The 72,089-nt window shown below is 41.5% G+C and overlaps 2 protein-coding genes across 12 annotated transcripts in view; one reads left to right on the top strand and one right to left on the bottom strand.

The window, feature by feature from the left end:
- The window catches only part of DENND1A (DENN domain containing 1A), a 219,984-nt gene extending 195,844 nt beyond the window's left edge, over window positions 1-24,140 (top strand). For 2 of the 6 annotated variants that reach the window (XM_076355225.1, XM_076355229.1), the window contains 5 exons: window positions 2,554-2,613; window positions 7,193-7,281; window positions 17,091-17,219; window positions 19,769-20,024; window positions 20,927-24,140. In XM_076355225.1, coding sequence (XP_076211340.1) covers window positions 2,554-2,613; window positions 7,193-7,281; window positions 17,091-17,219; window positions 19,769-20,024; window positions 20,927-22,249 — 1,857 coding nt within the window. In that variant the 3' untranslated portion in view covers window positions 22,250-24,140. The remainder of the gene's footprint in view (window positions 1-2,553; window positions 2,614-7,192; window positions 7,282-17,090; window positions 17,220-19,768; window positions 20,025-20,926) is intronic. The other 4 variants (XM_076355230.1, XM_076355226.1, XM_076355227.1 and 1 more) reach the window with 4 other exon arrangements.
- Window positions 24,141-27,296: 3,156 nt separating this feature from the next.
- On the bottom strand, window positions 27,297-71,477 carry CRB2 (crumbs cell polarity complex component 2). 6 transcript variants are annotated; one of them, XM_076355222.1, is made up of 14 exons: window positions 70,835-71,017; window positions 58,835-59,077; window positions 58,376-58,726; window positions 55,864-56,059; window positions 54,982-55,121; window positions 54,304-54,486; window positions 53,275-53,388; window positions 41,310-42,254; window positions 39,909-40,465; window positions 38,857-39,022; window positions 37,136-38,003; window positions 35,363-35,479; window positions 34,763-34,889; window positions 30,478-31,713 (listed from the first exon to the last, which is right to left on the bottom strand). In XM_076355222.1, exons 1-14 carry the CDS (start codon window positions 70,905-70,907, stop codon window positions 31,486-31,488), a joined length of 4,308 nt encoding a protein of 1,435 aa, XP_076211337.1. In that variant the 5' UTR covers window positions 70,908-71,017; the 3' UTR covers window positions 30,478-31,485. The 6 variants fall into 6 exon arrangements, with proteins under 6 accessions (XP_076211334.1, XP_076211335.1, XP_076211337.1 ...); XM_076355219.1 differs by having other exon boundaries at window positions 27,297-30,532; window positions 58,376-59,077; XM_076355220.1 differs by having other exon boundaries at window positions 27,297-30,529; window positions 58,376-59,077.
- Window positions 71,478-72,089: the final 612 nt, after the last annotated feature.

Here is a 72,089-nt window from a genome sequence, read left to right as displayed (position 1 = left end):
TTTTCCTTCAGCAAGTACGTGGATGGGTAAGTAAAGTTCAGTTGTACGTGTCCTTGCAGTGACTATAATCAATGTATTGACTATATTGCTGGGAGGTAATCCTCAGCTACTGTGTTGTCTGTCTGTCTTGCTCTCTGAAGGGCCTGCCTTTGTCACACTTTTTTCAGAAGCTTTAATAATACTACCATTGGTTCATCAGCTAATACTGTTGATGCTACAGTCTTGCAGTGTTTCCTTAAAAATTATCCTGGCTTTTGCTATAGAAAGGAAAAACTGATTCCCAAATCAAAGAAGCTTCCTGGGCTGTAGTATGGTGTTTGAAACAAAAAACCCCCATGTTCAGTGATACGAACTAATACTGAAGAAATTATAACATCAACATATTAAGTAACACTTTGTAATTCTTATATCAATAAAAACATACTTGTCCAGAATTAAAATAGTACTGGAAAATAAATAGTGCTCAAGATACTACTAATCATGGCTTTAGGAAATAAATTTCCCACCTAAATAACCTACTTGAGAATTTTCTAATGTAGAAATATTAACAATTTCTAGGTAAGTAGAAGAGAAAAAATAGCAAAGGGAAGTATATATGCAGTAGGCATAAAAAAAATGAAAAAATAAATGAATAATAATTGCGTCTTGTTTTTCTGCATCATCAAATACTTTGCCTAAGTTGCTAGGTAGTAAGTGAATGTCTTTTAAGTAACTAGAAAAGTGCAAATTTCAGATTTTTCAGCTGTTCCATTATGCTTCTGAAACATAATGGAAAATAAGTATGCTATGTCACGTAACAGAAGTTAAATATATTTTAAGATTGTGCTCTCAGCCTGAGCAGATGAGACGGGAAGATACACAGCAGCATAACTCAACTTCTGTGACTGAATTGAGTAATATAAGGTACAGAAGAGAAACAGTTCACTAGGGCTAATGGCAGCCACCTCAGCTCGCCACCCTGTCATTTCTCTCTTTGTTCTCTTTGTTTTCATACTTGCTTTCTTGGGAAATACAGAGGGAAGCTATCGGATGGAATAATTCTGGCCTCAGCTCTCCATCCCAAGTGTCCTTTGGTTTTAGTTTTTTTTTTTTTCCCCCTCACCTACCCCAAAAAGCTGACCCAAGTACATGTGTGCAGTCTGGCACTCCTTCATGGACAACACAAGTAAGGAGAAATGAACCAATGGATGCAAAAGTATAATTTAACGGGAAATTTGAAAGAAAAGTCTGAAGAGATACAAGAAGAGAATGAAAATGGTGTGAAAAAGGGTAGGCTGGAGTTGTACTATTACACAGTGTGAGGGTAGTTGAGAGAGAATGTCTGTCAATCTAGAATAAAGACTATGCTAGTAAGAAGTCAAGAACTCCTGAGGTATGAATCTGGAATGTTTTTTGGAAAGAAATACAGTAATCTGCGTAAGCTTTCTTTTTCTGTCTGAAGAAGCTGACTCCCACTGCCAGTTCCTATTCCTTCTCTGTACGACTGATGGGGTTTTGTCTATGGAAGGCACTGTGGGCTAGGGGCAGTGATGCAGTCGTCATCATCTGGTCGAGCAGGCATTCAGAGACGTTCCTATGTACTCCTCACTGAGGGCTCTACTTCTCTCTTGAAGTGCTAATACGTGTACACAAGCTGCCACAGAAAGGACATTAACTTTAATCTTGTTCTCAATATCAAAGTTGTACTTTAGGATGGTCTTATTTAGAATCTTGTTAATCACCAGTGGATTCCTTGTCTAACAGACTATACCTTAAGATGCCATCTGTGTGAGGAGAGTCATGCTGCTGGCTCAGTCAAAAGCAACTGGATTGGAATAGCTCCAGTGCTGTTACAAAGCAATGAGTTGGCCAACTGCTAATTTAAAAAATGGGAGACAAAAATAGGTGTCTTAATGCACTGTTCTGTCTTCATTAGAACTGTTGGTGATGGGACTTTTAGTTTTCTTTACAATGGCAGTACACGCTTTGCTCTAGGCAATGCATTTAAACCTTAATCCAGTATAGTATCTAAACATGTGCTCATCTTTAAGTGTATGAAAAGTTTAATTGCCTTAGGTTTTTTTCCCATGCTCTTAAATGTCTTTGCTGGTTTGAGGCCTTTACCATAAGTTTTCATAAGCATTAAAATCACTCTTGAGATTTTAGTGAAAGCTTTTTTGAATATCCTGCTTTGCAGGATTCCTTCCATTTGCATAAATGTTGTCTAGAACACTTGGACCTAAAGGTCCAAGAATCTGCCTTAAGCGTCTTTGTTGTCTCAGTAAATTTTGGATGATCTGGTCTGGAGTGCTGGTGGTGCTACCTTTGGTTTAACATAAGTTATGTTAAGCCTACATCAACAGGCAGATATAGCTACCTTTCCTGTTGTGGCACTTTGTAGGTCATGAGATTTGTCACTGTTTTGGGGGAAAAAATAAGAAAAATTGCGTTTTGTGAGGTGAGTATGAAGTTAAGGTAAATGACGTGTTGTCATCCACTCATACTGCTTTTGCCAGAAAATCAGAGGTGTTTTCATGTAGGTGACTATTTAATTTAGTTTCCACTTTGATACAGCAGCAAAGACTCCGTCCGCCTCGGCCACCGCCTCCAAAGATACAGCGTTCATCTAGGCCCGTGAGTAGTTGGTAGTTTTGTTTCACTGCCACAGCTTAACACTGCCTGAATTACGCTCTTAGTAGCATTACTAAACCTTGGTAGTTTGGATTGTCAAACTTTGCAAAAAAGCAATGTGTGAATTATGCTCCTAAACTCCCTTCTTCTCTGCTGCGGCACAGCCCTGGGACCTGCATTTATTCTGCTTTTCTTTGATGAGTTCTGCAGCTTTCAGTCAGTTCTGCAGGTAACTGATGCTGCTGTTGCACCATTTGTTTTTACTTTTTGCAGTGATTTCTTAAACAAAAAGTCTTGCTACGCTGGCATAAGTTTTTAGCCAGTGAGCTTTTGAAGACTTGCACTAAACTCAAATATGAAAGGAAGCAGAATTCTGAAGAGAAAGTATTTATTCTCTGTAAGTTATGCTTTAAATTAATTTGGGACGCTTAATTTTTCTCCATGGAATAGATGAGTGAATACACATGAAGAAAGCAGAGTCTATATTTGGGCGGTAGAACATTAGTACCACATTGTGGATGATATACATATATACTTTATGTTCATTTAAAATGCAAGCTGGGACTCTATGTAATTACGTAGTATAAAAAATGTAGGCACAGCATGTTGGCCAGAGGAAATGACTGTTACATAGAAGAACTACACAGAAATTATTCTCAGTGCAATACCTGTACTGTATTAGGCAGGGATACCTTATCTCAGCAGTTTTTCATTCAAAACACTAACTGTAGGACAATTGTTACATATTGACTATGCCAGATGGCTTTAAAACTGGAGACTGTGCTGGATCTGCACCAGTGATTTTTTTTTTTTCAGTAGTACAGGAAAGTGGTATCAGTTTAGAAGGGGTGTTGTTTTTTTGCAACAGCCTTGGAAGATATTTATTTCTATTCAGGACTTTTGCTTTATGAATATAATTCCCCCAAAAGGCAAATACATCTTACTCCTTGCTTCCTTATACATACATGTACATGCATAAGAAAGAGAGAGATGCAAGTTTTCAAATCTAATCTTGCTAAAACTTGTTAAAAATATGTTTCTGATGAGCAGGCAACTGGTTAACAAGTGCACTTGGGTGTGTGTTAACTTTTGATCTTTGGTGCATGTTCCTATGTTACATTTCAATAGCATGTGTTTCTTTTCTTCCTTCTTTTTAACTCTGGGTGTTTAGCTTAACAGAGTCATTTTTATGGATTCCTGCTCTGAAGATTTCTGTTTTCTGTGTTTAAAAGGTAGCATTGACTATGCTTATATGTGTTCTCTTAAACATAATTGATATGGGAGACCCTCCCAGATACGTTACACTAGGAACAAACCTTCCATGGTACTATGGGGTTCCCATAGTGCTTCATAGCCCTCTTGTTTTGTGTTTGGCAGGTGTATGAGGGCACAGTGCGATTCCTCTGTACAAAAGTTGCTAAACAGTATTGTTCAGATTGAGTAATTTATTACATCAAAGTCTTGCTAAGACTGTTTAATCTCCCAGCTGTAGTGCATTAATAGTCCTCGCTATAATGTGTTTGTGTCAACTGTCTTTGCTGCCAATGTGATTGATAAAAGGTTGTAAATGTAATAATAAAAGCTCCTGTTGCATTCATCTAGCTGTGTCACTAAGTGGAACAGAAATGCTTCATTCATCAAGAGGAAATTCAAGATAAATGTAAATGATTATAATCACTTCCAAAAATATGCTTGTACCAAATATACATAAATTTGTTGTTGTTCAGAACTGTTATTTGGCTTTTAATAGTTGAAATGCATTTTTGTGTGTGTAAATAATACTTTGTGAAGGCTGCTTTTTCCCCTCTCTTAGTCTTGGCATATATTACAGAGGTGGGTATCGGCAAGTAATTTTTCCTAGCCTTTTACAGCAAGCACTGAATGAGGACACCAGGTCCCTCTGCTCTTCCAACCAAGTCCACATAGTACCAGAATTCCTGAGAAATACTTGCTGTTTTCAGGATATATGTTATGAGGAGGAATCTATGGGCACTAGACCTTGCAATATGGGTCATTACTAATAATAGAAACAAAAACACAGACCAAAGAAAGGTTAAGGAAGCAGAACAGATAGGTTCTTTGCATTCTGCTGTTTTGGAAATGAGTTGTGGTGGTATTATGAAAGAGAGAGAGTTGTTACTTATAATTAATAGAGACCTGTTTGGATTAATAGTGGCTGTTTGGAAACATCATTCAATTAGAAAAAGTTAAAATATAATAATTATGCATAAAGTTGATGGGGACAGTAATAAGCACATTTAACCCTTCTGTACTGGATGTTTACCTTTATTCTTTTGGCTGTGTGCTCATGTAATTGGATTTCTTTCATGCTTTTGCATTTGATAAGCATTTAACCTTGCCTATTTGGCTACATAAAGCTCAAAATCCAGCAAGGAATTGGCTTGATTCCTGCCTTTTCCCTGCAGTCCCCCATGAACAATGCTCTAAATCCTACTTAGCATGTCACCCTGCACTTTACTGGTCTGGTAGCCCCCTGGAGCCATCCAAAACTCTCATCTCTCCCCTTCATCACCATCACTCCCCCAGGGTACCACCCAAAAGGTGAAAGTGTTCACAGCATGATGACAAGCCAGCTTTACACATCATCCTCCAGCTCAGATTTAATTAAACAGGTTTCTTTCTTCCTCTTTTTTTCTCTTTCTCCTTCTCGCTCTCTTCTCCCCTCAATTCCTCTTGCTTCTCTCCCCCCTCTCTTGCATGCACTCGCGCTCTCTCTTGCTCGCTCTCTCTGTTTTATCAACCCTAATGAAGCAGTATTCTTCATCGATCCTGCTGATTGCCAGCCCATTCCTTTTGTTTGTTGGCACCGAGCCATTCAGCCGCACTCTGACAGCTCAGCTCTTCTAATTAGCTCTGTTGTTCTTTTCCCCATGTTTCACCACGTTGCAAGTTCAGTTGAAGTTGCCACAAACTTAATCCTTCCATTCCTGCCATAAATTCACATTCTTAAGCCGTCTATTGTAGAGAGGAGCAGCCTTGTGTGGGGACTGATCTTCAAGACCTTAACATCTGACCTTTTTATAAGCCCTTTTTCCTAAGAAATAGTGGCAATACATCTCTGAATTTCTTCATCATATCTGCTGTACACCATTTCCTTTGAAATGAAAATTCAATACAATAATCCTGCCACTGTCTTCTGCATATTGTTGTGTAGTGCAGAAACACTACACATAATTCAGTGGCTTTTTCCTGGCAAGAAAATTTGAGGTTTATGTGCCTGGGAAAAAAAAAAAAGAAAAAGCCCAGAAACACCCCACCCCCAACAAATAATAATAATAAAAAAAAAACCAAAACAAAAAAAAAAAAAACAAACAAAAAACCCACAAAAACTTGCAGAGGTGGGGGGAAATCTGCATCTATTCTATCATTGCAAACAAATTCATTAGTCATCCAAAGAGCGCTTAGGCTGTAGGCCTTTAACAGCTTCCTTTGCATTGTGGCTATTAAGGGAGCACAAGCTCAGGGAGGTCAGAAGTTGAGGTTTATTCCTAACTTTATTTGAGGGCTTTGGGGATTTCCGTTAAAGCTAGCATTCAGCTAAGCCAACAAATCAGACTCCATTTCAGGTAAGGTAGTACTTTCTTAATAAAAAAATGGAAAGCTTGTTTGTAAGGCTGACCCCAATGCTGCAAATGTTCATTCCCACATTGGACTCAAAGGGATAAGTTCATCAACAGGATTACTCACTAGTATAGGTAGGCACATGCACAAACTTTGCCTATATAGTGGTCATGTGTGCTTATTCCTTTCCGTGAAGTAAAGCTTGTTTGCAAGTAGATTAAGCTTGATTTCTGAACATTAGAAGGTGATGGATATGTTATTTAAGATTGGATTGGCAGCAACATCATCTTCCACAGAAAAGCTTTGGATTTTATTACAGACAACAAAAGATACACTAACATAACATTAGGGGTGATAATGATAATATGTCTGGCAAGCGTTTCTGTTCAGCTGCTGAAAGGAAGCAAATTTTTAATGAAGAATGAGCTATGTTTTTCATGTTATAACGTTTATTCTAAGTACAAATTTTTCAGTGCTCCCTTACACAGAAGTCTTCACTTGAGAAGTTGGGTTCCTATGAATAAGTGGACAAAAGGATCGTGATGTCAGAGCTGAACTCCACTTTCCAATATAATATACAGCAACACACAGGATTTTCCAATTTTACTCTATCAACTAACTGTACAAGGGGAAGCTCACATTTAGGGAAGCTTTTATCAGAAATTCAGCCTGTGCCAAACAGGACAGTGGAACAAATTTTTGTTGCTTTGCTAATAGCTAACAGTCAGTGACAAGCAGATATGTTTCATTTGCTATTCAAAAACATGGGGTTTTGTCCTTAAACAAGTTGTGGGTCCCTGTAGTTTATATTCATACTTTATATTCATTTGTATAGCTATATTCATTTGTAACATTGTTGTGGCACAGAAAATAAAGAAGTTTAAAAGCAATTCTCAATGAAAGATACCTTAAGGTGGTTATGCATGTTTTGTTATTTATGTCTGTTGTTTGATCAACTTGAAGTATTTGATGAAATGTCTTCTGTGTGTGTATGCAATAGGTTCGCCCGCCAAGACCTCATGTTGTTAAGAGACCCAAGAGCAATATTGCTGTGGAAGGAAGAAGGACTTCAGTTTCTAGTCCAGAACAGTAAGTACTTTGCTGCTCTGCTTCTCTCTAGTTGTGTCAACAAACAGTGCATTCAGAACTGGAACTAGCCAAAGGAGAAATTTAAAAAATACTACAGATCAAAGTAATTTTTTAACTAATAAAAAAATTGTGCGTTAATTTTTGGAACATTTTAGAGGAAGTGTGAAAAAGCAAGAAACCAAAGTTTACTTACTGGAAAATTCTGGTTTGCCAAGTTAGACATGATCTGATCAGCCTGTTTAGTGAAAGTTTTCAGGTTTTGGAGGTCTGTTCATTTCTTTGTTGTTTTGTTTTGAACTATGCTTTAAATGAAATTGTTAGCCACATCCCTGCAAATCCACTGTTCTTGCCAGGCTTACCTGGAAGATACAGAATTGTTTCGTTTATAGTGATGGCAGTAAGGGTTGTGTCTCATGCTTGTTAAGAGTCCCGCTAACAGAAGGTCTGCAATGAGCTCTATAGTGAAGGCTTGTAGAGCTTAACTGTCTTGCATAGTACTAGCAAATTTATCATCTCTTTAGATTTGACTATGAAGTAAACAGGGGTAATGTTCCAAATAAGTTGTACTGCCGTGCTTACTGCTAGTGCATAAAATGTGTTGGTTTCCAACATTTCTCTTGTTCCTATGAAGAGTATATTCTGTTACCTTGGCAAGACTTTTTTAGATAGTTTCATGAATGTCACATATTAAAGTACTTTTTACAAAGAAAACAATACTGTGTATTGTTGCAGATATTCTTAATGTGTTGCCATAGTTGAGTTAAACAATAGGCCATCAAGTGAAAACCTAAAAAGAGAATGGAGATATTGAACCTTACCAACATAACCCAAAAGACACTATTGTGTGTGACAAATATACGTGTAGGCTGCATCAGTATGCATTTTGGATTTAAATTTATTTGATTTCTTCAGATTGTAGCTACTTCAACTGTTCAGAAGTACAAAAGATTCAACAGCACTAAGTTCTGATTGGATACAGAGGCTGGTATTAGCTGCACTTCTTAAGGGTCGGAATAAGCAGGTTGCCTCCTCTCAGTTCAGAATTTAGGAATCTTAAGAACTGTACATTTTGCCTGGGGCGGTTGATCTGAGAAGAAGGTGTTGTGAAAAATGTGGCTAGAGTAGGGACGGACCTGCTTGGCACTCCAGAGGAAGCAACTGAGCAGTGAGGTAAGAACAGCAGGCAACAGAGCCAGTATCCATTTTCCAAGTCATGTGGCACGATTAAACTGGTGTTCCCCACACGTGATGCTGTCCTTGGAACAGTGAGTGGAGTAGCATTTTCCAGCTGTCCAGTGTTGTGGCAGTGCAGCCTTAGCATGGGAAGTCACACTGGAACTGCTCACAGACTACGAGCAAAAGACTAAGGGACCACAAGATGGTTGCACTGATCTAATCTGTCACAGAGATTTCCTTGTAATTCATCTCTACCTGCAGCACAAAGTAACTGCTTATATCCTAGCCACTTCACATTATTTATTTGTCCCAGCCTGTGGGGGCTTTATTGTCAGTAAAGTGAAATGCTTTAGCTGATGCCCAAAATTACAGGATATTTGCTGTATCTGAAGATACTAAAATCTCATAAAAAGAAAAATGGTTTGTTTCTTTAAACACACCTTTCTCCCACATGTGTACAAGTTCGCTGTCACCACTGTTTGAGGGGAAAAAGAGGTGGAGGTTGGGTCCCCCCCGCCCCACAAAGTTAAGTGCGTGTCTAGCTTTTTCCCAGCCACTCTAGGATGGGGAGATATTCTGGCTTTTAGCTAAAATGAATGGTCGCTTTTAAATTCTACAGGATTATTTATTCATTTTATAGTGGAATTTGGTTGCCCTCTTGTGGAGTAGATTGCAAATCCTGCAAAAGGTCTTGTGCTGTTACAGGGTGGTAGCCGTCCCTGCACAAAGATTTTAGGAATTTTTAAAATAAAAGTTTTTTCTTAATATGATGACTCACTGCATGTAGGTGAAGGATAATTGAGTCAATTTAACTATTATGTGTGTTTCATATGAACGATTATGCATATTTGGATTCAAAAGCTGCTTGACATTCCAGTGTGGCTTACTGCTAACATGTATTTTCAATTCCTGCCAGTATCAGAACAGAAATAAATGTAAATATTTACACTAATGCTAGTAATATATTGAATTACAATTATTATTTTACTCGGTTTTAATTTATCGCTGTTAATTTTAGTGAGTCTTTACAATTCAGCTGCTTTCACAGAGTAAACTACAAAAATTTTTTTGTGAAAACGATTGACAATAATCTACAAAAGATAATGAAGATGCTTTGTAGCTGTAAACTGACTTATTTTTCTTCATGAGCATTAGTGATAGATTTTTCCATCTTTTAGATGTGGAAGAAAAACAGGTAATGTTGCTAATACCACTGACACTTGCTGTATGGTACCAGTTGTGGTCTTTTCCTGATGTTTCACAGCTTCGATATTTTATCCAGTTCAAATGCAGTGTCACAGCAGGAACTGATGTATTTTCATTCTTTCCTGTTGTCAGCTTCAAGTGGCAAAACAAACTTCGACATAACTACTTCCAGACAGTTAATTGTAGAATATGGCACTCAGACTGATCTCCTGTAAGGTGTCTGGTTAGAGTGTTTTGATAAAAACAAGTTGGGGCAGGGGGGGAGACAGGGCACATGACATGCAGCGATGATGACACTGACACTACAGTTGTGATTTCGGAAGTACAAGTGGAGGAAATGTCTAACCTGTACTTAACTAAAGCTCAAATAAGTGGCTTACCTAAGAAATAACTTGAGGTGAGTGCCTTTGAAATAGGTAATGACTCAGTAATCCTGACCTTTTTTCCTTACTGTTTATCTCAAAATGACATTTTGAAAAAAGGAAAAATATTTTTTTAAATAGTAATTAAAGATAGGATTTTCATGACATTTTTCACAAACTTTCTTTTTTCTGTCACAGTAAGAAATAATCTTCCTGTATTGTTCTGAAATGAAAACATAAAGCCAGGTGTTGTCTCTTCTGAAAAACTGCATTTTTTTTCTCCCTCTTGGATAATACTAAAATGAATGAAAACACCACAATATATATATTTTCACTCGTGTTACTTGGTAGCGTTGGAGTACCCTCATTGCAGAGCTGAGGAGATTCCGTGAAAGCAGCAGCAGCGCTAAGGGGGTGCTTTTCTTAAACTAAACTTAACAAAAATATTTACCTTAATTGCACTGATTCCAAAACTAATTATTAGCAAGTTACTTCTTTCGGGTGCTCATGTGTGGGATATGTTTGTGAGGAGGAGCTTCTGTTCAATGAGAAGTTTCTTTCTATATTTAAAACTAACACTAACTTTTTGGTCTTGAATGATTACATAAAGGCTTCAGGGCCATTTCCCAGGATATCTGACTCATTTGCTCAGACCATGACTCTTGCATCCTCCTTCCCGCTGGTGGAGAGAGGGTCCTCAGGGCAGCATGCCACTGACCCACTACACAAGCCTGACACCCAGTGAACTCATTTCGCAGGGCAGCCTCTTTTCCATTTGTAATGTTGCATGTCATCTCTGAAAACGAAACCATTATGTAGGCATCCTGTCAGTTGTTACATTTATTAATGCATTTCTTATGATACTAGGAAATTTGTATGTTCAGTTACGTGAGTTAATTTTTTTAAGGTGTATAAAAGAAAACCATTGTTTTGGGGGTATTTGTGCTCATTTTTAATCAGTCTTCAATTAAAAAGGAGGGCGGGAGCAGTGACTTCAAAGAACACCCAAGATTATTGCTAATGTCTGTTGTTAAACCATCATATTTAGAAGAGCTGGTGGAAGAACTATTGTTTCCCCCATCAAAATTTTCAGTTAATTTTTTTCCTATTTTAATAGAAAGGTGGGGGCTTTTTACAATTTTATCAATAATTCAAGGTTTGTGATGTTTATGATTCTTAAAAATTTGTCATTAAATCTAAAATGTATAATTATTAAAAAACCCTTTTTTAGTTACAAGGTAACAGGAAGAATTTTTTATGAGAGCTCGGAAAATGCTGGATTACCACCTGGGGCAATCCTAGACATGTGGGACATGCCTCCTTAAACACAAATTAGTTGTTCACAGAAATAAGATGTTGCATTTTTAACAGATAGGCAGTTTTTTGAGAGCTCTCTTTTACACCACAGCAAGATTTCCTATTAAATGTAGAATAGGCTTCCAGAGTGCTCTAGGATCTGTCTTCTGTAAGTACCGACTAGCTGGCTTCCAGGGCATGCAGAGTGGGAGGAAATTAAAATAGGAAATCAGAGGGTCAGGCTCACAATTAACAGCATGTCAAAAGGCTCTTGGGCTGGCTAAACCCGTGGCAGTGCTGCAGCAGTTCATTATGGCTTTCCAGAAGTCGTGTAGGACTTAGTAGAGAAGCTAATGGCTTTCCCTTATATCATATGAATGAAAATAGGCTGCAGTGCAATAGTGGGTTATTACATTGAATTTAGTATGAAGTCAGCATGGTGGCTGTGTTAAATGATACAGGCTCATAAAGCACATTAAATTCCAGTTGTTGTAACCAGGCTCTCAGAGCTCTGCCACACAGAATTTGTCTATGGTAAAGGTTTTCCATGGCATCACTGCAAGCAAGGATCTCTACTTAGGAAGAAAGCTAAGCCAGCAAGTACCTATTTGAACAAGGAGGGCTGGAATCAGAAAGAAAATACTGCAGGCTATAGCAGACAAGACTCGCTGCGCGCGCTTTGGTCCCTCTACCTTGGGAAAATTGGTGTAGAGGAAGCTAGATACAATGAAGGTGGTGCCAAGAAAGCAGATGCCCAGCAAAGGGACAGCAAATGGGAAAGAAACATACTGAGAGCAGTCGGGTTTTGTTGCAGGCCTTGCCAAACAAGAACCGTAGAGCAAGGCAGGCAGGGCTGCCCTTTGGGAACCCCCGTCTTCCTGGCTCTCCCACCTTTCCGGTATGATGGTTTACAAGAAACTTTAATTTTGGGGCCTATTTCTGCTGTCTGCTTTGGAGTGAACTTACTGAATGTATGCAGCTTGCCTTTGTAAAGAGATACGGTATCTGCAGGGGAAATTGGTGAATAGATCCTTAGTACTGAGTAATAGGACAAAAATGTGAAACAACTTTGTAGAATCTTGCATCTAGATCTGTTAGAGCAGGCAGAGGTGTCATCCAGCTTGTTCCCACTTTACAAATTTTCTAGAGAGTTGGAAATATTAACAAAGAATTTAAAAAGTTCATAAAAACTATAAAGCAATTAGTTACCTGCCTTTACTGGGTATAGTGATGACAAGCTGTTGGTTTTTTTACCTGGTTGGATGACTTGTGACATGAATTTTTTTGTTGTTTTAATTTAAAATAGCCTTTATGCTAAAGTTTTTGTTTTTCTGGAAATATTCTGCTCCTATGAACATTCACAGTATACAAAGTGACACTTCAAAAATCAAATAGATGTTTTAAGATTTTTGTTAGCTCACACTCAGGTGTACTGAGTATTCAGAATATGCAGGAAGAAATTCCAGTTATAGGTCTGTGCTTTGTTCAGATTGAATAGTTACTAGGTAATCCCCTCAGTCCTGAGTCTCCTGTTTTATACTGGCAAGAAAAAGCCCATGCATCCAAATCCCTCATTCTCTTCATTTTACTGTCTAAGAGGGATAAATTCCTTAATTCCCTAGAGCTGCTGTATAGCTATTCTTTTAAAAAAAAAATTAATAAAAAAAAATCCTGCCTCAAATTTGGGAAGCCCTTTTTAGGAGAATAATGACAAGAAGTCCATACTACCCCTTTGTACCATATTCTCTATAATCAGGAAAAAGCAACACAGTTAATAAAATACACAAATTTAATTTTCTTGTAACTGAAATATCTTTTAAAATTATTGCAGAATTCTCCTTATTAATTCCCATGCCCTGTACTCACATTTTCTGTATACATTTTTTCTATCTCAAGTACATTTAGGTGTCAATTAAATTTGAAATATCTACATTTGTCAGCATTTCATTTTTGGCCAGTGTGATGTGCTGCTGATTTGTCCATGCATCCTGACACATGAAAAAAGCTCCTGAGATGCAGATCTTCCTCATTAAAAAAGAAACCCATACTATCATAATGGTACGCAGAGCCATGGAGCGCATCCCCAGCTTTATTGCACTGTGTTTCTGACATGATATTTAAAAAGGAACAGCCACGGCTGTCAGTACTGTCATATGCTAGTGCTAACCGAAGACATGTTAAACTAAACATTAGAAAGAGATCAGCAAGTCATCTGCATGGTAACTCAGCTAAGAGATTAGGTAGGCAGGAGCTGGTGCAGTCATGTGGAGATGATGAGGGTTGTAGCTGTGACGGACACATCCTTTTTTCCCTCTAAGACTGCAGCAGTGCCTGCCTTGTAGCCGGGCTTGCTGTGACCTGCCTTTTCAGAGACAGCTCTTTGTGTATGAAATTCTAGCAAGTGGTGGGTGGCAGACTGCAGGAGAGTTGCCGAATTGGGTTAATGAGGGAATAGGCACTTTTTTTGGATTCTGCTGCCTCAAGCTAATAAAAAATTTAAACTTGGACAATTTTAGATTGTTCATCCCTTATCTTGGACCAAAATCTCTTACAGAGCACACCAACAGTGAACCTTAAGCACTTTCTTTTTTCTAATTATGAGATCCCACTTTCATTTAAGGAGTCTTGCAACAGCAACAAAACCGGTGCATGTTAACTTGCTATATATTTAATGTTATTTCCACTGACCTCCACTGAAGTGCAATTGATGATCTAGCCAACAAGATCCTATCTTATTTCTTCGTAGTTTGTTCCCAGTTTATTTAATATGTGCACACAGACACAATGCATTTGAATTTAGCATAGTCTGAAGGCAAACAAAAGGTATCAGAGGCAGTGCTTTAAGGGCAACTGCACCAATACATTTGTTATAAGCAGTTACCAAACACTTAGTGTGTCGGCAAGATATGTGGAAATTCAATATCGCTTTTGATTTCTGTAGATAGTTTTAGATTTTCTGGAATCATGTTAAATAGTAATTTACTCTCCTAAGACAAAAAGACGTGTATATAAGTTCAAAAAGGAAATATTTTTAAAGTATTTTTGATTTCTGATTTATTTTAGGTGGAGCCTTTTGTTAATGTACATTGAAATTTTTGGATAATAGTCACTTTCTTAAAAAAAAAAAGTAAGTTAAAAAAATGTTATAGCAAATTTTTCTTAATGCAGTGGCACCACCTCACTTTCCCTGGATGCTTATTATAGCAGAAGAGAGGAAAAGAACAGCTATGCAACAGCTTTAATTGGAGTACCACAGACTATGATTTAACACTATCAGCTGCGTCCACTGCCACCACTATTTTAGACTTTTTATTAATTAGCTCTGACCTGATTGTGAATAAACATTTATTCACAGTGGCAGCTCGGGCCCTCTTGAGCTGTCGGTTGCCATGTCCAACTTCTCTTTTTCTGACCTAATCTTTTAGACTGATTTTCATAACTTTATTATATAGTTATTTAGTGATTGAGACAAAAGAACTGAAAGAATGAAGGCTGATTATTAATTCAATTGCCACTAGAGGTAGTTTGTTAGTATGTCTGTACTATAAAGGCAACAAATCAAATTCTTTCTCTTTCTATCCATCCCGTTCTGATTTCAGCATATCCTCGTCTTATCTATAACATACATAGTGGTGGGATACATTTACATTGCTCTACGATGTCTACGGGATCAGGACCTGTCCTTTGTTCCACATGATGAGCCCGATTCTGCTTATACTGAAGTAACAAATTTTATTCTGGACCTCAGTAGTAGCAAAATTAGGCTCCCATCTCAATTGTGTATTGCTTTGTGTCATTCACGATGTATGTTTTGATTCACCACAATAACTAGCATATTATCAGTGATATGTGGTTGATAAAATGAAGATGTCTGGGGAAGAGGCCTCGTTTGGATGGCTAGAAACAATGTTTGCTTTTATGATCCTAGTGATTTCTTTTCCATTGTTCTAAGGATGTGGGAAGAAAAAAGAGGCCTGTAAATTATGCTGTCTAGCAACATCTATCAGTGTTGATCAGCCTGTTGTTTGGTCCATAAGACATATAAAAGTGGTTTATAATGCCGTTGAAAAGAGGTTTTCTTGGTTTGTTTTTTGTTTCATTTCTACTCATGCAGGCTTAGATACACCAGAACGCAACTGAAATGGGGAGAATAAATAAGAAACAATACATAGCTGTTAAAAAATTGAGTATATGTTTTATTATAAGTGCATATAGTTTTGGTGGCTCTACACAATGTTGTCCTTGAGATTTAGTAGATTGAAAAGCACTGGGCTATGGTGTAGAGGCCTCTGATTAGTACTGGTAAATCTCAATGTGCTTTTACTGCTTTCAGTTACTTGTGAAGCATTTGTCTTAATATTTAATTTGTGAGAATATGTTTCCTATAAGCTCTTTTGCCATCCAGAGCTTCAGTGTTTCAGAGGGGAATGAACAGCAGCCCTTGCTTCATACTTTACTAAAGATTAGGATATTGTAGCATTACAAATGAGGCAAGATTTGCTATTAATTTATTCATGCTCTTCAACCTCTTTGTTCCAGTGTATTTCTGCTTAAGTACCCTGCTCCTGTACTCTTTCCTCTTCTGCTAAAGCTGATAGTGCATTTAATTGTTTAAAGCAGTGATAGCCACTTCTGAATTTGCTCCAGTGGAAACAGTGAATCTTAGAAGCTTCTACTTTATGCAGAAAAGTAGAAGTACTGGGTTTTTGGTTAAAATTAAGTGAAGCAACTGATAGCTACAATAAATAATAGAAAAAAATTCATAAATTCAGCAAGCTTTAAATATTATTCTTTTATCCCCCAACCAGTGTGTGTTTACCCAGACCTATTTAGGCATGCACAGTTAGTTTTACATTCACTAAAAATTTAGGCATTGTCTTCATTAGGTACAAGAGCAAATCCTGGAGATCTGACCTCTGTGTGTAAAATAAAGATGACTAATATGTTCTTGTCAAAAGTCTGGTGAAATGTTTTTGGTGGTGGTTGGGGTTTTTTGGGGTTTTGTTTGGTTTGGTTTTTTATTTGTTTGGTTTCTAATTACAGCTAAAGTGTGTTTGCAGAGGCACTTCTGATTTTCAATAGTTTTCATCTGAAAGGATTTTTGTTCCAGGCCGCTGCTAATGAATTCATAGATTGATAGTTACCGTCCTGCGATGCAGGAGAAATTAGCTCGAGTCCCTTTTCTGCCAGACTTTGAAAGCAGTTAACCATTGAGGAAAGAAACACATACACGTTACTTGACAAACTGCATTTCATATAAATCCTTGGGCAGTTTTGTTTTTATTCTAGAGTGAAGCAATTTCAGATCTCAAAAATAGATACAAGTAGGAATTGTTGCCCTCAAGTCAGCTCCTCTCATGTATCAGACTAATCTCAGTCTAAATATAAAGCAGAGAGGTAGATCTAGTATTTGCTTGTAGTCAGAGCTCAGAGAATCTGAGGAGCAAAGATGTATTTCTAAAGAACAAAAAGATGCCCAACTCTCTAAAAAATGTAGTGGGGAAAAGGTGGGTTTCTGTATTGGCTTCTTTTGCAATATGGGTGTGATGGCAGTACCCTTCCTGACTATATGGCACCCTAGACATTTTTAGAAGAGCTGTATTTTCTGCTTGAAAAGTAGAGCTCAACATTCACCGGCAGAGCTCTTGCGGTGGCAGTCAGTCACATTCAGAAATGATTCAGAGCTTACAAATCACTTGGTTTCTCTCTCCTCTGGAGCTTTGAATGTGACAACTTGGTAACTTCCTTTTCTCTTCCTGTTTCCCTCAGCCTTGTAAAGCCTTTGCGACACTATACAGTCTTCCTCTCTGAGGACTCTTCTGATGATGAATTTCAGCAGGAAGAGGATCCTGTCTCTGGCTTCTCTGAAAACTTTTTCTTCTCTGCTCCTTTTGAATGGTCTATCCTTTATTCTTTCATTGTATTAATTCAGACTTCGAACAATGGTTTTTGCATTGGTCAGGGTGCCTGGTGCTATACTTGGAATTTTGGAAATGCTCCTGCAGTCTCTGTACGGCGCTTGATGAATGTTCAGCATTTCTCCTGCTTGTTTGTCTTGATATTTAGCAGCATGCAAAAGCATACTCCTGCATGAAACACTCTGCAGCAATACACAGCTTATGGTTTTACATCGACTCGAGCTCTCTGGGATGTAACCCTTCCACTTGCCCTTTCTTCCAATGTGCTGCTCATGTTCCTGTCCAAACCTTCTGCCGTTCTTCCTTGTGCAGTGCTAGCTGTGCTTTTTGGATTGTCCTGTGAGCCTTATTTCAGTGCAGTTATTGGCTTTTTCTAGTTTCACTTGCTTGATCCCAGCTTCTCTGTTCTGTCGAGTACCACATCCTCAGTGACTATAGAGAATCGCCATGCAGATGTCCTCCAAGGGTTTATGAGTACAATCTGACCTAAAATTATACAAGAAACAGGAAGCAGTTTGTTGGGTTTACTCACTGTGTTATTTGTATCCAACTTTTTAATTTGTAAATTGTTGTAAATTCCCAAACCTCTGTAACTTAGTCTTGCCTAGTTTTGAAACATGGTGCTGAGCAGCTTGGTCATATTGCAACTACCACTCTGTGAGAACTCTACGTTTAAGCACTGGCTGCAGGATTCTGCCACCTGCCCAAGGTACCCGTGTTAGGGGAATGAGTGTTGCCTGTCAGCTCCCGTTTACCTGGCCAGTCTTCCCAGGGGCCTGAGTGTATCTTTCTGAGATGAGAGTAACACTGTCACGTGGAGGGTGCACACTGATTCAGCTGTACTAAAGTCCCTCTTACTGCATATTTGAACATACCAACCCCGGAGGGCAGTCTGGAGCTAAGGCCTCACTGAATGTCATCCAGAGGATTTGATCTTTCCTAACCTCACCTGCTTGAGGATTTCTAGGGGGAGAAAGGGAGACAAATTGCACAGAATTACACTCATTCTTTTAACAAATGCAGTTCCTGGCTTGACCAGAACCTGTAGGAAGAGGTGCCAGGGTACTGTGAGCTGCTGCTTCAGAAATCTGCGTGATGCCAGATCCAGGTGGTTCTGGGTACTGGGAGATGGATGCCTGGTCACACCTGAGCAACTGGAGCCTGCCGGATGCAGTTGTGTTAGACCAGGCTGGAGAAAGAGGCTGCCAGTTTGATAGTGGAGTCTCCAATTGCTAAAATTCATTGTGTGATGCAGAAGGCAGGTTCAGACACTGACAGGGAAGGGACATGACTGCTGGCAGTTGGGCATGGGGAGAGAGACATATAGGTTCAGTAGCAAAGGGCCAGAAAAATGTTCCCACACTCGTGTTTGGGGTGGAGGAGGCCAGGCCACTAAAATGGTTTGTTTGCAGAATATTCCTCAGGGGGTTTTGTGCAGTGTGATCTAATGCTTAGCAGATGAGCACATACTGTGTGAGAGACTAAAGGTACGACCGAGATTTGCAAGATCACCCTCTTCCTAAGGACATGTACCATCAGCTGTCTGTCTTGTACTTGCATTGTTACATTCTTGTGCTGGTAGCTGAATGCCTGCTATTTATGTGTTGATGAATGAAGTAAGATGGGCTGTTTATAAATTTGCATGATATAGATGTATTATAATAAAATACAGAAAGAGGAGGAGGGTTCTTCCATAGTATCTGTTTTTGCAGGTCTCACAAATATTTTCTTTTAATTGAAACCTTGTTTAAATGCCACAGTAAAACTGGCTGCCAGTCAAATGCCAATCACCACAGATATGTATGGCACTTCTTCTCATTAATTGGATGCGCATTATGCTGCTGTTCTCTGTACACAGAACCAATATGCAAATCTGCTGGTGTTCATTTTTTTGCTGAGGTATGTGCAAGAAAAGCATCCTGCTAACTCGGCCTTGGCTGTAAATGTAAAATAGGTGTCTCCATAATGGATTGTGTTGTTTCTTGATAAGATGACACCAGTGTAATCATTGGAACTCTGCACAGTGTTCCCAATTATTGCAGGAAAACACTGAATTATGTTCTGTGCTGAGTTAGCTTGAAGCAAGAGAATGTAAGTGCCTGCAAAACACAGGGCACTTTGCAGTGCACTTGCTCTGACTTCTTGTGTAAAAGGACTGAGCACAGTAGCAGTGGTCTGCATGAGGGGGAGGGCCAGACTGTCAAAATAGAGAGCTAGCGTCCAGTTATTCCTGCTCCGAGAGAGTTCCCTCATCAGCCTGTCTGTAACTGCATGATCACAGCTTTCCTCCGAGTACTTCCCACTTACATCTTCTTCCTTTCTGAAAACCCCTCGAGTGCCAAGTCATCTTTGTTTGTCCTTCTGCCCTTGGTCACTTTGCTCACACACCTGCTGTTCACAAGGCAATGTAAGCTGTATTTTGCTACCCAAAAGCTTTTTGTAAAGCCATCCAACTCCTTAGTAAATACTTGTTTAAAAAAAAATTTAGAAAGACAGTCATTTGCCACATGATTTTTGTTTCTCTCCTAGGCCTCAGCCATACCGGGCCCTGAAAGAATCTGATAGTGCTGATGGGGAAGAGGCGGTCAGTCCAGAAAAATCAAAAGAGCCTCTGCCTCCAAGCCCTCTGCTGTCAAGCAAGGCCACAGAAATCAACCTCCTTGAAGACATTTTCCCTAACCTAGAAGTAGAAACACAGCCTCAGCCTCTCAGCCAAGCTAAGAGCCTGGAAGACCTGCGGACACCCAAAGAAGAGGGAGATCAGCGGTGCACATTTGATTACCAGGTTTGGACAGGGTTTCATGTATTGGGGGGTTTTGCACAGAACTAGGGCGGGCTGGCTTCCATTATTCTCTGAGGAACATTTTCATATTATTGGGTAGATGCATCCATTTCCCAGCCATTTGTTCATGTGTTTCAAAGTTCATTTCTGAATTAAGAAATTATTGGAATGGGACTCAGTTATAAGAGAGTAACTTTTTCCACTAAACCTCCAGCCTTCTAAAGGAGGAAATATTTGCCCTATTTCTCAGAATCTGGTTGTCCATTGGCTATCACACAGAGTTATCTGAGAAGCTGACGCTCAGCACTGAGAATGAATATCTGGGAATTTTCAGGTCCCCTCCAAACTGCATGTTCTTTAAATGATCTTCTTTTAATCCGGCCAGTTTGGTCTAGGCATCATTTGAACAATCTAGATTGCAGAAGAGAGATTCTTTATGAAGAATTTCACTGACTATATGCAGCTTAGAAAGTGCCAAACTAAATCAGACTCTGAGATCTTCATGTGACATGAAGGAAAATAATGTCATTTCTACCTTATAGTAATATTTAATTTAGTGTTATCTCCAGATATTTCATTCGATAACTTTTTCCATACAGCAGTTAAGGCTTCTCAGTTTCTGTACCTTAGATAGAGGTACGTGCTCCTTACTTGGCTAACAACAGATGCCACAGTATGTCACAGCTGAAAACTCATTAGAGGCAAAGCTGGCATTAAAACTGCAGAGTCCTGCTTCTGATTTCCTGTATGTCCGTCTAGGCTGCATGCTGTTGTCCCTCTCCAGTGTTCACAGTCTGTGGACAGATCCTCTTCCACTCATAGCTCAGCAGCCTGTCTTCACTTTATGTTCTATGTTGTGAGGAGATCAGTAAAAGTTAACTTTTTTTTTTAATGCTTTCTTGCAGAGAATGGATCTTGGTGTATCTGAGAGGAACAGGATTGTGCCAACCATGAAGCTGTCTCACCCTTATAACAAGCTGTGGAGTATGGGTCATGATGATATGGCTATTCCTACCAAGTATTCCCAAAGCTCACCGGAAAGGCCCTTGACTGCACTTGGTAACATGCCACCAATCACAAGGAGACCCCGGAGCAGAGACAGCGTTCTGGCTCCTGCTGAAAAGGATGCATCAAATCCTGCCATTCAAGGGAACATCACCATTCCTAGGCCACAGGGAAGAAAGACTCCTGAACTGGGGATAGTGCCACCACCACCAGCACCCAGGGCTTCCAAGCATCAGACTCCAGCTGGGCCAACAGAAAGCCTCACCACCCATGCTACAGGACGTAGCCATTTGGTTTCAGATCTTATCCCAGAGCCCTTTGGAGTTGGTAGTGTGTCCTTAGACCCTGAAATCCAGCAGTCTATAAATTATTCCTCTCATCCGTCTCAGCTTTTGTCCAGTGCTACCAGCACTGCTGAGATGCTCCAACCTGTCAAGGTGAAGACAGACAATACAGGTAATGAAAGCGACTACCTTCTTAATCTCCTGGATCCATTAAAAACAGCCAGCTGGCAAAGCAGTGGCCCACAGCAAGGTCCCCGCAGGCTGCAAAGCTCAGCCACTCCACCTTCTGCAGCTAGCTTTGTCTCAGTGGCAAGTGACTTTGTGCCTCCTCCAGCCGCACCATTTGTCCAGCCACTTGGTTATCCTTCCCCAGCACCACCACCTTTTTTACAGCCGTCTCCTAATCCATTTACACAAACAGTGCCAGGAGCCCTTTCAGTGTCTCTAGTTAGACCCCCAAGGGGCTCTTTCACCCCCTCTTTAGGTCACGCTTATAGCTCTAGCTTCATAACACCCAATTCTAGCTTCTACCCACCACAAAGACCTCAACCAAACATTTCAACACTATCCATGCCAAACTTGTTTAGCCAGGCTCCAGGTGTGCCACCAGCTAGCTCCTTATTGCTGCAGAGCCACAGCCCTTCTCCAACAAGCTCTCTACAGCCAGCATGTTTAAGCGGTCCTTCTAAAACCAGAACATTACAAGTGGGCCAGTCCAGCTCAAAGGTAGATCCCAAACAAGCACTAGCTCTCCTGTCTAATGAACCCCCTTTGATCCCTTCCAGGCCAGCTAAGGGCTTAGAGTCAGTGTTACTATCCTCAAAATCTGAGGAGACAAAAGATCCATTTGAAGATTTGTTAAAAAAGACAAAGCAAGACGTGTCGTCCACACCAGGTAAGGTTGAACAGCTCAGAAAGCGATGGGAAACCTTTGAGTAATACTCCCAATGGCCTTTTGATGTCCCTTTGGAATTGACTGAGGGTTTTTTTTGTTTTTTTGAGCCAGCATAAAACCAAGCATTTCTTTTATGGAAAGCTGAGCCAGGATAGCTGCAGGACCATCACCGTGCTGCCATTCACATGAGTGCTTTTTGCCCAGAGTTCAGAATCCCCCCATTGTCCTGGTCCCTGCAACTGCTTCTTCACTCTCCACCACTGAAAACCCCTGTGACTCTTGCACTGACCAAAGCATGAGGGTAGTTGGGTTTGGGGTTTAGGTTTCGTTTCGTTTCGTTTTCCACACATAGCTTTTCAGACAATACTACTGATGCAGAAGTTAGTCCTTCCCTTGTATTTTCAGTCCTTAGCACAGCCGGGAGCATGACACGGCACGTTGTACTAGTGTTTTCTTCCTGCCTGTGTGAATGGTGTTCAGTTTTTCTTGCATTACACATATAGCTATAAAGTTTTGCTTTCACATGTAAAGTGCAGCAAACAAACCCAGACTTGTGGGCTGCGCTGAATTAACCCATTGGGCTCTGAGTTTGTCCTGTCTTGAAATACAGACATTCATGTAGGTTATACTATTGGATGAGCTTTTGTTGCGGATTTTTGATTTCTCCCCCAGTGTACTGGCACTGAGAGGTAATAGGGATCTCTCTGGTGCAGAATTGTCCTAACTCCTTGTTGCAACAAAACCATAGCACAGAGCAGTTGCTCAGGGTTCGGTCCTGCATCTCTGTTGGGAAACTGGAAACACCAGCAATTGATTTTCTTCTTTGGGTTTTTGTTTGTTTGTTTGTTTTTGTTAAATACATCAGAAAATAGAGGCCATAAAGAGTATCCTAGTTCTTACATATGTGTATGTTAATATTATATATAAATATTATAGATGGCAGTATATGAATGGGATGTAACAATATCTTGATTATTAAAAACAAAAAAAGAGAAAAAAATTGGGGTATAAAAGTTCACAGGTCATGAGTTCGTCAAATGCCAGTGTGCTGACAAGATGGCCTGAGTGCAGATAGATTAAAGCTGCAGTGCCTGTCTGTACAGGCAGAAACCAGACGCCAGGTTGAGCTGCGTAAGTGCTGCAATGCTGGGAGGCCAATGCGTGACAGCTGCCTGTCACTGCTGGACTTCAGAAGTGCTAATTGCTGCCTTGAAGGAACTGGGATGTCATTCTGGTCTGCAAGGCGCTCGGCTCCTTCAGCCTGTCTGAAAAACCACAGTCTTTATCCCGTTTTTGATGAGAACCGTTTGCTGGTATAACACGACATTAACTGGACCATGACATGGACTGTGAGGTCATGAAGTACAAAACTGCAATGAAAAGGTTAAAGGGTACGTTCAGTCTGATTTTCTAAGACACTTGTCTGTGGCAATAGTATTCTCAAGAAATTGCATCTTAATCTTAGCATCCCTTATAAAACCTGCTGTCTTTGCAGTGATCATTCTTGTTTTACTTAAGTGGTGCTTTTTTGCTTTGTTTTGTATTTGGGCACAATCTGATGTAAAACATGTTACTCTAGAAGAGGTAATCACGTCACCATTAAGCCTTTGATAAAGGAAATCATTTTGGACACATGGGGAAATTCTTGTAAAGCTTTATCTGATTTCCAATGTATCTATTTTATTCATATAATCTTGGAAATTTTCTTACTCTAGTGTATGAAAATGGCTGTCTATGCGTTTGAGTCTGTGCAATACAAAAGAAAAATGCTCTCAGTATCTGAAATGCCGACAGTTTGGGAAAGACCACAGTATTACATTGATATTCTATTTCTGTAAAGTACTGTTACTCTGACAAGCCATTCAGTTGGATTTGTATTTTCTTTTTGTGTTGGAAGACAGATGGTTTTAGTATTGCATAGTAAAATATTTCAAGTCTAAGATAATAGCTCCATTTTATTTTATACAGTTCAGAATATGAACCTTATATATAAATTCATTACATATGAATTTCAGATCTCCTTTGCTATGAGCTAGATGATGGAACTTTCTCAATTATGGTGGATATGTACAGGCACCAGAAAGTTCTGCATACGGCATGCCATTTGAATTTCACGTACTCTTTTTTTAAAGTTGTTAATGTCACATGCTGATTATATAGTGAGTAGGCCTATTACACATGCTTAACTAAATAGCAAAACGCTCAGGTAATTCTGTATCCCTGCAAATCATTTTCCATCTCTGATTATTTTACTCTGCCCATATTATGGAATATTTTATGCAGTTTCTTTTTAGACAAACAAGCACTCTTGGATTTTTCTTTTTAAGGCACTGAAAAGTGTTAACACTTAACACAAATGGCATTAATCACCCTTCACTTTATTTTGAAGGGGGAAGGTTGAACACACCTCTTGAGATCCAGGAGCACGAGGCAGCACTCGCCTGGACTTTGTGACCTTCCTCACTTCTTGAATAGAATTTGCAAGCAGGAGACTGTTTGACGTGCTTCTCATAATAAAGGAATCAAACTATCCCTAGGGCAGTATTTAGTTTTTTTGTCTTATTTAAACTCAGGAATTCCTAACATGATTCATTCCTAATAGTGCCAGATGTAAACAAGTGTGCTTGTCTTGAGACTAAGCTCGGATGTAAAACCTTTCTTTTTCTGATGTAGAAGTATTTTTGATGTTTTTACTAATCTAGTATGAGAAGCGTTCCTTTTACTTCTTGTCTGATATTATTCATCAATGACTTTATATACAGCTTTGTACATTTTCCTGTACTCGCTGTACTTGTTTGCTTGTTGTACCAAATAAGCACTTTGCTTATTTACAGATGCTTTCTTCCATTAGAAATAACTTTTATTTAAAGGAAAAAAAAAAAACCAACCTCTTTTAAGTTTCTGATGCATCTGATGCTGTACAGATGGTAAAACCATTTTTGTATCTTGTTCACTTATTAGGTTAGAAACATTTTAGACACTGGAATTGGAAGCTGCCGAGACACACAAGAATTTTGTTGCTGAAGACCTTTCTCTCATTACCTTACATACACGTTAATTATGAGAGGCTTGTGATTTCTCTGCACATGCTAGGGATTTTTTTCCTAACCTGCAATGAATGGTCTGAGCTGCTTAAATATTCCCCCCATCCTTTTTTTATGTGTGTGGAAAAAATCAAGCAGGAGATTGACATCTGGCCAGTTTTCTTTCTGATTAGGAGGTGGTTAGAGCCTGTCAGTAACAAATGACTGTAGTAGTTCAGGGGAAATTAATATCCCTTTAACCAACCGTAGGAAACCACCGATTCAATGACACATTTCTTTTGTTAAATAGGAATGTTTCACGCACTGTCTTCAAAAGAGCATGTAAGTAAATGATAGCTGACCGCTTCCTAAACTCTGTCCATTTGCACTGCGGGATTTATTCTAGTCTACTTGTAATATTTTTTTAATGTGTTTTGCTCCGTGTACACTTACCATACAGGCTTTATGATCAAACTGATTTTTCCAACATCAGCAGATTAAATTGGTTAGTACTGAACAAGAAGCCTGTCAGCTGCTGCTTCTCACAACATCCAGGTTTGGAAAAATCTTTTTTTTTTTTTTTTTTTTTTTTTACTTTGCTTCTAACCGTTGGAGGTTAACAGCTTTAGGTATTTTAAAAAGTGAACCAGTGAAGACAAGAGCTGCTGCAGTCCCCCGCTGTCCTTCGGGAACGGCAACAGGTCGTGGCGATGTCTTGAGACAAATGTCTGGCAATGATGGGAACTGCCGGGTTCCACTGCAACGGAGCACAGGTCTGTGACAATCCTGTACCCGTATTTTCAAGTGGTCCTGTGGAATGGCATCATAAAACAAAAGTGAGCTTGTGATTCTTTTTGTAGCACTGTAAAATTAATTGCTTGACGAGAGTTACAAACTTTCACAGACTACGGGCTCTATATAATCTCACCGTTCTTTTACTGGAAGCATAAAGATGGAGCAAGGGCATATGACTATAGGTAGAGCTCATTTTGCACTTTGAGTGATGTATAAATTTCCTATGGCAAGTTTGCTTAGGTTATTGCCAGAAACCTTGTACATTTTTCCAGAAGGCTTGGGAATTATGTTTCTGGGGCCATAAACTGAATTGTCCGCTGTCTTTTGTAAATGGAACCCATTGTTAGTCTTGGCCCATTACACTCTAGCGTGCATTTTGATGAACTGTCTCTGGTTTCAGGCTTACCTGGCTGTTTTAGTGCAGCAGTTATCTCGGTGCCAAAGTGACTGTTACGCCCCGTGATGCAGACATCTTGCCGTATGTGGCAGCAGAGTGGATGTGCATTGACTGTGGAGCTGGCTTTATTTCTGCGAGGTGTGCTAGTCTCTGGGTGTAGGCTTTTATTTCATGGCACATGGACATCTACAGTTCCCAGCAATCAGTGCAGCCATTTGAATTACATTCAAGTCATTTATTTCCACATTCTAATCTCCTTTCCGTCTGCTGCTCCAATTCAACAGGCTGCTCGCACTAAGCTCCGTCCATGTGACAGCTCTCCTGCTGGGAAGGGGCTCCCAGCTTGTCCTGCGGCTCAGCTATTGTGGTAAAGACTGAGACGTGCATCCACTCTACCTTTCTCCCTTCTGCTGGAGATTGCTGTCTCCCATTCCTCCGGAAGAGGATTTCTGCTGCTGCAGAAATCTGTCCTGACTCATGCCACAGGATCCAGTGGCTGTTAGGTATTTCATGGCTCTAGCCATAGTCTGATTTTTGCCTCTTTGCTCATAAAACAAGGGATTAATGGTAAAATGTAGCAGCGCATGCTTCAGTACAGGTGAACAGAAAATGCAGCAGGTTACAACAGCCCCCTTCTATGTTTCTACAACAGATCTTTGCTGGCTGCTGTGCAGATCTGCTTCATTCAGGTCTATGCTTAGAGCTCTGGTGTGTGACAAATAAAAATAATCAGAAATTTAGTAAAATTTTAACTGTAAAAGAGGCATTGAGGGTTGCAGCTGTGCAAACTGTGTGTAACAGACCAAAATCAGCTATCTAGACATCAAGTTACTCTTAAAAAAAAAAAACCAAAAACCACAAGTCAAGGTAACTATGTCTATTTTTAACCAAATTTTATTGTAAATTTCTTCTGAAGGACATTCTAATTTTTAACAAATTATAAAATTTACAATTACAAAAGAAATCAGGATCATGATCATTAACTAGAGCAAATCCAGTTTTGTGAAAAAATATATTCAAAAATTAAATATCAAAAGAAAGTTAAATTCATTATTGAAAAAAAAACTTTCATAAATTATTTTGCAGAAATGCTCAAGACACTGACAAAGTATTTTAACACTTTTGCTAGTACTGGCTTTGGGTGCTTGAAATAAAAACATCTGCTCTGCTAATCCTGTAAAGCGGCTGAGCAGGAGCCTTCCTGCTGACTACCCAGGAACAGCAGGGGATGCAGACAGACTCACTGCTTGCAATTTGCTGGTTTTTAGATGTCTTTACTGTTGTGGGTTTTGTAGCTTCTTGTTGCCTTTCAGGATATTTCAGTAGCTTAGTAATAGTCAGTTCTTATAACACAATTCTGGTTTTCTTCCCAGAGTAATACAGGCTGGAGTAATATTGGTTCATTTAGATCCTGCCGCTGCCTTCATTTTTCTACAATTTAAATACAAAAAATGGAGTGGAGCGAAAAAGTAACGACCTGGAGGTTAATCGGGTCTGAGTTTTCAGAAACCTAAAGCATATTCTAAGCTTGGTGTAGGTTTATGACAAGTCATTATGGGATGAAGAAAACACACCTACCTTTGCATTTAAGTACAGGCTACACGTCAGGGCTCTGACGGGACACGGGCTGCTCTGCCCCAGGCTGCTGGACCAGCCCCCTGACGCTACCCTAGGGTACCTCCTTTCTCACCAGGACATAACCCCACCCTTAAGGCAGGGCCAGACTCAGACCAAGGGTGAATTTTCATTTCTCCAGAGACAGGGTAACCAGCTCAGCATGGGGGGCCTGCCCCCTCAGACCTGCTCTCCCAGAAGAGCGCTGCCTGCTTCGTTTGTTTATTCGGTTGCACAAATGCTGCCGAGCAAAACTACACTCACCTTTTTCCTAAGGTGTGCAGTTTAACTAGTTCCACTGCAGCAAGGTGACTGGGCAGTATAACTGTCTCTATTCTGAAAGTGTGTTAGACCTTCCTAAATAGCATCTGGAAAATACACAGAGCAAATAATTCATATTAGAAGTAATGGCAGGGTTATTACTGATAAGTAAATAAAAGCGCTAGCAAGCTCCCCAAACTGAAGTTAGGTCATTTCTTTCTTTACCAGTACTATGTCCAACTCCTTTCCAACCCATAGCCAGGGTGGGATTGCCGCTTGCTCTTTCAACTTTTTCTCAGTATTAGAGGGAAAGTGATCTTACACACAAAATATCAATCGTCTTGTCTCCCAATGTTTTGTTTTTTTCTATTTTCCAAAATTTTCACTCTTGTATCAGCAGCATGCAGAAGACCTGTTCTTAAGCAGACAGACCTGATCAGTAGCTTTGTACTCTTCCCTTTGCTTAGAATTACAGACAAATTTACAGCTACAGTGTAAAAAAAAAAAAAAAAAAAAAAAAAAATCCAAGAGCAAAATAGAATAGCATTTTTTTCCAGTGGCGATTAACTATGATGGACAGATTCACACCCTGCTTATTAACAGTATTTTGGAGATTAAAAAGCAGATACTCTTTTCTAAAATATTTCTCACTGATAGTTGTAGTAATTATCCTGAAATGCTAATGATTTTAGACCTTATTTGGCCTGCTCTGCTGCATTGCTTTCCACAGGCTCTGCCATGTTATACTAAAGAAGAAATAGCACACTCAACAGCTAAAACAGTAACAAAGGAGAAGTAAAGCCACAAAATAAATATCCTTTTTAGGGCAATGTGGAAAATGAATGCTGTGTCTCACTACAACATAAACCCTGGTTTCCTGTTAAAGGTCACTATATTAGTTAACTGAATTCCACTCTTCTGTACTGACAAGCCCAAACCTGTCTGTCCCGAGAGGTGCGGGGGTCTTGAAATATCTCCTTCTGCCCTCCTCACACAAGCATCACCTGATGTTCAAACATTAAATCTCTTACTAAGGCCCGTTCTGTGGTCATGCTGCTCTGGGTGGATGGCAGCCACTGCAGCTATGAACAGATGGGGGAAAAAACATCCAGCCTGCTAACATCAACCTTGTTCCAAAGGCTGATCAAAAGAAAGTGATCAGTTTTTCTACATATAAACATCCTCCTTTCCAGAAAGTTAATACTGTAACTGGCAACTCAGTCTCAGGAAGGCACTTAATTTATTCCTATGGTTTAGTCTATTCAGGAAAAGATTTAGTCAAGTGTCTAATACAGCAGAGTGGTATTTGTTGTCCGGTCATGTAATGCTAACTAACTGGCCTAGTTATGGAAGGACAGCAGCAGCCCTAGGAAATATCTCCCATCAGTCAGTCACCTGCCTTAGCTTTGCAGAGGAGGCACAGGCACATGGGTTTTTTTTTTTTTAAACAACCACATTATTCACATTATTTCTTAATACAGGGGTTTAATTCCCATTAATTAGACCTGCCTCACTTATTCGCATGGTGCTGTTTATGTTGACTGCATGGTGGTGACAGTGACTAAGGCTATGAGCCCTTGCGTGGCTGAGGGAGAGGCAGAAGTGGTAAGGCTCGGCAGTGGACAGGTGGCCCGGCCATCTCTCTTGCTGGTGACACACGGTATTGCATTGTTAGCAGTTCTGTGTACCCGCCCTCTGCTGCCACAGCCCCTGCTTGCTTCCTCTCCTCCACGGCCCCTCCAGAACTTTTTTTTTTTTTCCTCCCAGACTTTACTGCTCTTGCTGGCAGACCAGTTTTACATAAATCTTTTATGGGTTGAGCTGCAATAACCGAGCTCATTCAAGCAGTTGAATCTTACTGCCAAGTAACAGCAGGCAGTTGCCTGTAGTCTATGAAGTAGCTTAAAGCAGTACAGACCTGTCCTACAAAAACACATCTCAAGACCTAAGACAGAGACGCTGCAGCAGTTCCATGATTGTTAAAGAATGACACAGCACCTGTTGTGTGACCCCAGTTCTTATATCAGTCTCTCGGTCGGTGGCATCTTGATTACATTCCACATCTCCACTCGAGCCCCATCTTTTTCTTGACGGCTTGGGCTGTATGTTCCCCGAGTTGCTCTCCTCCTCTTCATGGCAATCGCCGTGGCTGCAACAACTGCAAGGAGAAGGGCAGCCCCTGCAGCCCCGACTGCTCCCACAACGGAGGAGTTGCTAAGATGCGCCCACACTGGCTGCTGTGGTAGAACAGGGTGTTACTCAGAGCTTCCACGTGGACAGTGCTGCATTTCACATCCCTCATCCCAGTCCCCAGCGCCTCCCTCTAAGCTGCGTTGTGCTGACAGCAGTGCTAGACAGGAGCTCCCCCCCACCCCTTGCACTGTCACCTGGCTGTCACACCAGGGAATACAGAAGCAGTCTGGTGGCCCTTTTCCTGCTCATCTCTTCCCCCTCCCCGACGCAAGCAGTAAGTTCAGCACTTGGCAACAGGTACAGCACTGGCCCACAAACCCACAACGGTCTGACTGCACCTTTCCTGTGCGGTACCCATGGGAATGTCTAACAGCAATCACTTCATAAAACATTGATTTGTACAATGATTTCAGTAATTCCTGACAATTCCCTGTAACGCTGTGGCTGTCACAGGGCAGGAGTTCACAGCTGCTGTTGCTGTTGAAGACTGACTGCTTGTGAAAAACCTCATACACCTGAGCTGAAAAAGCTTTGAGTTATTGACAAAAACAGAACAGTATATACAAACCAATCATAAATACCCTCTATACAGTGCTCCTTAAAAGTATATATAGCTCTTAATCTGTAAATTAGTGCCTAATTGAACCCTGCCTTTTAAAGCAGATTTAGCTATGCCATTGCTGCCTGAAAGGTGGAATGGAGCCAGAGCAACTTCAAAGCAGGTGCACCTCAACAGCTCCTGTGGAGGTGAACGTATGGGGCAGTCGGTGGGGCGGGAAAGAGGCTCACTTTGAGCCAGGGGTGTGCAATTGACGCAATTAACTGAAACCAGCTGGAACAGCTACTGCATATACAGTCTGCCTTGCACTTCTAAGTCCATGTCTTCATCACCATGCCTTAAGGAAACTGAGATAGGGTGGATCTGCTGCTGCAAGTGCTGGAAAGAGATCAAGGTCAAAGCAGACCTTGCGGGTGCATCTCCTTGTCATGGTAGTGCCTATATTAACCGCTCTTCAGGTGGCACTTTTAGGACACTGTCCATCTCCAACCGAGCTCCTGCCACTTCTTGCTGACTTGGACTGTAGGTTCCCTCTGATTGGCGCCTCTTCCTTGCAGTGAGAATCATGAATATGAGACCAATACTGAGTAGCAGTAAAGAGCCACAGGCTACAGGGACAGCTACTTCAATTAGTGGGGAGGGGAAGAGAGCACCTGGAGTCCCTTTCTGTAAAAGAAATTAATGGAGAAACAATGAAACTCCAGTGGTTACAATAACTTAAGTCGAAGAAACCAAAATGGTCAGATTAGAGGGGAAAATTTTTTTAAAAAGCAAAAAAATAAAGCAGAAGATCTGTACCTGACTGGAGAAGGACAAGCAAGGAACAAGTACAGGGCTTGAGGGCACCTGCACAAAGAATGCTCATGTTCATTCTTTAATCTCTCAGCAAAACACGTTCAAACTTATTTTTTAAAATTGACTATTTTTAATACAAAGACAGTAACACATTCTGAATTTTTCCTTCTAATTCAAAGCTAGTGACACTCATCAACGACACTCTTTAACTGGCAGCTTTGCTGAGGCTGATCTCGACAGGGCAGAGTTACAAACAGAGATTTACCGATGGAACAGTTAATACCATTACAATAATTCATGCAGGGCACATGGACAGAGTTACCACAAGGAAGAAAAGAGAGGATTTACTGAGCTGGGCAGCTAACCGGCATGGAGACAGCAAAACTAAATGCAGACAATTTATGGGACCAATCCCGGAGCTATAAAATTGCTACAAAGAAAGCTGTCCCTTGCACACCACTTGCTGATGAAGGTAATGCACGGCTGTTTGTTACCGTTAGAACAGCAGTAGTGAAGAGTCTGAGCAACACTTCAGACATTGTTAGATGAGGTGAAACTGTCCCAATAGCATCACACACTCCATATTCTCCTCTCTGCTTACGGTTTTTCACAACAGGATGGCCCCTTAAGATTTAAATGCCAGTACATTCAGCATCCACGGTGGAAATCTTTTAAGGGGCCTCCTTGCCAATATCAGACTAAAATACGTAGGTGGCACTAGGAAAGATCTAATCAATGTTGCAAAAAAAATTTAAAACTAAGGAGTTAATGCAGAGTAACGTGAATTTTCAGTAACCCCAGAAAGTTTCCCCGAGCAGGGGAATGATACTAAAAAAAAAAGTTCAATGATGCCTCTGACGGCAAGATAGAGAATTTATTTAGCTATTAAACTATCCATCGCAAGAAGATTATACGCAGACTTGTGTTTCAGTGCTTCCTTGAAGATCTTGGGACAGGGAGATGTAGTAAGTTTCAGGCTTAACAGTTAACAAATCTCAAAGCCAGAGGAAAGACTAGGATACAAAACCAAGAATTGACATACCTTGCAGGAACTTTACGAAATCCTAGGGCAACAGATTTTAAATAATTTCACTAGTGAATGGCAAGTACTAGAGCCCTTGAATTTGTAGCTCAAAACTTTTAAATTACAACGGCACATACTTTAATGTCCACACTATATAAAAATGCTGTGGAACAGACTTGAAGACAACTTGCAGCAGGAAGGGGAGGATGTTAAAAAGGTCAGTACATGGATGGGAGATGGAGACAATAAAAGGTCCAAGTACTGAGGAGAGAAATGTAGCCGAATGAGTATTCTTTAGATTCTGGTGGAATTAAGGATGGTATGGAACACAACAAAGAATGAAAAAACTGTGGAATTTTTGTCATGAAAGAAAGCTTTAAAATTACGATAAGCCTAAAAATAAGAAATATTTCTTACTGCTAAAAACAGTATCTGCCACCTTACAGATAAAAACAAAAGAATTCCAGCTTGATTATTTACAGCTTTTGGATGCCATACAGTCCACGCCAATGTCACAAAGCAATACAGCACAGAAGGAATATTCCCAGAGTACCTAGAAGTTCTTCTGCCATTGTCAAATGACTGAAGTTCAAGTTGATTCTCTGAGCCTGCCAAAACTCAAGCGATGTGCTAGGGGTTAGTTCTAGTTTTGCACAGCATGCAGATTAGTCACACGGTACCAACACTACAGGAGTTTTTAGCAGTCCACCCTACTGCCTCTTGCACGCTCTTTAGTTGCTACTGTTGGTGGGAGGGAGAAAGAGCAAGAGAGCGCAGCTAACAGCCCTTCGCTTCTACAACGATCATTAATAGGAAACACGGCCAACAGCCACACCTTGTCCTCCTCCCTGCCCCACCACAGGCACTGGCCTTTTAAGAGGGAAAAGACAGACAGTTCTGCAAAAAGTAATGGGGGTGGTGAAAATGAATGCACGGAATCTACAAGTGTCCTGGGACAGAGGAGACAGAGATGCCTGAAGGAGTCTATGCATGCAAACTGGAAGTGTCAGGAGTGACCTCGTGGCACATGCATTACAGAACCCTTAGTAACAGCAACAGCAGCAAACCCCACCTCGGCACACAGCCTGTTCCATGCAGTATGGGTTAGTACATTCCCAAGTTACCAGACAAGCTACCTGTCCGTGCAATAGCTTTACAGAGAAAAAGCAAGTGTATGATTTAACAACTTCCACTCAGAAAGGATTTCAGGCTCAAACAGCAATGCTTTGATTATGCAGAAAAGGAAGAGCATCACTGAGACTGCCCATCCACCAGGCCCATCCGGTCAGAAGCAGACTCAGCAGACAAAGGATGCTACTTTTTTACTTGTACTTGAATCACTTTTAGCTTGACTTCATCCGACTTCCCTTCTCCAAACACATCCATTTCTACCCAGATGATCTTTGGAGAGGGAAGGTGCTTTGTAACTATCTCATCCAAGATAAAACGCCAGCTGAAATTCTATTCTCCAGGAAACTGGGGGGGAGATACAAGTAATATCTCCTTTCTACAGGTCCAACTGCAGTAGTTTGATTACTGTCCAAGGAGTCGTAAAATCTAAGGAAAGTTGCAGAGACAGCCCTGAAAACCATATGGCAGCCCGTGCAGATACTGAGAAGTATTTGCTGCAGTTGCTTATATGCTGGAGACTACCATGCAGCAGCACTGCAAAGAACATAAAATTTCCCACTTCAGGTTTCTTTGGTACCAGCTGATTTCCTAACTGTGCTTACCGGTGTGCTTTAGCCAAGACACATGCAGGGGACTGTGCAACGCGTAGGCAGTCACTAACACCCTGGTACCCAAGGGCTCTGCTAAGCCTACTTCTGCTGCTCCTCACAACGCACAGGTTGGAAGAATAGACAGGAGCTTCCGCGAGCGAAGGGAAGTGCTTACGTTAATGTCACAGCGCTCTCCCGTGTAGCTGGCACTGCACAAACACTCGTATTTGTTCTCAGAGTCTCGACACGTACCTCCGTTCTGGCAAGGGTTTGGATCACACTCGTTTATATTAATTTCACAACTGGAAAGGAAAAGTGTATTAGAATTAAACGAAATTTCTCACGTATGTTCTTGTGCCACAGAACACAAGATCATACAGTCTACAAAAGCCTCATTTATTTGAAAAGTTCCTGTTGTATCTTTTTCAGGTGCTTTCTCCAGGGTCAACGACATGAAAATTTTACCCATTCATACCAATCCTCCTTTTGTCATTTCTGTATGATTGAAGCCAGTATGGGTCTCTAGCACAGTTAATGAATTCTCATGAGGCACAAGAACTACTCGGAAGCAGTTCACACTGCAAAAATTGGTGTTGTCAGCAGGATCGTATCAAGCCTGCCTCTTCTAAAAATAACTGCTAGTTTACAGTTTTGGAGCAGTTGTTTGAATGGCAAAAGGATATGTAAGAGGATGATTTGAACCTGCTCAGCTATCCCACTGATGTAAGAATCAGAACACAAGCTCCTTTGCAGGCATCAGAAAGAAAGCACTTACTTCCTTCCAGTGAAACCTGGCTTGCAAGTGCAGTTGGCTCCCCAGCTCTCACTGATGCACTTGCCACCATTCAGACAGGTGAAGTTCTTACCACATTGCTCAGGTGGGAACGGCCATCTGGGAAAAGCAAGAGACAGCCTTTAAAGCAATCAGTTTTTGGGGAGGGTGAAAGTGTACTCAGGCTCAGTGGAGACTGGGCTGGCGAGGGTCATAAGCACAGTCATTGGTATTTCTAGGAAGGAGTCTGGCACAAGTGGAGAAGGGAAGAGAAGGGAATAGTCTCAGAAATCTTCCATGATATCAGAGTATCACTTTGAGCATGCCCAGAGAATATGCAGGAGCTCTATCAGTACTAGGACTCTTCTCACATAGTTGCCTATTCTTGCTGATGAAAATATAAACAGAGACAAGATACTGTTGGAATACCAAACTGCAGCACAGCTAGGCCACAGAAAGGATAATGCAAGTACTAGAGAACTGTCTACACCAGAATGAAGCAAGAACAACGGGAAATTCGACCTGGGCAGATTAGATAAATACTTACATGGCTGAGCTGCAGTTATCTCAATGTTCAATTTGAACAGGCACAAGTAGATGGAAGTCTAAGTAACATGTTGATTCCTACTTCCTTTACTGATATGAGACATACCTTTGTGACTAAATATGCTGGATTTTTTCCAAACTAATACAAATGCTATAAATACAGACCTTATGAAAAAAACCCAGCCCTCCTCCTGACTCTATACCGATTTCCCATCAAATTTTAAGTGAGCTCCATGGAGGGATCATGAAATGTGCACTGCTAAGCAGTACAGGCAGTAAGGCGACGGGTAGAGAAACTTTTTTCTCCCAGTACGCCTTCGATAAGAAGAATACTCAAATAGACTTTTTTTTTTTAACCAATACACAGAAACAATGCCCTTAGTCTTAGGGCCAATGCCACAAAATACAACCAAGCCCTTGGTTGAAGGAATGCTGTCAATCAGTCTAGGAGTGCGTATGTATTTTTATCTATAATATTATAGGAAAATATTTGTCAGGGTAAGGCTTGTTTTTGCAGAGGTAGTAGCAATGGGCACCTTCGTTAGCACTGGCAGCTTTCTGCTCACAGGCAGGCTGAGTATCCCTTGAAAGCTGGCTGTGTACCACTGGTAGCAAAAATAACCGCAGTTAGGAACTCCTGCTACAGGTGATGTCTATAAACATAGCATCAAAGGTTTATCAAAAACAGCATTCTCAGCAGAGATTAGACTGTCCCTCTTCTGCACTCTGCCCAGAAACCCATCCTCACTGGGACCATCACTCTGGGACATTCAGTGCACCTGAAACTTTAGCATACAGCCTGCTCCATCCTCCGGGGGCTGGGAGGCTCCTTTCATTTCATAAGCAGGCCAGCGGGGGGTTTTTTTGTTTGTTCTGTTTTGTTTTAAATCAATATAGGAATATGCCAGAGGGGAGTCAAATCTTGGAGAAGACTTCTTAGGGAATGCAAGAGGGAAGTGACAACAGGCTACAGTACTTGCACTTTAAACAGCTCTGAAACATAGCATGGGGATAACCCACATAAAAAGGAAGGATCCTTATCCTGTATGAGGCTGAGCACCTTTCAGTGAGGATTTGGACCTGGACAACACCTTCCAATTCATGGCAGAATTTAGGTGCTTTACCCACCAGATACTTGCAATGAAAAATTTTCCCAAAGTGTCCCACAGTAAAAGTCCAATTTATCTGGGGGCTCCTCTGACCCCTACATCAAACCAACCAAGCACTTACTCGCAGCGAGGTCCTGAATACTGAGGAGGGCACTTGCAGGAGTAGCCATAAACCCCATCAACACAGGTGGCTCCATTTAGGCACTGGTGCCGCACACAGTCATCGACATTGATGTCACACTTCTTCCCAATGTATCCCCGGAAGCATTCACACTGAAAATCTGCTACTGCATCGACACAGTCCCCATGAACACATGGGCTTGACTGGCAGTCATCAAGGTTAGACTCGCACAGCAGCCCCCCCCAGCCAGCACTGCAGGCACAGCTGAAGGAATTGAACAAGTCCTCGCAGGTACCAGCATTGAGGCAAGGGCTAGAAGCGCAAACATCAGCCCCAGTGCAACCCAGCTGGATGGTCCTTCTGCTGAACTGCTGGAACTGTTCTGGCTGGGGGTACGAGAGCTGGGCAGTGAATGGCAGGTAGATCCCCCCTATCTTCACTTGTCCTAGGCAGCCAGTGAAATTTTCAGCTAAAACAATCAGTGCGTTGTTCTTTAGGAAGTCCAAGTTCCCAGCATTTCCCTGCAGAGTCATATTGACAGACCCATCCAAACGAACCAGCCATCTGGAAGAAAGCGCAGATGGCTCTTCCATAGACACAGAGATGGTGTGCCAGGCACCGTCCGTGACAGACTTCTGACTCAGGAAGCTGACGCCTTCGATGCTATTCCCACTCCTGATGTCAACAAGCAGGGAGGAGTTCTTAATGGCTATCTGCAGGGAATCCACTTCTTCCACAGCCCGAAGCAAAACAGCATCTTCATCCCTGGTTCTGAAATCCACGTGGAGGCTGCTCAGAGTTCTAATCACTGATGTATTGGTGGTAAATTCAATGGCAGCATAACTATCAAATGTTGCATTAGCCAGACCTATAAATAAGGGGATAGAGCATAAGGGATTTGAAAGACAGTTGGTGTCATGTTTGAGACAGACCAATGGCAAACTCCTGGCAGGTTCTCTCCCTTAAGAATCATGTAAGCTTAGTGTGAGTAGGATTACAGGCCTAGCTGCTGGCATCCTTAAAGCTCTTCCTGTTTACAGTTTTACCTCTGATAATAATATCCAGCTCTTGTGTAGCAATTTTTACTCATCAGTCTCACAGCACTGCACAAAAATAGAACTATTCCCCTTTTACTGCTAGAAAAACTAGAACGTCAGTCAGGAAAGTAATACACCCAAAGCTGCTGAGGCAGCCAGTGGCAGAGCTGGGAACACCCCAACATCCTGAGTTCCAGAACACTTCCCAGCCACTAGACAACACTCCCTCCATATCAGGACATCATTAGCTAACTAGTTTTCTTCATTCTCCATGGTTCTGTCTTAGGAGAAAACTGAGACACATTTGCAATATTTAATTGGGTCCTACTTGGTGAAATAACCTGAGACTCTAGAAATAGCTGAACGTTACAGAGAGCAGGATGGTCCTTGCACTGCAATGATAATAAGGTAGGCAATCACTCCACAAAAGTGGACAGGTTCCTCCCTGATCAAGTCAAAGTAACAAAATAAAACACCTTTGAATACCATCTTTGCTCTATCAGAACCTGGTGGTAAATCCATGAAGTGCACGCTGCCTGCAAGAGTGTATACCTGGGCATCATTCTCAGTTTCCTTTTTGCGGCACGTGTTTATATTTATTGCAACAGTACAAACTAGGAATACTGCTTATAGACAGTGAACATTAAGGATTTTACCAACACATAAGTGGGGAACAGCACTTACACACATATCCTGCTACAACATCTATACAGGTGGTAGCTTCAGGACATGGGTCACTTTCACACCAGACTCTCTCTTCACAAAATTTCCCAGTGAAATTTGCTGGACAGCTGCAATGGAAATCATTCCAAGTGACGATGCATCTGCCACCATTCTGACATGGTTCAGACTGAAAAACAAAATAGTGGAATTTAGGAGCAGCGTAATTCATCTTTGGATGTAAGAGAATTTGGTAGAAGGAAATGTGACAACAAAGATTAGCATGAGCAGCGCTTGAATCGAGAAAGAAGGGTAATTAAAATAGTGACTCAACAGCAGTGGAGGAAGCACAAGGGTCTCTGTACAAGAAATTCCCGAGATGCTGCCTCTCCCTGCATGCACTGCTGATCAACAGAAACTCCCTAGGCAGAGCTCCATCAATTTGGAAAAGAACAAAGCACAAAAGCAAAGGTAAGAAACAGATGAAACATGCTGCAATGCTCCTGAAAACCTCACAAAGTTCTGTCACTAGAGGGACACACCTAATACCAGAGGCGTGACAGTACTTCATAGCACCATGAGCAAGAAGGGCAAAATTAGGGAGTACGGCCTCCCCATCATCACGTGTGGCATAAAGGAGAGACAGTTCTGGTCTAAGGGCACCATGGAGACAGTTCCTTGAACTGTTGTTCCTGAAGCAACGGATTCCTGGGGGAAGAGGTTGTTGTGCAATTGAAACAGGACGAAGGGAAGAGCTGGAAAGGTTACTGGTTAGAAGGTGGAGTCTGGAACATGTGTGTGGGCTCAGCAAAATGGAGGCGGGCAGCACAAGAGCCAGACTGCCCAAGTTCTACAAACTACAAAAACTACAGGGGAGCTAGAGAAAACTTGATGCTTAAATTGTATGTAGTATATTGAGTGACGTAGGAGCATATGGGACCATGTGTCCTTCAATACTTAAAAAAACCCCCAACCTTCTCATCTTCCTGATATCAGCAACAGTCAAAACTTTTCTGTAATCACAGAACTATAATAAACAACTGTACACATGTAGAGACAAACGAGAGACATCATACCTTGCAGGTGTTATCAGAGATGCAACCATCCACAAGATTACCATTTTGAGTCCTATTGAGTTCCTGCGGCAGACTGTAGTTCTCAACTTGAAAAAAATGTATTTGGTGGCTGTTCAGTTGGATGTCTTGCAAACAGCCTTTAAAATAGCCTCCCCACATATCAGCGCTGTCTGCGTTATGATGTCCACCAATATACACTTCATAACCAGCTAAAAGAGGTCTTGCTATGAGCTGTCCTAGCTCCAGGTATGTGTCTGATTGGTGAGCACCAACAATTCCTTCTTGGAAAGACAGAGCTACCAAATGTCTTCTCCCATCAACTAAATTTTCTGGAAACGTCACAGCATCTGTAGATAACATCTCAATCTTCAGCTTGCCATTCTTCAAGTATATGGTGAGGCAAGGGTCAGTTTCGTTGCTGATTTGCAATAGCAAACCGTTAGGTTTCCGACTACGAATGAAAAAGGAGATGTTGAAGTTTGCACCAAGGCTATCAGAAAGGGTGAAAGAGGCAAAGCTGGTGGAATTCTCGAGGCCAAATGTTGCTGCTGGGCGCTCTGGAAGAGAAAATGAACGCACATCAGTTCAGTGACAAGGGGAACGCAGCTGGCACAGGGATATTCTAAGCTGCAACTCCTTATGAATGAGGGAAGACCTTTCTTCCGAACATTTTCAACAGGCATCAGGGTAGTTATGCTCTCTCCCCACGCAGATCTGTGAAATTAAGAAGTAGGTGAATGTGTCCTTGCTTTCTCTGGAGGGCATGAATTCAAACACCCAAGTAGCAGAAGACAGAAAAACAGGTCTGGCAGAGTCCTTGCCACCTAGCAGATTTACTCAAGGACTCTTAAGCTACAAAGTTGCTTTTAAAATTTGTAAATTTGGTGGTAACAGCCAAACAACTTTGTACTTCCCATGTTGAGGGCTCAGGAGTGAAACAAAAAACTGGAAAAATATTAATATAAGCCTTGCAGGAACAAAAAAATGCAAATAGATATGATTTTAACTCAAAATTGTAAAGAGCTTCTTTTAACACTTTGTGTTTTATCTATAAAGCAATACATTCCTATTCATCCTTAACGCAGAAGCTCAAGATCAACTTTTCACAGTAAAACAACTTCCCTGCCCTCCTGCATTCACATAGATCTGATACAAAGATGAAGTCAGAGCCTCTGGCTCAACAAGGAATAACATCTGCACCACAAAACTGACAATTGTTCCTGCAGGAGCAAGTGACAGAAAAGGGATCAATGAGAATTTTATTTACAGAGGGTTTGGCTTCAGTTTTCTCACTGGTCAAGTAGAAAATACTGCTTCCAGAGCTAGCATCAATGCTTATCTAGTATCTTTGAAGCACCAACTGACAGAGGAGCTGGCAGATGTGGATCATGTGGCACTTACCATATGAGCAAGCAGGGCCTCCGTAAGGCCTAGAACAGTCACACCTGAAGGTTGCCCAAAGGTCCACACACAGCCCACCATGAAAGCAGGGCTGGGAGAGGCACCACTCTGTCCGGTCACAGCCCCGCTTCACTGGGGAGGACTCGCCCACAGGCAGATCCACCGGGAGCACAGCTTCAGCATCTACCTGAAAGTCTTCCAGGCAGCCGACAAAGCCTTGCTGGCTCAGTGTGTGGCTGGCCATTGGATCCTCAGCACCTCCCACATACATGTTCAGGAAGGCATGCAGGATCAAAGCATTGCCATGTGGGACAGGAGAGCTCTGCAGGCAGACACCTGCATTGCAAGAGTCATGCCAGAGCTTTAGCTGCACAGTGCTGTGCAGAACAACTTCAACTTTATGCCACTGGCCATCATCAACTCTCAGCCCCTCCAGGAACAGCGGGTACTCAGCATCCTCCCTCTTCAGTCCTGCATGCAGAATGCCATCAAAGAGCTCCAGGAACAAGTATTCAGCTTCATGGCCTCGGTAAAAAAGGATAGCGCTGGGCAAGGTGGTTCGGAACCGGAGGGACACGCTGGCAAGCTGATCTGCTACGTCCCTCCTGCTCTGATTATTCACGGGCAGCTCAATGAGGAGATACCCTCTGGAAGCAAAGGAAAACGTTGTTGGTGTTGAGCATGTGGCATCATAGAAACCAGGCTGGCACTGGCACAGGTGGCCGTGGCTCTCAGCTTGGTAGGTTGGGATGCACAAGGCCCCATTTTGGCAGTCGTGCGTCTGGCACCCAGTGAGCTTGACAGAGCAGTTCTTCCCTCCCCATATAATGCCATCCTGGCTAGGGGCACAGTGGCAGGTATAGTCAGCAATGCCATCCTCACAGACAGCTCCATTCTTGCAGGGACCCTCCTCACACTCATTGATGTTAACAGCACATTCCACACCTGCGAAAGAGATTTAGAAATGGGATCTCACTGCAGGGGATTGTGACTCCCTTCCCCAGAGCAAGCCTGCCAGGCACAGACTGCCCTCCCCAGCACTGCCGCTCTCTAAGCCATTCTCTTCAGGAAACCACCAAATGACCAAGAGCTGCCAGCAAGAAGCCCCGCGCTCACTACAGAGTGGCCTACCACTAACATAAGAGCAAGAAAACCACTTCTGTGCTGTCCCAGATGCTGCAAAGAAGGTGCTATTTATAGAGCTTCAGCCAGGCAGCCTACATCATCCAACAGTCTCTACTGTCCTCTCCCAGACAATCTCAAACACCACAGGTAATCAACATGCAAGGAGAGCAAGCAGAGGATATTAAAGGGACAAAACAGCACAGACAAGGATTTTATGCTTCTTTCATACATAGATTGGGTACGTTGAAAGTAAGTCTATAGATCTGACTGGAGCATGTTCCAGGCACCATTGTTGCAGACAGCATCAAAATGGATCACTAGCTGGGGAAGTTATGGGAAAGCCTCAGTTAAGAAAATTCAAATTCCCAGACAACCCTCCAGTTGTAAAACACTCACAAAACTCAATTCATTACCAAACAACAAACAAAACATGCTCCACAGGCACTTTGCCATACTTGCACTAAGCTGATTTCAGTTCTGTCCAGTCCTGCAGAAGTGAACTGGGTAAAAAGTACTGCATTGCAGCTCGTCTGTCTCCTCGAGGCACATGTATCCCAACAGGGCTCCAGTAAATTACAAGACATTACACTCAAATCTGGTTAATGAAAATCTGCTGTCATTTTCCTGAGCATCTCCAGACTGACAGAAGAGCCCTTCTGAACAAGTTCACTTCATCTAGCCCATAACATTGGTTTTCACTAATCTTCAGAGACAGTCACACAGATAAACCAAGCATGGATTATCCCAATCTAATAGCATTACACGCCGAATCTAGCTAGCAAGCACAACAGGGTCAGCAGAAAGAAAAAGAAGGAATTCACATACAAAGGAGAGGAATCAAAACACAAAAGACACTTGTAAAGAAAAGCCACTAGACAGAATGTGCATGTCAAAGAGATTAGAGAGTTGCCTGAGGGAAAGAGATGAGGGGAGATGGGGCATTAGGAGCACTGGAGCTGGACTTGATGTGTGATAAAAAAAAATACTTAGCAAAGATACAGGCTTCTTGAATATATGCGTTGATGGTCTGTCCCCCCTCATGCCCCAGCAATGCCTCACAGGCAGTCTTGCACAAACATCTAGTACCCTGCTGTCTAACCAAGTTGCTTTACTCTTTTCAGACCCAGTGTTTAGTTGCTGTTACCAGTGCTATCTCTGCAGATAGGCGAAGACTCAACACCAGCTTCCAGCTCCAAAATGTCGGTTTGTCTCAGTGTAGGGACATAACACGTATGGAGCTCTGAGAAGCACTGAAAGAGAAATGGAAGGCTCTGGTAATTCTGCACTTTCCAGCTATGCTAGAGCTGTTCTGTAGGCAACATTACCTCGGATTCCTCTAGGACATAGCTCTCTACTGACATAAACTAGGAGAACTGCTCTGTGTAGTGCCTGTGGAAAAGCACTGAATTTGGCCAATAACGTCTGCCTTGAGGAAGAGCTCAGCTGATGGACAGATTCAGAGTTGCTAATACTACCTTTTTTCTCCAGCTATTAATGCCGGGCTTGCTCAGCACACAGAACCTGGAGTGTGATCTTACCTGTACAGGAAGCAGCAAGGATAGAATTAAGATTTCAGCACAAAGCTATGGCCACACTTGAAGGAAATGTGTTGGAATAAATAAGAGTATAATGGACATCTCTGGGCCTGGAGAATCCCAGTCTGGGAGAAGATGGGAAGACTTCAATTGGAATTAATAAAAATCAGTAGAGCAGCAGAACTATGTGGAGTGGGTTTTCTGAGTTATCGGTGGATTGGAGGGCTCTCAAAACTGTAAGAGGCAAATTTGCAGTCAGATTTAAGGGGAGAGGCTGTTGAGTGGCGTCAGACAGATAGGTTTGGTATAGTCCCAAATCCTCGAGATGCTGCTGCTCATTTCAGATCAGAGCTGTTGATATTTACCAGGGCAATGAGGAGAAGATAGCATTGGTTTGGATAACAAAAGGAGAGATGCCCTCAATTTTTGCATTTCTGAGAAGGCTGGGAGGCAGGGTCGAGCGCCCCATTTTCCCGTATCACATTCCTAGCCTGACCGTGTCTCCTCCGGCCAGCGTGCTCTCTCCATCGAACAGCAGCAGGAACACCTGCCTAGGCCGTTTCCCAGCCTCCCAGCTGGCACCTGTGGGGTGAATGCTTCACACCAGGTGGCAAATTAGTCCCTACGGTGAGTGCACAACCCCAGGCTGGTGGCTAATTAAACACCAGGCTTTCCCATGGGACACGGCTGGTTTGATTTCTCAGATTATTTGTTTGAAATGGGTGAAAAGAATAAGCTGACACTTCAGGTCTTTACACACTGTCTAACCTCACAGTTTACAAACAGGCAAAGGAAATGTTCTGCAGCAGAAAGAGAGGAGGGCGGCTCTTTCTAGAGGAACCAAAAAACACAAGCATCATCTTTATCGCTGTCATTGTTTCTGCCAGCAAACAGCCAGCCTTCACAGGACTAAAGCAGGAGAAGGAGAGGGCCTCTAAAGCAACACCTAATGTATTCTTGCCCTCCTAGAAGCCAGTGCAGAGCCAGATTTGAATTCAGAGCAGTTTTTAAAACAAACTGATGTTGGAGGAGACTGTGCAAGAGTTCTAAAAATCTGGCTAACAACAGCTTTTTCCTGGAAGCCAATGTCACCCCTTGCTGAACAGCTACCTGGTGCTATATCACTAACTCCTTACATGCCTTGCAGTGACCATACCCTTCATCAGCCAGCTGTCTCACCCTCTCTCCTCCTCCATTACCACCTATGATTTTTGTCAGCTGTGTTTGAACATCTCCGGTTTGTCAAATTCTTCAGTTACACACAAAACAAAAAAGGAGGGGAGGGGAGGGAGAGGGGGGAGAGACAGAATTAGCCGCAACAAACGAACCCTGACACAATTATATTTGCACAATTACTGCCATTTCCATGGCAGAAGAAGGAGATTTCTGTTGCATATTGCTTCCTAGATGCTAATTTCAGTGCAGCAGAGGGGTCTGTAGTTTTGGATTTTGGCTGCAGATGACAGAGCGTAAATGAAGAATGGGATGCCAGCAAAATAAAGGAACTTTTCCCTACTTCAGAAAAAGTAAGATTTTTGCCGTAGGCCATTACAGTATCCAGAAGTACAGATCATTTCCTGGATATCCATTATTCCAATCTTTTCCAAGACATGGACAATTGTGTCTTTGCAAACCCACTGGAAAGTGGATATTAAGAAGAAGTTCAAAACTAATTTGTTTCTGTAAGAGAAGCTTAGGCATCCCTTTTCAGGTATATTTAAAAAAAAAAGGGGGGGGGGGATGACTCCATTTGACAAAAACAAGTTACTCCTACATAGTCTTCTCTGTTCTTAGCTCAAATGTTTACTGTTATTTGAACTATCAATAGTAAGAGCAATGTTGCCAATCTGATTCATTACATCATTAGGAGCCTTTAAAATGTTTAATGAGTTTCTTATCTAGTTAAAGACTAACAAATGCAAATCAGTGGAACTTGTTATCTGAAAATCAGACAAGTGTTATTTAAAAGGCTGCTATCTGGAGACAAGTATTTTCAAACATTCCAGTTCATTTAGCAGTGTTTAAGCTAATAGTCCCAAGCTAACAACCCACAGGAGCTGGGCCAGAAACAGACACTCAGAACTCACTGAGCTTTAACAGCCTGCAGTATTTTCAAATACAAATCTATTCACTAGATTCTAAAGTGTTACTGAGGTGGTGAGAACAGTCTTGTTTCATAGATGCAAGTGTTACTAAAATCCATACAGCTTGCCATTCCCTGAATGAAGATAATGATTTACTGACTGCTGTTAATAAGCAAAGATTCATTGTATACAGTGTAAGAATCATATACTTCAACAGATACATAATATGTTAAAAGAATAAGCACATGTAAAGAGATTTTCTAATTTAGCTGTCATATACCCAAAAAACTTGAAGGACGAGGTCTATTCATGGGCCCAATCTTGAAACACGCAAGTTCACTGGGGCTTCCCAGCCAGCACCAGCTTGCCCTCTCCCGTAAGACAGCTGAATTCCTAGCAACCTTTCCCTGGTGCGTCCTAATTAGGGTTTGTATTATTATTATCAAAAGAAAAAAGGAGGGGAGGGAGAGAGGGGGGAGAGAGAGAATTAGCCGCAACAAACGGACCCCGACACAATTATATTTGCACAATTACTGCCATTTCCATGGCAACACACTGCTTTGACCTCTCTCCCACCGTGCACTACTACTCAAGGAGACGGTGGGGGAGGAGATGGAAAAGTGCATAGGCCAGCAAAGGGTTTGTCCTCCGAGTTAAAACAAAACCGACTTCTCAATAAAGGAGTTTTAAATCATTAAAGGAAAAAGGAAAACTGTGAAAACATCTGTAAAAAGCAAAACTAACGTTTCACAGAACTAACAGGGAGACATCTGTGTGTTTATACAGTACATCCGAGTACAAAACAAGGACCCACACCTTGGAACACCCGGGATTTGATACTGCACAGAGCAAGGCAGAATTGTAGCAAAGATGCACACAGAGCATGCTGACAGCTCCGCATTCATCTTGCGGCAACAAGGAAATTCCTTGCCCTAAAGTTTCCAAAACAAAACTTTAGGCCTCTTCAAAATAAAAACATTCTTCCTTTCTAGTCAATTCTTGTTCCTTCTCATGCCTCCAGCTATCACTAATTGCACAACCAGCTCCCTGCCCTGGGCAGGCACGCAAACATTCAGGACACATTGCAATTACTGTATAGATCTCATTACCTGCTAGCAGAAAAATTCCCTTCAGGATCACGCCAATCAGCACAGATTTCATGGCCGACTCCTTGTGGACATTTGTGACAGTAAAGGGAAAAAAATGGGGGTGAAGGGGGGGGAGGAATGACAAAAAAGGCTGGACTGAAACGGCAGAACGTGTGTAAGCGCTCCCTGATGCCAGTCAGACAAAAAGGGATTGGAGATGAAACTAGCCAATATAGAAGAGACCTGCGCTGTAGTGAGATCTAATCCAGCCCTGCTCTAAACCTCCCCAGCTGGCCTCTGTCAGTGCTGACAGGAAGAATGTGTACTCACAGTGTATTCTCACTCAGTGCATTACAGTAATACCCTGCAGTATCCACAGCATTAGCTCCAACAGTAAAAAGTCAAGAAACAATCTCTTGCCCTTGCTGCCTCCCAGGTGAATCTGCCAAATTCCATGAATAAGGCCAAAATATGGATTTTTCTTTTTATAGGCTAAGCCAAAAAGCTGCATTTCCACCGCTGTGTAATATCCAAACCACACGAATAAGGAGAGTTCCAAATGCAAGGTGCAACCCGGGCCCTGCTGTACATTCAATACTGACTTAATCAGGGACCAGCACTTCATGTAGTTTTCTTCCTCCATGTGCCCCATTCTGTGCGTTTGTGAGCACAAGCGTTTCTACTCTGCAATATTCACGAAGAAAAGTCTCAAGTTTCAACTACCACGATCTGGTTCTCTGAAGTCAAACTGAATGGAAGGAAATTCCCTGCATTATGCTGACTGTACTGGTTCAAACATGGGACTGCAGAATCAAAACTCTCTCTTTCCTCATTAGCAGCCTTATAAAATTAGCTGTTGCAATCTCTTTTTTTTTTCCTCTGTGGTTCTGTTTTGTTTTGAAAAACGTGGTTACTTTCATATTGTAAAGTTCCTGGAGGCAGAATTGTACTTTCATGTTGTAAGGAACCCAGAGAAGGTTCTTATTTCTGTGAAGAAATGTTATCTGCTCCGTTAGTATCAATGTCAGGTCCAAGCAAACAAAAACTCCCACATGTCAGAGTCTGGAATCTGCATTAACAGTATCACTTTAAGATATTAAAAGAAAGCATTCCAACAACTCTTGTAGCTATTTTACTTTCTTCATTTGACTCAATCCAAACATGCCAGTCAATTTTACAGATATTTTAAGTGGGAAGGATATGGTGAGTATTTGTTTGGAGTCAAAACTTCTCAGATAGTCACATCTGCATCCTATGCATGCATAGACCTATCCTAGCACAGATATTAAATACTATCTATATTAGCTAGTATGACCCTTCTGTTATTATTCAAGAGAAAACAAATGGGTAGCTTGTGCCCATTCAACTGCCTACTGCAACAATAAAGTACAACAACTGTGAAGACTGGAGAACGTTAAATCCCTTTAAAAGCATCCATATTTTGATTTATACACACACATGTATATATTTACATACACACGTAGAGACTACCTGTATACTGCTGATTGGAAATGTATTGTACCCAAACCCATGTAGCGTAAGACAGCACAGATTCTGATTCCCTACTAGTCACTACATCGTTTCAAATTCATTACATGAAATATTGCTAATTAGAAACTGTGATTACTTCTTTTCCCAGGATCCGTTTAAGGATATATACAGACTAGGGTTCTCTCAAAGAAACAGAATGAGGATGGAGAAATACACAGTCATAACAATTCTAAATAGTACATATATATGCAATATAAAATACTTAAATAAGACCTCTTATAAGCCAAAATGGTGGATCACTGAATATCTGTTTCAAACTACACACAACTGAGGAGTAACTGCTTAGGTTCTTTGAAACTGGAGTATTCTAAAGAAATTAAAAGGATCAGATGATTCATTTTCTAAAGGTTTTAATTCCCCATTCTTACACACTGGCAATCATGCAAGTTACAAGATTCAGTCATGGGGTTTAAATTCAGAGAATTATTTTGTTCCTAATCATGTCTAAAACTTCTTGGAGGAGGTCAAGATAAAGAACATTTAGCAGAAAAATGTCAAAATGGAGAGAGAACTTTCAATAGAAATTCCCAAATTTCACACATGTTCTTTAGATAGAGATTAGCAACTTCCTCACTGTGTTGGTAAATGAGTCCCAGAAATTTAGGAATTTCTTTCCAGGCTTCAGAGACACCCATTCTAGTCTCAAGAGCTAGCTTTCCTTTAAGGAAAGGAAAGGAAACTTTGGTCTGCCTGAAGTATACATGGCAGTTCACATACTGCAAGCAGTGGCCTCCTGGCAAGCAAATCCATTATCACTGAAAATAATAAACATTGCTGATAAGCATTTTATGTGAAAATCAATGCACTGAATCTAGTCTAATATCTGACATCTTGAAGTCATCTCTCCTGGTGGGCACCATTAGAAGACAGCCATTTCGCCATACCTACACACAGGAGGATTCTTCTGTCTCTCTGGGACACTGCTCTGCCCAAGTACTTGCCTGGCCTGATTCTAAAGATGGCATTAAGCTGGGCTTCACCCATTTTGGTTAGTAAAGAAGTCAAATTTAGTTCATCAGAGTTGTTCCACCACTCATAATCCTCTCAAAAAGTCTTTAACCATGGTGAGCTGGCATATCTCAGGCTGGCCGTAGTCAGAAAATCTATGCAAAGGGCTAGTTCAAAACAGATTGTGCAGTCACAAGCATCAGAATCTCAGAGGACACTTTTGATCAAAACTCACCTGACACCTAGACACAAGCAGGATCTAGACTGAAGCATATGCTCTTGCAGCATTCTGATCAGATGACAGGAAAGTCAAAAGGTCTGATTAACCATGGAGCTATGACCCAGAAGGGAGATGCAAGTGGAACGGAAGGGAAGCAGGGGGGGGCGTCTCACAAAGTGTTCCCTAGCTCCCGTCAGCTGTATTTACCAAAGTGTCAAAGGGGTAACAGTCCTCTAACCTCTTTACTATCTTAACCTTTTAGCTGCCCTTTCTGTAGAGGCTACGTCTCTAAAACAAATCCGACATCAAGAAATACCTGCACAAAAAAATTAAATCTATCCAAAGGTGGATAGACGGAAGGGACATCTCCCATTTATTTCATGACCCACGACCCAGGAATTCAAGCCTATTTGATCTGGGCTAGCACTCTTACAGAGTAACCATTTCTAGCTAGCTACGCAGAAGTATCCTACTTCTTTAAGGACAATTGACAAAGACATTATGGCTGAACAAAGTAAAATGGTCAATAAGAACTCCAACAATATTGAGATACATTCACAACCACAATCCCTCCCAAATTTATGACCACATCACCTTCTGATGTCTCATGAAAGTAGAAGCATTCCTCAATCATGTGCAAAAAAGCTGAGTTTTACCATGATCACAAGGTGCCACTGTCAAGGGATGTCTGCAACGGAAATTATGGTGCTCTTCCTCTCTCATTCAGGCTGACCCATGTCACAGCACTGTGTTTTAGGACACTGCCTTTCTAAAGACAACTTTAGCAGGAGTGGAAATATGAGTGGGAGCACTCAGGCCATTTAAAAGTTTTTAAAGGATGAACGAGCCAAATTCCACTTCAGTGATTATATTCTTGAAGGTTAAAAATCGGTTTCCATTCCAAATGGAGATACCTGTCTCTTTCATGTCCTGGCCTAAACTATTGCCTAGTACATACATGATGGACTGAAACCATTCCTATGAATAAAGAATCCATTTTGGTTTTTTTTTTTCCTAAAAGACAGAATTTCCTAATATGCTTTTTCTCTTGACCACAGTTGACATCATTTCCAAGACCATGCAAGATTCATTCTCCTTCTCACTTCATTTAGTACCCATGCAATCTTTTGATTCATACTTCTTACATCCTCTCAGGGTACATCCTCTACTAACACACAAACTGATGCACTGAACAGACTCTTCAGGACCTATTATGTAGTTCTCTTAGGAATGAGGCACTGCTTCTGCAACTACATTTCAGAGAGAGCTGGCTCATCTCCCTGCACTACTGTAGCCTGAGACAGCACTGAGGCAGTTAATTTGCAAAGAAATAATTTCTCCTGACTCACATTGTTATCCCAACACTCCCCAAATTCCTCAGACCAAAGAAAAAAAATACAGAAAGAACCCCCTGCCGCCCCAAGAAAGCATTCTTCATCAGAGTAGCAAGTTCACTTTAATCAGCGGAGGCAGCTTAAACCCAAGTTCATGGCAGATCTAAGCTGCCACAGAAATGTGTTTTGAACAGAAACATTATGGGAAGCTTCACAAAGTTGTTCTGTGATCCTAATATGAAGTAATAAGCTGTTTACCCAGCATGACTGTACTGGGATTAATTGACAAAGGAGGGGAGATTAATTGCTATTATTTCCCTGTCAGCTTCACTCCTCCACACGCTCTCACTGATCTCACAGACTGCTCCCAGCGTTTCACTGTGTTAATGTGTCAGAACTACCTCAGCTGAGACAGTCCTTTACCAAAAGCAATATCCAGAAGAGCAACCTGCTTCTAATCCCCTTCAAGTACTAATGAACCCAAATTTGATGCAACAGAATGAACTCTAGCACTCCTTTGCCCATCATCCTGTGTTTCTGTCAGCTTTTCTGCTCATGAGCACGCTAAGAACTGGAAAGGATTAAACAGATCTGCAGTTTGGCAAAGCACAATGAAATTCTGAACTCTGTGAGGGTGCTGGGGCACTGAAGGAAGAAAAGGGAACAGGGCACATATGTGAGTGGGAATTCTGACAAGTAGGATAAACTTTAAACCATCTCTTTGGACAAGATCTCAGTTCATGAGTACAGCATTGTAACTACCCAAGAAAGTAGCAATAAAGAGCTTAGATAAAAGCCTATTTTCAAAGTCCTCATCTACAAAAGCAATTTTTTCTTGGCCTAGCCTAAATTAGGAACTCAAAGCAAGCGAGATAGGCCAGAAAACCCCACAAAGAATTCAGTCCACTTACAGAAGGCATTAACTAGGAGTTGATTTGAGATTCTGGGAGTGAAAGTACCTGTGTAATGGGTCTTCCCAGGAAAGAGCTGGACAGAGTTACACCAACATAGCTCAACTACTATGACCACAGAAGGAAAACAGAAAACTTTCCCCATGCAATCAAGGCCTAAGACAGTCTCTGGAATGCTGCTACCTGCTGTTGCGAGAAGTTAAAGGGACAAGGTTTTCTTCTGGCTTCAAGTTTTTCTTTTTCCCACGAGATGGCAGCCTAGTAACACTGCGGAAAGGTTACATCCACCTCAAAAATACATAAATACAAGATTGTGCTGGGGACCACCTTTCTTATGAACTACTTTTTGGTGTAAATTGCTCAAAACAGAGAGCACACATGGAATTTAAAGATGTAGAAGACTGAGAACAAATGTTTTAAACTACGATGAGGTTTAGTATCAGTTAGCAGTGTACCCTCCCAACGGAGCTGATGTGCAATATTCACTATCCCCTAGTTTCTCAGCTAGAAAACCGAGACCCATTAGGGTCAGGCAGGGCATTTGTGTAAGAATCCAGATTCCCCATTCCCTTGTAAACAGAGAAGGCTTCATTTGCTCACATCACAAAGACCTTTTGACCTCCTAACATAGCAGATTACTGCCTTCAGCCAAAAATCGATGGCTCTTATCATTCAGGGGTGTTAGGGAATGGAGATTTTTTTACAGATGTTTTATGTGCTGGTGATCCAATCTGCTACAGTCAGTAGCTTGTGACAACTAGAATGTTAAGCACGCCTTTTTTTATTTGAAGGCTGGTTTTGTTCGCCTTCATAGTATGTGTATAAAAACCCCCCAGTTTTCCCAGTGAACTTTCACTCCAGGATGCAGATCCCCTAGATATTCTGATCCTAGACTCTTCTATGTAGTTGATCTTATGTCTCAAAACCTAGTTCATAGCCTATCAACTTACTTGACCAAAATCACATAGCTTTCCCATGGCATTTGAGCCCTGAACTGCAGGCATCCCGCTGCACCACTACGGCACTCCCCACAGTTCATCTCAGTCCTGCTCAGCAGCCTGGGCTACCCAGCGCTGGAATCCAGTCCTGCAGCCAGGCAGTAATGCAGCAGCTCAGCATTAGTTAACCAGAAGGACCTGATTCTAGCCACCCCCCTTCACCAACATTACCTGAATAACCTGGTAGGCAGTGACAAAGGAAGCCATTAATAAGGTCCACGCAGAGCCCTCCATTCTGACACGGCTGGGACCCGCACTCATCAATGTTAGTAAAGCAGGTCTCCCCTTTAAAGTGAAAACACAAATAGGCATCTGAATGACAACTGCATTCATATTTTTTTGCACTTCTTTTTTGTCATCTAAAAATGCAAATAATTTCTTGAACAATAGCATGTCTCTCCAGACACTCTGGCAAATAGATACTATCACTGAAACAATTAGGGAAAACAAAGTACGGAAATGTCAAATGATTTTCCAGTGTCATGAAAGGGAGCAGTGCAGGATCAGAACTTCTGAACCATTCCCATCTGTGCAATAGTGGACCAAACTCTCATTTTTCTCTCAAAAAAGAATGAAGTATTATTGTTTAGCCCCTCCTACCAGGGAATTTTGCCAGCTGTTAAATCCAGCCTTTTATACATATCTATAAACCAGGGAAAGGGTGATATTTCAGTTGAACATCCACAGAGCTTCTAGCTCCAAGAGCAAGATATCAAGAACCCCCTCTTCTCCTACCCACTCTGATTATACAGTTGCTGTCATGAGAGTAGTCTCATCAAGGAAACACCTAGAATAGTTATCTGGGACTCCAGGGAAATAGTTTCCTCTGATGCGGAGTTTCACAGATATCCTGTAGGGATGAATTCTGCCATATGCATGAAAGACTGACAAAGAGAAACCACCCTGGCATCTGCATAGCTAGAGGGCATTCATCAAAGCACTTGGAAAATGCATAGGCTGTTGCCTCAGCCTTGAGACAGGCTTGCTGGACAGAGAATGACATTCAGACAGCTGTCTGCAATATATTCATAGGGTATGTGAAAAGAAGCACATTCCTGATGCATCAGGCTGCTGCCCACTCTGAAGTACCAGTCATTAAGTGATTTTTGTTGCACAGATAACATTGCTCCATTCCTATCTATTCAAACCATGCAGCATCTATCAGGTGCAGACAGGATGATCATTTACTGCATAGCTCACCTGCAAAGCCTGGCTGGCATGAACAGAGGAAACCAGCTGCTTGGCTATAGCTGAAATTACTGGGGAAGTCAGGTCGTGTTCCGTAATAGGCTTGGTTGGATCGCTCAAAGCATACACCTCCGTTGTGACAGGGATCTGTCACACACTCATCCACATCCTCTTCACAGTGCTGCCCTGTGTAACCTGCCAGGAGATACCAGTGTCAACATCACACACAACTTCACTGGAACTAGTATCCCAAATATTGTGGCTGCCTTGAAGGTGAGAATAAGACCCAGAAGACACTGCAGCTCACCTAGTAGGGAGTTACAGGGCCCTCCACTTTCTCCACTATGTCAAACGTAGGAGCCAAATAATGAATTTGCAGGAAAGCATTACCTCATGATAGAAAAACACATGATGGAAAATGGCAGAAAAGAGAAAGAAAAATTTACGGTTGAGAATCAGCGTGCATTTCCCAGCAATGCAGTCAGCTGGATTTTGGGATGCCCTGCCTGTAAAAGGCAGCATGACAGCCTCACTGTTCCAGACAATAAAAAAAGAAAAGAAAAAGAAAAATCACACTGGACCATGCAGTATGATTATTAATTCTTTACTTATTCAACACGGCAATTTAGCATGTGCTCTCCATTGCAGTGTGCCTACATGTCAGCATAGCAAAATAGATTTCTAACCTACCTGGCCAGCAGGCACAGCTGTAGTTTTTGATTCCCTCCACGCATGTGGCACTGTTCAGACAGGGTTCAGAGGCACACTCCAGGATATCCAACTCACAGTGGTCCCCCTCGAAGCCTGTGTCACTGCAGTCACAATGGTAGCTGTGGGGCAGCAAAACAGAGCAATGCATAAGCTCTTGACTGTAAAGCCCAGTATGAGGAATGAGCAAATGGAGCTAAGCTGTTAGTCCTCATGCCCACTTGTGGGGCAGAGGAAAAAGACAGTTCCATCTGCACAAACAGGCCACACTAATGAGAGAGCAGACAACCCTCAGCAGCCTCCGAGTTCACACCTTACCTGTGAAAAGGTAAATTCAGACACACAGGCATGTTCTCAGCAGTTGCCTTTGCTGTTCATGCTCTGCAAATCACTTCCCTTTGTATCCGATATGTCAGCTGGAAGCAATAACAGGAATCTTTTCCTACCTTCCTTTAAGCATCCTAGAAGTTCTGCTGCTGGGAGGGGCCTTCTCGCTTATTGCCATAAATCACTCTGTTACTGCCACTGGGATGTACAAAACACTAAATTCAATTCCTCCCACAGATTTCTACTCTAATTTTCACAGGTTACACTAAGTAGACCTTTAGAATCACAGAATCATAGAATCATTAAGGTTGGAAAAGACCTCTAAGATCATCGAGTCCAACTGTCGACCCAACACCACCATGCCCACTAAACCATGTCCCTAAGCGCCTCATCTACATGTCTTTTAAATACCTCCAGGGATGGTGACTCAACCACTGCCCTGGGCAGCCTGTTCCAAAGTTTAACCACTCTTTCAGTAAAGAAATTTTTTTAGATCAGTCCTGGTATCTAACTGCCCAAGCAACACTGATTTCTCACCTGTTAATGAGGTCATGACATGTCCCATTGTGCTGACATGGCTGGCTCACACATTCATTGATGTCCACCTCACACTGGATTCCTTGGTAACCTGATGCACAGGTGCAGGTGTAGAACCCAACATGATCATTGCACAGGGCCCCATTCTGGCAAGGGTCTGAATCACATTCATCTATTTCAGCATCACAGTTCACACCTTTGTTACAAAACAGAGAAATATCTGTGTTACAAATCCAGAAAAGTATATCTGTGCTGCCTGGACTTGTGAGCTGGAATCACAAAAGCCATGTTATCAACCCAAACTGGCTAGCATAGTGATCTGTTCTAATTTTGCCATAAGAATATTGGGAGCTCATGAACAGTATGTGATTCTTACAAATTAAGGACCTTTAATTTTTATTTGTAAACAAAATTATTTTGTCTAAACTTCTGGATTTTAGTCTTCTATCAAAACTAAAAATAGTTTCCAGTATTTGCAAAGCTTTAGTCTCTTTCATTCAGGTTTGTTGAAGTAGCCAATCAGTCAGCACTTCACAAATAACATCCGTTTTCTGAGTAAGCCATAAAATCTTGATCTTACATACAGCTCTTAAAAATCTAATGATAGCTGTTTTGGTTTGGGATCCTTTGAGGGCAGGGAGGACAGGGGTGGGAAGAGAAGAATCACACTGCTAGTCAGTGTTATTTAAACTTCTATATATGATAGAGCTCTTACAGTTTTAGTTAGACATGGTACTCTTCACTTGTGTTGCGTTGCTATTAATCAGATCCAGTGTTCTACATCAGAGGCAGTTGCATTTTGGATATGGGAAAAGTGATTTCTACCTGCTTCTCCAAAACATTGTTCCATTTGTTTAAATAATATTTGTAACTTGCTTTGAGATACCTAGGAAAAAAGCATTAAAGCAGTGCAAAATGCTAATTACAGTGATACTAGATATTAGTAATTTTATTATGAAATGCTATTAAAAACTAGGTGTTAGCTCCAATACTACCAGTGAAGAATAACAGCAAGTCACGCATTTTTGTTCCAAACTCTCAACTTTCCCTGACAGAGTAAGACCTCCTGCGCGACTTCTATGCAACTATCTTACCATACTATATTCCATCTCTTTGAGTTGTCCGTGGCCTGGCATCACCTCCAAACCTTAGTCATTACAGTGGCACCTGCCAATCCATCTAATCTCCCCTTCTTGACAAAGGCTCACCACATAGTGGACATGGCCATCCTAATCCTGATGGAATGTGGGCCCCCTAATCTGCTGGTTCAAACCCGTCAATACCCACTCAAAACTTCCTTCACCCACATTCCAGCTGCAAGCACCAGGAAACAACCTGGCCTTGCTAGCCAATGGTGCTAGAACCTCTGGATGAAGCACTAGTTCATAAGGCAAAGCCTCATATTTGACATCAGAATAACCTGGAGCACAACAAGCTCCTCCAGCTGCCTGGGTCATTTTATCACTTCCTTGGCAGGGGAATCCCACAATCCTGAATTGAGGATTCAGCATAAAGATAAAAAAGAAACTGATTTGCAAAGACAGAATTATGCTTGATACTCAAAATCAGTAGTAGGCCTACACAGAAATTCTGCTTTTTTTTTCTCCTTCATCTCTGTTCATTTTTATCAGTGAGTGAGTCAGCATCAGGGACTGCATTCCTGATGTTATAACTTCTCCTCATTCCACCGGTAATCAGCAGCATTCCTTCACAGCAACCTAACTCTTTAAACACTTCAGTCTGTGACAACGAGGAAGGCTGAGAAAGTTCATGTGCTAGGTGGTACCAGGCAGACATCGGCGCAGTACAATTGCATTCCACTCCGATAAGCAGGGCTGGAGAAAGGAGAACCCCCCACTGCCTCCCTCACAGATAACTCACAGGTGTAGATTACTCTCTGAGTCACCATTAGCACAGATGCACAAAAAAAGAGATACTTATGTCACACGCCAAAAAACATTTGCCGGGCATGAAAGAACTGGAAAAGAAATCTCCAAATAAAAGCCAATTTATTCCAAAAAGACTACTTCCCTCAGAGAAATCCTGCAGGACAGGACAAGGAACTACAGGCCAGATAGGCAGAGATAAGTTATACCTGGAAACACTAAGTATAGATTTCCTGATAGTAAGTCTCTTTTCTTGTATATCTCCCTTAATTTCATACTGAGAGCTAATCACACCTACTTTGTATCTAGTACTCAAGTCTCAGACAGTCCACCCACTTCCACTCAGATTCATGTCTCTCAACATCCACACCATCCATGGAAATCAAAGCCTCAACTATTGCCCAGAAGCCGCAACAAGCAGCCCGACACCATTATTCACACACAGTACCAAACACTCCAGAAACATGAGTTGTGCAACAGAGATTTAGTCTCATAGCTGTAAAACAACAGCTTCTCAGGACAGCTACTAACACTACAAGACACGTTAGCAGCAGGCAAATTGTGGAACTACATGAACAGTGAGACGTAACCCAACCACCCGGCTAGTACATGAGCATGAAAGGTACCTGTGTAGCCGGGGACGCACTTGCATAAATAGTGATCCATCTCATTCAGGCAGGTGCCATTGTTTTTACAGGGCCGGGACGCACACTCGTTGATGTCTATTTCACAGTTGTATCCTTGGAACCCAGGCACACAGAAACAGCTATACTCATTCACCCTGTCTCGGCAGATGGCTCCGTTCTGGCAGGGGTTGGAGGCGCACTCATCAATGTTGTCTCTGCAGTTGGCCCCGGTGAAGCCAGGCTGGCAGATGCAGGTATAGTCCCCAGGACCCTCGACACACGTCCCGTTATTTAGGCAGGGGTGGCTAGAGCACACAGAGCTTTCTGTTTGGCAGCCTTCTCCATTCAGTCCTGTTTGGCATTTACAGGTGTATCCACTTACACTATCTACACATTCAAAACGAGGATCTTTACAAGGGTTGCTCTCACACTCATTAATATTAATGTTACAATCAATACCTGTGAAGCCAGGCATACAGATGCATTCATATTCCAGGAGTCCTGGAGTCCCGTTGCAAATCCTATGGGCAGGACACTCATGTTTAATGCATGCGTCATAGAGGAGTTCACAGTTTATGCCCATGTAGGCTACAGGCTCCATAGGGCAGGTGCACTGGTAACCCACTTCCAAATCCTTACAGCTCCCACCATTTTCACATGGGGATGAGGAACAGCTGCTATCATCTTCAGAGTATGAAGTTCCTGTTGAGAAAAGAGACTTTTTGTTAGTCAGCATTTGTAGCCCTAAAAGAAAAAGTTCTGCCGATCACCACATACAACTCAGAGACTGCCCACCTAAATTCCACACTGCAAGGGGCTGTTCTAGCCATTAGCTGAGAAGGATACTGGAGAATCAAACATTTACTATAAAGAAGACAACACAACATGCCTTTATATCATGGCAATCAGGAATGTCTTGCTAAGTTGGGTGACTAGATGCCTGTTTTTCAGGAGGCACTCACAAACCAACCATTTTACTTGTGCTTTTTCATCCCCGAATCACTTTTAGAGCAGTGAAACATATCACCTTAAATCCATGCACAAGATGAACTTTGTGTAAAATTGAATGACCCGTTTCACCAGTAGGGCACAAGACTTGTGCTTTGAAATCCGGAGAGGTAGATGGTATGTTTTAAGATATTGGCTGTTGCTCTAAATGTCCCAGCTGCTCCTTCTGGGGATACAATTTTTTCCCAGCTAATCCACTAGTGATCTGAAGATGGTGCCATAAACAGTCCAACCCAAACTCCAACCTGCCACACTTCACACAGTCTCTGATTACACGGATCAGCTCAAAGTTTGATAATCGCTGGCCAGGCACCCTCTCCCCATAGCTTAGACATGTAAATTTACACAGCAGGAAATTTTTAGGTGTTATAAGAACAGCAAAAAAGAGCAGAGACTGATGAGATTCACTGTACTGATGGCATTTTAGATCCAAACTCTTAGTATCTGCAGAGCCAAAACACCAGTCTTATATCCAGATACCAGCAACTAATGTTGAGACCAGATTCCCCTAAATCTGGGAGCATTTGGGTGTGATCAATTTATTCACGCCCAGCCACAATGCCTTGCTGCCCCCAAAATGGCAGTGTTTAAAAGGCTCTTGCCCTGTTAAGCAATTCCACCATCCAGAAATGTGATGTGACATGCCCATGGGACTGCAAATTTAATTCATACAAATGAGATTATACAGGATACATGATATAAAAAACAAAAAAGTGTTCAATTTAGGTATTTGTCAATGGAGCAGAATGGAAGAATAGGAGGAATCCTCATTTCTTTTCCAAAAGAAATTTCAAATTCACTTTCTGAAACAATCTGGTCAAAGGGCAGAACAGCCCAGGGGACAGGAGATAGTTGCCTTGATATTAGAATTAGGATATATGCCCTGGACTCAATGACACGATTATACACTTTCCGAAGAAAAAAAAACCAAAAATACTATAAAGGGACAAAGGCAATGCAAACAGAGAACTTCTCCCTTCACAAAGGCAGCAGTCATTAGCCCCCCATCCCGCTTTCTTCCAGGATACATAGGAGAGAAACTGTGGGGTGGAGATACCTCAGACTGATTCCTGCATAAGTATTATGAAACATCCAAACTTGGAAGTAACTCTGCAAACAACTACATAGAGATGTTTTGAAAAAGTCTACAAAAAATGGCCACAAAGCAGAGGTAAAGGTCATTAAATAGCAAATGGTATCTGAGAAATAGCGACTGCTTCTCGTGAGACAATCCTGACTTTGCCTAGCATTGGAAGTCAAGCAATCACTAGCATTTAACCTTTTTTTTTAGATGCCATTGTGTAAGCAGCTCTTTGCCCTTTTCGCTGCCTTCTGGATGTAACTGTGGGCCAGCTAGTGACAGGAATCAGTCTCTGGGAAACTCCATAAAACTGCAGGTGGAGAGTGGGCAGTTACTCTGACACTACCCACAGCTCACCACCCTTGACCCTCACTGCATTACTGCTAGTTGAGAAATGTTGTTTTAACGTGCCATGCTCCATGCTAAGGATTTGCCAGGATCACACACCACAGCATCATTTCTCAGCTGACCTTACACATTCTCTCATTCAGGCCGTCATTATCCCAGCCCATTTTTGGTCATGTTTGCCTTGCTCTGGTGCACCTTCTACACACCCAGTAGTTAATCTGTGTGAGTGGTTTTCTATCAGCTCACTGCCCCATCAGCTCCTCAGTCTCTTTGTACCTGAAGGTGGAGGCATCTGACTTCAGGGCCTGAAAGGGATTTGTAGGAGACTTTGGTTTACAAAAGCCTGCCCCTGCCCTGACCTCCCCCAAATTCCTCCCACCAAAAGACTGTAGTGTTTCTAAGTCTTCTTTTAAGAGGCAGTGTTGATGGGGGAGGGTGCTCAGGGATTTAGACAGCCCTTTCTCTTCCCAGCATCATCTCTATGGCCCACCCCTCCCTTCCTCTCTCATGTGATGCTGGGGAGAGTTGCTGAGCATTGCACTGTCCAGCAATCTCATTATTCTGCCATCAACCCTTTTATTCTCAGATTCCCAGTCAGGCAGAAAACAAGGATGACGCAATCTGCCTGGAATCTCTGTAGCAATTAGAGTGGGAACCCAGGAAACTATTCACAAACGAGCTTTACTAGGCAGGAGATATGAGCCTTAGTACACTTAATGAGTAACCAGTCCCAGCCTGCACTTTCCACAGGCCAGGAGAACAGTCTGTTGGTAAAAAAAAAGAGACCAAGTCCACTGCATGTTCAGAACGACTTCGATTGCAGCAGACTCCATCTGCAAAGAAATCACATTTCAACAGAACCACCAAGCACTGCTAGTGTAGACAGGCTGAAGTAATTTCAAAGGCTACATGCATAGTTTTCTGCTTCCATTATAAGTAGACAGTCTAAATGCTTCTTGCAAATAAAGATAAACATCAAATCCCTTTGCTATTTCCTGTCTTTTCCGAAGTTATTTCACAACAGATGTACCTTTTTGTACCTTCTTTATTTTGGTTCATCACATGACTGCAATGCTCAATAATCTGTGTTAGTCATTAATGCCTGTCCACTACAAAAAGATTTGGTGACAAATACATGGCCCCATAGTCACACACAAACTTGTAGACACAACAGGGCTGACCTACAGACAGATACCAAGTCAAGCAAACACAAAGCTTCACTAAAAAGTCAAAAGGCCCTCTTGGTTTACCAAAGAACAGCAGTAAAGTAATAGGGAGAATTCCAACCTCCTCTAGACTCACTGTGATCATGAACAATAGCAGTGGTTAACTAGTTACATGTACTCATAATCTGTGGTGAATAACTAGTTATATACAGGACTGCATAAAGTTGAATTCCTGCATTGTTACTGTACTAGTTTTAGCTACTTTCTGTGACCAAATGTTACTTTATTTATGTCTAAAAGTGATGACTTCAGCAGGACCTCATTTTGGAGGAAAATGTTCCTTTTTTGAACAAATATCCTGAAATAACACAGCATTGCTTATAAGGCATGCACGGAGCAGGCTGAGAAGACTGCAACTTATGCCACCAGAAATGAAACAGTATCTAAATAACTTCAAATTATTCTGTGAACTGCAGATTGCAGAGAATTACTCATATGTTTGCCCTACTCAGTAGAGGTTACAGGCATATTAACAACACTAACTCCAGGATTATATCATATACTCCCCTGTGTATAGCATGCTATACTAACACTGGAATCTTTCCCAAGGACAAAACGTGCCTCTGTGTAAATATAGTATAACCCGTAATAAGTATAAATATAAAATAATAACATATTTAATAATAATATGTTTAATAATAATATAAATAAGTATAACCCATACTATAAGCCATATAATATGTTCATTCAGTGGCAGTGCTAAACTGGCTAAATAATTCGCCACGGATGAGACACTAATTCAAAACCGTATTTGTTACAGAGTGACATCAGAAAGGGGAATTTCAGCAGTGAGAGGTGAGTACACCACTTGTGACGTCGCCAGGGAGTTAAACACGGAGTCTGCAAGAATTCAGTGTACTAAATAAGTATCAAAGACTTAGACTACCTAGCTTGACAAAGAACACATATGACGTTTTTAGCTCTGGTTTTGTTATTTTCGTCCATCAGTCCTAGGGCATACAGTAATTCCTCTCAATTTTGGAATAGATTATTATATGAATGTGAATAGCATATGAATATGCACCAAATGCTAATAAGCATAATGAATAAATTAGCTTTTCCTGCTGCACAATATACCAACCATGAAAACATGTAATTCAGACTATGCTGTTTCATGAAAATGGTGAAAATCAGATCAAAGAAGTCGTTGAATGACAAGACCTTATAGTTTTCCACGAAAGTAGTTGTTGCTGGATTAACAATGACATTCAGGATTTTTCCTTTACATTTCACAAGAAGAATACGAATCCATGATGTTTGTAAGTGAAAAAAAGATTAAAAAAAAATATTAGTCGCATCATCCTGTAACCCTGTTCTGAAATGAAACTGGAGAAGACTACAGCTTCTTTGAAGAATACGTTCCAGGCATTTAGGGGTGGATTAGGAGGAACTTCAAAGGCTAACAGAGTTGCATAAAAAGCATTCATTGAGCTCTGTCAGGACAGGTCTGGTTTTACACTTTAAAGGTAACTGACAAAGGTTTTCCCTAAAAGATGAGGTTTGTGACCTTTTGTATCACTTTAAGGCAAACAAGCTGCATTGCCAGGCTTTGTTTTAATAATTGGCTGTAATAATTTTGTACTTTATACCTTTACTAAATGATCTTGTCAAAGGACAGCTGCAACAGCGAGTTTTCTAGCCATAAAAAGAGAAATCAGAAATTAATGAGATGCTGGGCAATCTGAGACCCCCCTGGTAATAGTTCACTGTCTCTCTCCCAGAGAGTCCTGAGGAATCTCTTACTTCAGTAAACCGGGACAAGATGCTGTTGCACTGCACTGGCAAAGAGAGTTGTGGGAACTGATAAAGACGGTGCGGGGGGAGGAGGAGGTTCTCAAAGAGCTGTAGCAAGGTTTCTGTCTTTTTCCTTAAAAAACAAACAAAACCCCTCAACTTTGTCTGTTCTCCATTATCTCACACATGTTGTGAAATCTCAGTGGTAATTTCCCCCACAACATGAGTTGCATTGAAGTAACTTCTTTCACAGCCTCCCCTCTCCATCCTGACATTATGTTAGCACTGCTGGCACAGGGTTTTATTAGAGACCAATTATGAGTTGCTAAGACAATACACAGGACAAGGACTTTCAGTCGTTTTATTACTTCACCGCTTGTGAGATGCTGCTTTGGCATTACTCACTGGCTTCTACTTTTTGTTTTTGCTTTTCACAAGTTTGGTTTTTCAAAGTCTTGCGAAACTATGATAGAGGATGCATGCCCTCCAGCTGGGGATACACCTGACCTCATGGAAGATGCTTAGTGCCACATCTTCATTAACCTCTCTCTCACTTGAATTTTAGCAGCTTAAGTTGTTGATTCCCAAGGTCCCCTTAATTGTCACCCTATCCATGCACATGGTACCCGAAGTTTCTATATCCTCACACTGCTTCACTGATAACTACCTTAAAGGTGCTCTTAATGGTCACTTAAAATTCCAACAAGGAAGTGGCAGGCATTGGGGTTATCAGCTCAGAGATTACCTTGTTTCCTTCATACTGAAGGACAATTTTGACAAGTGATTAATGTTGGGGGTTTTTTAAGTTATACTTAATGTGTTATTCAAACGGGACAATATAATCTCCACAAGCACAAAAAAACCTCTAAGCAGAGTCTGTGGTTCTTACTGAAAATACCCATCTCTGAATACCTGTTCATGTATGTACACTGCACTCAGAGTACATTTTCATCTTTTCACTACCTCCTGTGTACAATCTCTCAGCAAAACGCTCATAATCACAGACGCAAAGGCCAGAAGAGTCAGGATGCCATAATATTATTTCCTGGCCTGGCAAAAACTTAATGTGAGCTTAGGCGAGCCAGTTCCACTTTGTGTATCAGTTTGCCCAACTTAAAAAATAGTTACAAGTATATATTTTCACAAGTGTCCTGTAAGATGAAATTATTCGAAACCTTTAATACTTTACATTAGAGGTATTACAGAATTAGAAATTTAGATTTTTCCAGTCTCTATAACGTGGAGGTGTTTTATTTCACCACCTAATATAAATATTACAGCTGTCTAGCAAAAGGAAAGACAATCAAAGAAAAGGGTGTATTTTATTTCTGGATTCACACCAACAATATGAAATGTATTTCCACAAGTTCCAGGCTCTGAAAACTTGCCCAATTTTACACATTCCACCTGTGGCTTTGATCATTCCTAGATGCCTGAATCATTTCAGGAAGCAGAGAATACCTAGCAGGAGAAGGTAGGCTCTAAAGTCATATAGGATATCAGATTGGGCACTTCACCCAGACTAATTATGGGAACATTAATGATAAAAGGAATTGTGTCTTTCCTATCTTTGGGTCAATCAGAAGTGGGGCTTTCTGAGACAAAAGGATGACAAAAGGATGAGAGTCAAGTCTGCATAGGTCCAACTTTTCCCATCCCTTCAGCTTCTCTCTTCCAGAAAGTCAGCCCAATTCACATTACCCACAGTCCAGATTAAAAAAAGACAGAAAAACAGAGGATGTAAAATACCAGACTGAAGCTCCAATGCTTTTAAGAGGTAACCAGGCTACACGTATGCCCAACAGCGTTTCCCCATGACATGAACTGAGCAGAGTACGGGAATGTGCACTGTTCTCCTCGAGGACCTATTACTGTGAAGGATTCCCAAACAGAGGAGAAAAGAGTTTTGCACACTGCATCTCCTCGTGTAGCACTTTTGTTTTCTACTAAACAAGTTGCAACAGACAGGACTCAGGCATATTCTCCTCTTGGTTTAGTGATATACTTTTGGAAAAGACTGCTTCACGCTCACGAGTATTTATTTATGTTCCCAAAATTATGACCATTCATGATGTATTAAGTACCTTTTGTGCATGGATTTGTTGTTGAGTTCCTTGACTTCCATGCTATTTTTAATCTTTCTCCCTATGACTATCATCTTTTACAAAAAGGCACTGCAGGCTTGTGGAGAAAGAGGCTTCCTTCAGGTGTATTTCACCTGCCCTACACACTACAATAACTGGAAAAAAGACAACTATAACCAAGAGGTGAGAATAGCAGGCTTCCCACCAGCAGCCCCTAACTGCACCGCAATAATAGAGCTAGAGGAATCTTCACGTGCCTAAACCGTGGATGCTCAAAACCCCAGCCTGATGTAATTCTTACCAGTCAGGCTGCGCTCCTGCTGATCACCCCAGCACATCGCCCACTAGAGAAAGATACCGAGGCCAAGGGTAGAAAGGGAACCCCTCCACCTCAAGTATCAGAGCAACACAACTACTAAATAAACTCTGAATAAAGGAATGGAAAGAGTTATGTCTCCATGACAACAGGAAGGCATGTGCTTATATTAGTAAATCCCTGCTGACCTCTGCTGATCTTTCCCTATCCTGGTCAGTGTAAAGGATTAGTGAAAGGGTACACACTATGGCCCGTTCCCAGGATCCACACACCAGGAAGGAAGACTGGGCAGGTCTGAAAAGGGGCTTTCATGCTGTTCACCCTCTCTCTCCCCCACCCTTGCTAACTTTGGAAGGATAGCATATCTGCTATGGAAGGTAATGGCAGAATAAAATGAAATCCTTCTTTAGGATGTACCTTCAGTGTACTTGTCCAGGGCATATACAAGGCCTTTTTAGGTGGCTTTACAAGCCCGATTTCCTTCTTGACACAGAGAGATTAAACACTTTCTTCCCAGACCTGAGCAAAGCACCTGCTCCTAGTAATACTAGCATCAGAAAACAAGCCCCTGAAATTCTCCGAGACTACTGACAAGCTCATGAAATGCTAATAATTGGCACTGATTTTTCACCTAGCCTAAAATATTCCATAACCTGTATTCCTTGTCCTGTTTAACATAGTAACGGGCATCTTTTGACAGCTGCTTTAACAGTGGGCTTTTCTATTCAGCATCAGAAAATCGGATGTGGGCACGGGAAACTTTCCAAAATACCAATGTTTGATTGCAACTACTAAGCCCCAGAGCTGCAGCAGCTCACCACCTCTGCCAGCCATCAGAGAAGCTCTGTTCAAGTAGCTTGCTCCCACCTACCAGCTGCTCCCTCTCCCCGCAACCACTTCCCATCAGCTGTTGTTTGAATTTCCTGGTCTCATGCTCAGGTGGTGTCACCATTAGGGTCAGGTATATTCAATTCCCCTCAAGATCCTGGTGCCCAGAATCAAGTTCTTCCTCTCCATTTTTCCATAGCAACTATTTAATTTTTTTATTGTTGAGTGAATAGTGTAAAAGGGAGAAATGATACTTCAGTGAAAATGCAGGCTGAGATACTATCTGCTGGCTGAATCTAAACATCACCATTATCATCTCAGGTTAACAGCTTATCAGATCTGACAATCTCTGTGAAGCAAGACATGACACTATGACAAAAAAAATCCTCAAAATAAAGGTTAGATAATCAAAAAGCAATGTTGGCAATCAGCTGGTAGTACCTCTAAGACAATGTTGAATAAATGGCCCAGCAAGACGCTAGGGATCCTAGCAATGCCTACAGCATCTTTTAGAAGAGTCTTTTTAAAAAGAGCCTTAGTATTCATGCCTTTGATAGATCTTGTAGAGTTTTGGTAGATTAAGCACACAAGCCCAGTATCTTAGCCAACCACCAGTTTGGATACTAATTTAAAAACCTCTAGTGAAGTCCCCGCACACAGTTCAGATTGCAGTTTTTCCTATCCAAAGTTTTAGATGGATATTGTGCATTCATCACTTCCCAGCCTACTTCTTATGTTGTTTTTCTTTGTTACTGGAGACCAACAAGTTCCAGACCACAACATTTGCATGCTAGGTTTTTGATGTGACAGAGCTTTTTCATGCCAGAGATATGTACACAGTCTACTAGTGTAAATATTTATAAAGAATTTATAAAGGCCTAGACCACTAGACTTTCATTAAGACAGGCATAAGAAGATGTGGCTCAGTTTCCCCTTCTGAAATATACGGAATATTTACCCCCTCAAAGAAGAAGAATGCTGATTCCTGGCTCTCTCCCACCCAGCTTGCCCAGTGAATTGCTGAATGGTGCCAAACGGTGGGCAGCAATCCATAGGGCTGAGCAGTGCCAATATTATGGTCAGAGGCATTAACAGCATTAATCAGAAATACCACTTCAGGGAATTAAACTTACTCTTAACGCAGAACAAGTAGCCACCTAGCTTGTTTTCATTATCTGTTCACTGTTTTAACGCAGATTTGAAGATGTAACTCCTATTATCATGCTTCTAGAACTTGGAGAAAGACAGATCCATGTTTTATGATAGTATTGCATATATTGCCACAGTAACTCTTTGATCTTCTGTGCTTATGACACCCCAGTATTTTCCCTTAATAAACACTCCTCCAAGCTGACCTTCATGGTTTACACATTCTCTGATCTCTCAGCCATTTCCACAGATCAAACACTGAGACAGGGGGTTTCCTGTGTATTCAGTTAATCAGATTGAGTCACAAGCTTTAATTTCCAATTCTTATTTAAATATACTGACAATCAACAAAACAGCTGAAAAGATTGTATTTCTTTATTTCCTTGTTTTGAAGTGAGTAAGGTTTAAACTGTCCGTATGTCCGAGCTAATCTCAAGAGCTTGCATTAGAGCAGATAGCAAACTGCCAGAAAAAAGGTTTGTCTGCACACGTTCTCTCTCAATAGGTGTCCAAAGCATTTTCCAGGCCAATTGGAATTCACAGTATGTTAATTACTGTGCTCATTGCTGGCTAGAGTTGTGGCAACAGAAATGAGTACACACTCAGTTCTGCCCTCCAGAATCTCCTTTAGAACACAACAAATTAAGGTGAGAGCTATTCTGCCCATTACACAGACAGCAGCAGTAAAACTGGAGTCACATATGCAGAGTCTGTACCACTGTCCCTCTGGAGTTTATTTTAAACAATCGGAGATAGTGTGGATCTGGCTGCAGGATGGTCTTATGGTTACAGCTTGCAACAGGCCATCTGGATAATCACAATTTTCTCAAACATTTTGAACAAGTAACTTAGCTACTCCGTGCTTCAATGACATTTAGACTCAGTCAATTAGAAATAAAATAAAAGTAGTCATATGCCACACAAGGGCAAGAGAAGGCATTTCCTTACGGCCTTAAAATTCTACAAGTCCTACATAAACACCACCATTCACTACAGTTAAAATCTGGCAGAATTCCCCTTGCAAAATAGGAGCAGGTGGAAAGACTATGGAAATTACCACTTCCCTTGAGCTTTGCTGGCTATATCAAGATGCGTCATCCACCTGCACTCCAAAAGAAAACAACGTTCTCAGTAAATTACTGTTCCAGAATAGAGCTTTACCCAAGAGTGAAAAGCTATCAGTGCAATGGTCAAAGAGCACAAATCCCCAGAAACATGCCAGCTCTCTGGCAGCCACATACTGAGCAATACCGTATATGCCATGGGCCTTCCTTCTACACAATACAAAGCCACCGTAATTGCTTCACACTCCAAACCAGTAGCTATGGTTACTAGATACAAAAGACAGTCCTGCTGCTTCCCTGTGGCCAGAGGAATTCCAGGCACTTGGAGTGAATGTACCAGACAAAGAAGCTGGTACAAGGAAGAGGAACAAAAAAAATCAGACAAAAATCAAAACATATTTTGACTTTCACATTCGTAGTTTGAGGTGATCAGAGCAAAGAAAATTTAGGGAGGGTTCAGAAGGAAAAAAAAGACTGTTGGGGAATCAAAGGAAAAGCTGAAAACTTTCTCCAACTCTCAGAAAGTACGTAAACATCACCCACTAATGTGAGAAAATGCCAAATGCAGTGTTCAGCAGATATTAGCACAGAAAAGGCACTTTGACTGTATTTTCTGCATGTTCTCTGTATTTCACCTCCACTTCATGTCATTGATCATTCCTGTCCTAGCTCAGCGGAAACCAAACAGGACTTTTATATACAGACACTGCCCTAGCAGTGCCGAGGAGAGGATAAGGAGGCCGGTTCAATCCCAATCATACTTTCCAGTAAAAGGTTGGACATGTTCCTGACATGACCTTATAATCCCTAGATGACTAAAACAGATGTCTAGGCCCAGCAGATCTCCATGCACCCATTCCAGAAGAAACAGAGAAATCTGTTTTTCAGGGACCATAAGAAATTGTATACAAGGGTGACTTTTGGAGCCCAAAGACAAGTTCATGCGAACTTGAAGAATCCCAGTATACCTAAGTATATTCTTTGGCTCTAAAATAAGTTTTCAATGTGGAAAAAACAAAGCAAAACAAAAACCTCCATCAGTGTGATAGTCTCTTTTGTTACCTCATCACTTCTTGCACTTTCAGGATGGATCTGCTTTCTTCCAAATTTCTAAGTGAGAATACTCATGTACTGTCTTCTTCCCTCCACATTTTGTACCAGAGGTATCTGGCACTTCAGCTTATTAGTATACTCCCCTAGGTACACTCCTCTTTTGCCTAAATGTATTTCTAAAGCATATAGAATGGAAATAAAGCTCTATGTTTCTTCTGTATGGACACAACTGCAAAATTCAGAACTTTTCAATGGAGAAAATGGTTACTATAATAGCTGAATACTTAATTACATGAAAGTGCACACACTTTTAGCTCTTGTGAATAAATGCATACATACATGTGCACAGGGAGAAAGACAAAAGGAGACGAGAAATAAATAGAAGGAAAAACGTATCTAGAATGAAATGCCTGTTTATCTTCCAGACAAGAAGTTTTCGGACTTCAAATCTAACTGTGAGTGACATTTTGTTCAGTTACTTTTGCAATACAAGGGCAGATCACAGATTTGATCCGAAGTTACTGCATAGTAGCTGGGTAAGAATCAGGCACAGAAGACAAAAACTTACCCCAAAATAAGAGGAAAAGTGGCAGCAGGAGAGCAGCATTGTACACCCTGGATGTAGTTTTCTTTAATTCCATGACAAGTCTAAGAGTGGCTGTTCTAAAACCCTCAGGGGAGAAACAGTAGTTGGAAGCTAGCAAATACCAGCTCTCCCCACATCACGGACTTTGGCGAATTTTCTCTACTACAGGCACTCGCTCCATGCTCGGCCGACCTGGGGACTAGCACTAACACAGTGGACAGAGTCCCTGTCCACTCTCAAATGCTTCACTCGTGTTCCGGGAACAAAGAGAAAACGCTGCCTGGATCGCACGGATTGAACTGCACAGAGCAAAGCAAGTCACATTTACAGGCACAACAGCTGGAGAGCTTACAGGCCCGTGTCTGAAAAAAGCCTAGGCTGTCAAAGGTAGTGAGAAATTGAAGAACTGGGGGATTCACAGTACAAGGCAAAAAGGAAAAAGGACCCTGTGTGGTTTTTTGCTTTCTGTTTTTTTAACTCCCCCTACATAATGAAGAAAACAAACCTGGTGTCTCCTCCATAGCTGTGACAGGAGCTCAGAACTGGCTTGGGGACCGAGGTGGCCGGCGATCATTTCTAGGATGCAGGCTTCTGTATCAGTTCATGTTTACAAATAAATTCCAGATGAGGATCAATCACAATTTTCTGATAGAGGCTCCTTTGTTCAAAGAGAAAATAAGACAAAAGACACAAAAAGCGCACTGTTAATCCCAAAGAGCTGAGTTAGTCCACATTAGTCTTTACTGCTCTCTCTCATACATCATGAGATGTGCGAACCCACAAGACATCCGAACCCACAAAATGTACATGAACCCTCTTTTCCCAATTAAGGAACAGTTATAGAGATCAACAGGGAAAGTATCTGCATAACAGAAGCACCAAATCATATCACCACCTCTAGATGCATGTGTTTAGTTTTACAAGTGGAAAAAATTATCAGTGTCCATTTTTTATGAGAGAAACTGGAAAAAGACAGAACCCACACTCAGTTGTGACCTACTAAGTACCTCTAAATCCACATCACAATTGGATTAAATTAACCGTAATGAGAATTACGTACATTGCCTCACCCTTCCACTGACGACTAAAAATAGAAGGCAGGTAAGATGCCACACAAATTCCTAGCTTAAACAAGAAATATGCAAGATAGCAAGGAATTGGTGCAGATAGACCTAGGCTGCACATGATGAAAACAACAGCAATCCTACAATGAGTAATTTATATTATCTCAGCATCC

This window comes from Aptenodytes patagonicus, chromosome 18 (genome assembly GCF_965638725.1).
Source record: "Aptenodytes patagonicus chromosome 18, bAptPat1.pri.cur, whole genome shotgun sequence".
Classification (NCBI taxonomy): Eukaryota; Metazoa; Chordata; class Aves; order Sphenisciformes; family Spheniscidae; genus Aptenodytes; species Aptenodytes patagonicus.
Note: the sequence above shows the minus strand (reverse complement) of the source record. Positions and strands in the feature narration are given on the sequence as shown.

What these genes read in the sequence shown, in the direction of transcription:
- CRB2 (XM_076355218.1), bottom strand. Translation starts at nt 70,907, where the DNA reads ATGGAATTAAAGAAAACTACATCCAGGGTGTACAATGCTGCTCTCCTG. An exon ending in TGTTGTAGCAGGATATGTGT is followed by an intron (nt 38,004 to 38,856) that starts GTAAGTGCTGTT and finishes CCTTATTTATAG; the next exon opens with GTCTGGCTAATGCAACATTT. An exon ending in GAGAGCGCTGTGACATTAAC is followed by an intron (nt 31,714 to 34,762) that starts GTAAGCACTTCC and finishes TTTCTTTTACAG; the next exon opens with AAAGGGACTCCAGGTGCTCT.